General features: G+C 36.0%; 1 protein-coding gene, 1 long non-coding RNA gene and 1 pseudogene across 8 annotated transcripts; 1 reads left to right on the forward strand and 2 right to left on the reverse strand.

The window, feature by feature from the left end:
* Positions 1–19439: 19439 nt before the first annotated feature.
* MEF20 (mitochondrial editing factor 20) lies at positions 19440–23906 on the reverse strand. Of its 3 annotated transcripts, XM_016328317.3 has the most exons (4): positions 23191–23800; positions 22359–22480; positions 21313–21443; positions 19440–21207 (listed from the first exon to the last, which is right to left on the reverse strand). In XM_016328317.3, exon 4 carries the CDS (start codon positions 21145–21147, stop codon positions 19699–19701), a length of 1449 nt encoding a protein of 482 aa, XP_016183803.1. In that variant the 5' UTR covers positions 21148–21207; positions 21313–21443; positions 22359–22480; positions 23191–23800; the 3' UTR covers positions 19440–19698. The 3 variants fall into 3 exon arrangements, with proteins under 3 accessions (XP_016183803.1, XP_016183804.1, XP_088359781.1); XM_016328318.3 differs by lacking the exon at positions 21313–21443 and having other exon boundaries at positions 23191–23906; XM_088503655.1 differs by lacking the exons at positions 22359–22480; positions 23191–23800 and having other exon boundaries at positions 21313–22339.
* A 1133-nt stretch (positions 23907–25039) lies between these two features.
* Positions 25040–41647, forward strand: LOC107625631 (uncharacterized). 5 transcript variants are annotated; one of them, XR_015904813.1, is made up of 8 exons: positions 25052–25553; positions 25627–25728; positions 25842–25957; positions 32225–32401; positions 32469–32615; positions 33354–33680; positions 33813–34010; positions 41086–41647. It is a non-coding gene; the product is annotated as an uncharacterized LOC107625631 (long non-coding RNA). The 5 variants fall into 5 exon arrangements; XR_015904811.1 differs by having other exon boundaries at positions 32225–32615; XR_015904812.1 differs by having other exon boundaries at positions 32469–33680; positions 41086–41592.
* Positions 41648–62241: 20594 nt separating this feature from the next.
* On the reverse strand, positions 62242–70702 carry LOC107627563 (uncharacterized; annotated as a pseudogene).
* Between the last annotated feature and the right edge of the window lie 1387 nt (positions 70703–72089).

A 72089-nucleotide genomic window follows, 5' to 3' on the forward strand; every position in this document is an offset into this window, starting at 1 on the left:
TGTGGGGGGTTTTCTTGCTTTTGAAATGATCCTTCTGTACTCTAGGGTTCGTACTGCTTATTTTTCTTCTTTTGCGAACTGCATGAACCTGCTTGCTTTTTCGAAAGATTGCTCCTTTGATGTCTTACGCCATGTTGATAGTTTTCTTTGTTGATGAATTTCGTAAAGGATCTTGATGCTTTTTATTATTTCTCTGAAAAAGGTTGTGTTTTTTATGGCTTCTTCTTGATATGTTTTGTTATTTGGTTGCTTCATTTGTTGATCAAACTGAGACGGTGGGTCTGGAGTTTTTGATGGTTTTATCTGTGACTCATGGCTTTCTACTCAAAATGTCGTTTTAGTTGAAAAAAGGGGTCATTATCTTCCTGTATCGAGGTGTAGGTTTGTAGGTTTTCCTGAGTCCTTGTTCTGTTAACTGCCTCCAAAGGATGCCCCTGGATCTTTTTGGTGTGGGTTCTGGGGTTTCCTTTTGTCGCTTGTACTGCGCTGGATTATGTTTGGCCGAGTTGTTTTGATTTTGTCCGAGATGTTTTTTAGTAATCCAATCTTCTTTTCTTGTTTATAGGACTAGTTGGCCATGTCTTCTCGCAAAAATATTGTCGAGGCGTCTTCTAAGGTTCCTGAGGGGATGTCTGATTGATTGGACTCCCTTGTGTTGCTGTGTGTTTCTTTAGCCAATTCTGAATTTTGCGTAGAGCTTAGGAAACATCATCGAATTTGTAGTAGTGGAGATCAGGAGAACAATTATGAGTTGGTAGCACCTGATTCTGATGATAGGGTTTGCTTCCCTGTCCTGACTTAGGGGGAGCGTCCCTTTTTCTATGCATATGACTTCTTTTTTAGCCAAATGAGCATCACCCTTCCCTTTACTTCTTTTAAAACTGACCTGTTATGGTCCTGTAACGTTGTCCCCTCTCAGCTTCATCCAAATTCTTGGGGTTTTATCAAGATTTTTCAGTTGGTTTGTCGAGAATTTGCTGTTACTCCTTCTCAAACTCTCTTTTTGTATCTTTTTGTGTTGACCAAGCCTGGGACTACCAAGAAGAAAGCTTCTTGGATTTCTTTTAGGTCTGCCCAGGGGCACAAGGTTTTTTCTATGTATGATGAATCTTTTCGGGATTTTAAGAATTACTTCTTTAAGGTCCGGGCTGTTGAAGGAGCTCGGCCTTTCTTTTTGGATGAGAATAACGAACCCCGCTTTCCTTTAGAGTGGTAGAAGAACGTAGTGGTATCCCGGTATACCAGGGAGATATTGGACGAGGTCGAGCAGGCCTTTGTAAATGTCTTGGAGGATATTTGGGGGGAGCCTCCCCATCTTGATACCAAGAAGTTCTTGGGAAATCCTTCCCTTATCCGAACTGAGCTTGGTACATCTTGTGTATCTTTATTTTTACTTTGCTTCCTTCTTTTTCTAGTCTGTAACATGCTCTTGTGGTTGATTTCTGTTTTTCAGACATGGCAAAAAATAACGACTCTATGAAGGCCTTTAAAAAGGTGAGGAAGGCTACGGTGGCTCTAAACGTCTCAGCCAAGGCGGATGGGGAAGGGTCCTCTCAGGTTCCGCCGAAGCCATCTGTGCCGAGCTCGCCTGGACCGAGGAGAATGATCCCTACTCCTCGAGTCCGTGTAGTTGATCCTCCGCAGTCTTCTGCCGCTGTTTCTTTCCCTCCGATCGTTCCTCCTTCCAAAAGACCTCGAACTGCTGAACCCTTCAATCTGGATGTGCCTGATTTCGACGCTGTTGGGTTTGTCGACCAGCAGATCGGTCCTTATGGTGCCCTCCCTATGGATGATGTATCTCTCCTTCGCCATTTAGATTTTATAACTCGGAGTAGCATTAAGATGGCACATATGGGAGCTGTCCTGTACCAAACTGTCCAAGATCTTCCTCTTCCTGCCACCCAAGTCTTCATGGAGGAGGCTAAGCATGAGTTCGACCAGATGAAGGGTTTGAAAGAGGAGCTCCAAGTGAAAGTGACCAAACTGGAGAAGAAGTTGGAGGGCGAAAAGGCTAGTTTTTTTGCTTTGGCAGCTTCTGTGAGGTTGCTGAAGACACAGCATTGAGGCACAAGGATAGCTATGTCACGTCCTACAGGGAAGTGATGCATCTTAGGGAGGAGTTGGAGTCTGTCCGGGTTGATTATGCCGAGCTCCAGGGTCACCTTGTAGGCAGCGTAAATGCTGCTTATGAGAACCTAAAGGAGCAGGTTCGAGTTCTTGCACCCGAGGTCGACCTTACTCTCTTCAGCCTGGGCAATGTTGTAAAGGATGGTAAGATTGTCCCTGATGACCCTGATGACGATGATGTTGAACCCCCTTCTGTGCCTGCCGTCAAGACTTCTGTTGTGCCGACTTCTTCAGCTCCTTCATCCGAGGTTGGTCATCCTGAATTGGAACCTGATTGCCAGATCTTAAACAGGGATGACGGGATAGTGGATGCAGTGCCTCTTCAGACTCGCCCTCCTTTACGCCGTGCTGATGCTGCCAAGAAGCCTTCAGATCTTAAATGAATTTTCTGAATGTTTCTATAAATAGCCCGGCTTGTGGGATTTTGAACTCTTTATTTTGTAATTGGTGGTTGCTGGCCCCTTGACACTTTCTTTGTTGCTTGTTTAGCAACCTGTTTTTGAAAAACAAAATGGTTTCCAAGCTTTTGGGGTTGGTTCTGGTAGCCTCTTGAGCTTGTTATTATTATAACTTCATGTTTTTCATATCATGTCTATTTTTATCTGTCTTGGTACCTTTTTTAGGTTTTTTAGAAGTGTTGGAGCCATGTTGTTCGACCTCTTTGGATTGTCTTTGTGTTTCATACTTGTAGCTTGATTCCTTTGAGGTTATGGATGTTTGGATCCACTGGTATGTCGGCTTCCTCGCTTTAGCCTGGAGTTATTTTTAGTAATCCGTTTTGTTTGGACCTTTGTGAGGTCTCTTGTTGGGAATTACTTTTTATAACATTAGGGTTTTGGGCCAACTTCATCATGTCGGGCCTTTCTAAGTTATTTTTGTAATCCTCTTTCTTGGACCTTGTTTAGGTCTCTTTCAGGGATTACTTTTATAACTTTATGTTTTGGGCCGACTTCATCATGTCGGGCCCTTCTAAGTTATTTTTGTAATCTTCTTTCTTGGACTTTGTTCAGGTCTCTTTCAGGGATTACTTTTATAACTTTTATGTTTTGGGTTGACTTCATCATGTCGGGCCCTTCTAAGTTATTTTTGTAATCATCTTTCTTGGACCTTATTCAGGTCTCTTTCAGGGATTACTTTTATAACTTTTATGTTTTGGGCCGACTTCATCATGTCAGGCCCTTCTAAGTTATTTTTGTAATCCTCTTTCTTGGACTTTGTTCAAGTCTCTTTCAGGGATTACTTTTATAACTTTTATGTTTTTGGGCCGACTTCATCATGTCGGGCCCTTCTAAGTTATTTTTGTAATCCTCTTTCTTGGACTTTGTTCAAGTCTCTTTCAGGGATTACTTTTATAACTTTTATGTTTTTAGGCCGACTTCATCATGTCGGGCCCTTCTAAGTTATAGTAATCCTCTTTTATAGGGTTGGTCAGACCTCTTTCCAGGGATTTACTTATAACTTTGGTTATTGCAACTGGTCCGACTTCTTTACGTCGGCCAGTCTTTAAGTTATTTTTTAGCAATCCGTTTTATTAAGACCTCGTCAGGTCCTTTCTATGGATCACTTTCGATAACTTCTTGCATTACTCTGTTTTCATCTTTGCCGATTTTGTAGAAATTGTGTTTAATCCTCGTTTGTTCGACCTTTTAATGAATTTGATTTTCATCTCTGTTGGTCTTTATCGTGATCGTGCAGTGAATTTGATTTTCACTTTCTGCCGATCTGTAGCTTTATAATCGGATGATGAATGTTTCAGATTAATGCGGCTTGAGAATTTGTAGAAGATCTAAACAGAAGAAAATGCAAATATATACATGTGAGAGTTTTATCCCTCTAAGTCGGGCAATTTGTAGGTCTTGGCTTGGCGCCTTATTAAAAAACCTTTTCAGGAAAAAGAGTGCGCCTTATCCTAAGATCCTTTATCATCCCTAACTATAGTACCTTCTTAGGTTGCAGGCATGCCATGACCTAGGAAGCTCTCGCCCATCGAGTTCGGACAGTCTGTAGTAGCCCTTTCCAAGTACTTCTATGACTCGGTAGGGTCCTTTCCAGTTTGCTGCCAGCTTCCTTCTCCAGGTCGGGTTGTTCCGATATCATTTCGGATTAGGATGAGGTCGTTCTCATCGAAACCTCGCGGTACTACCTTTTGATTGTATCTCAATACCATTCGACGTTTTAATGCCTCTTCCCTGATCCGAGCTCTTTCTTGGACTTCTAGAAGTAGGTCGAGTTCTTCCCTTTGAAGTTGAGAGTTGGCTTCTTCATTATAGTGGATCACTCTAGGTGACCCTTCTTCAATCTCTACTAGGATCATTGCCTCCATTCCGTACGCTAATCGGAAGGGTGATTCCTTTGTGGTGGAATGTGGCGTTGTTCGATATGCCCATAGGACTTGTGGGAGCTCTTCAGCCCAAGCTCCCTTTGCGTCTTGTAATCTCCATTTTAGCCCAGCCAATATGACTTTGTTGGCAGCTTCGGCCTGTCCATTGGCTTGGGGATGTTCTATGGAAGTGAACTGGTGTTTTATGTTCAAGTCGGCTACTAATTTTCTGAAGCCTGCATCTGTGAATTGGGTGCCGTTGTCTGTAGTGATGGAGTATGGAACCCCAAACCTTGTGACAATATTCCTATATGGAAATTTTCGGCTTCTTTGAGCAGTGGCGTTAGCTAGAGGTTCTGCCTCGATCCACTTTGTGAAATAGTCTACCCCTACTATGAGGAATTTAACTTGTCCCGATCCCTGAGGAAAGGATCCGAAAAGGTCGAGTCCCCATTTTGCGAATGGCCAAGGTGAGGTCACGCTGATGAGTTCCTCTGGTGAGGCGATGTGAAAGTTGGCATGTTTCTGACATGGTGGACATATCTTTACGAACTCCGTGGATTCTTTTTGTAGAGTTGGCCAATAAAATCCTGCCCGGAGTACTTTTTTGGTGAGCGCTTGTGCTCCGAGATGATTGCCACAGATGCCACTGTGTACTTCTTCTAGAACTTCCTTTGTGTTGGAAGTCGGTACACATTTTAACAATGGTATTGAAATTCCTCTTTTGTATAGAGTATTGTTTATGATAGTGTAGTATTGTGCCTCCCATTTTAACCTTTTTGCCTCCTTCTCATTTGTAGGAAGTGTTTCTGTTTTGAGGTAGTTAATTATAGGAGTCATCCATCCTTGATCTAGACCTGTTATGGCTAGGACTTTTTCCTCTTCCGAGATTGACGGGTTCTGTAGTATTTCCTGGATGAAGCTTCTATTGTTACCCCCTGGTTTGGTGCTGGCTAGTTTTGAGAGTGCATCAGCTCGGGCATTTTGTTCGCGGGGTATGTGACGGACCTCATACTCCCCGAGTTGTCCGAGCTGTTCCCTGGTTTTATCCAAGTACTTTTTCATGGTGGGGTCCTTGGCTTGGTAGCTTCCTGCTATTTGTGAAGTGACCACCTGTGAGTCACTGAAGATGATGAGTTTTTGAGATCCAACCTCTTTAGCCAGCTTCAAACCAGCTAGTAGTGCCTCATATTCAGCTTGGTTGTTTGAGGTAGGGAACCCGAATTTGAGAGAGAGTTCGATTTGGGTTCCTTGGTTACTTTCAATTATCACACCCGCACCACTTCCAATCTTATTTGAGGAGCCGTCCACGTAGAGATTCCATTCTGTGGAAATTTCTAGGGTGTCTATAAATTCTGCAATGAAGTCGGCCAGGTATTGTGATTTGATGGCTGTCCGAGCTTCGTATTGAAGGTCGAATTTGGACAACTCGACTGCCCATTGCAAGATTCTGCCTGCTAGGTCTGTTTTCTGCAATATTCCTTTTATGGGCCGGCTGGTCCGAACCTTAATGGTGTGAGCTTGGAAGTATGGACGAAGTCGTCGAGATGTTAGTATGAGAGCATAGGCAAAATTTTCTATTTTTTGGTAGTTCAGCTCGGATCCTTGTAATGCTTTACTGGTGAAGTATACGGGTTGTTGCCTACTGTCGTCTTCTCGAACTAGTGCTGAGGCTACTGCCCGAACTCCTACCGCGAGGTATAATATGAGTGGTTCTCCTTCTCATGGCCGAGATAGGATAGGTGGCTGTCCTAGGAATCTTTTGAAATCTTGGAAGTTCTGTTCGCACTCTGTTGTCCATTCGAATCTCTTTCCTTTCCTTAGAGTAGCATAGAAGGGGAGAGATCTTATCGCTGATCCCGCTAGAAATCTGGACAAGGCTGCCAGTCTTCCATTAAGCTGTTGTACCTCTTTGATGCAAGTCGGGCTCTTCATATCGAGTATGGCCTGGCATTTATCCAGATTTGCCTCGATTCCTCTTTGTGTGAGCATAAAACCCAGGAATTTGCCATCTTCTACTGCGAAGGTGCATTTTGCAGGATTAAGTCGCATGCCATGCCTTCTTATGGTGTCGAATATTTGGGCGAGGTCGGACAGCAACGTCTCTTCACTTTGTGTCTTTATTAACATGTCGTCCACATAGACTTCTATGATTTTTCCAATATGATCCGTGAAGACCTTATTCATTAATCTCTGGTAAGTAGCTCCCGCATTTTTAATACCAAAAGGCATGACGATGTAGCAATAGTTTGCTTTTGGGGTTAAGAATGAAGTTTTTTCTTGGTCGGGTAGATACATTGGGATTTGATTGTATCCCGAATAAGTGTCCATAAACGAGAGGTATTTATATCTGGAGGAGGCATCTACCAGAGCGTCGATACTTGGGAGTGGATAAGGATCTTTTGAGCAGACTTTGTTGAGATCAGTGTAGTCGGTGCACATTCGCCACTTCCCATTTGATTTTTTTTACCAAGACGACATTAGCTAACCATAGTGGGTACTTGACTTCTCTTATGAATCCTGCCTCCAGTAGAGCTTGTACCTGCTCTTCCACAGCTTGGGATCATTTGGGTCTGAGCTTTCTACGTCTCTGTTGTACTAGCCGAGATCCTGGGTAGACTGCTAGCTTATGGCACTTTAACTCGGGGTCTATGCCTGGCATGTCTGCAGCCTTCCATGTAAAGAAGTCGATGTTATCTCGTAAGAATTGTACGAGTGATTCTTTTATGTCTCCCTTTAGGATTGTTCCAATATTGGTTGTTTTATCCGGGATGTCTCCGATCTGAACTTTCTCTACTTCACCTTCGGGCTGTGGGCGGAGTTCTTCCCGCCTCTGAACTCCCCCGAGTTCGATTGTGTGGAGCTCTTCTCCTCTGCCTCTGAGGTTTAGACTTTCATTGTAGCAGCAGCCCGCCATCTTCTGATTTGCTTTTATTGTAGCTATCCCTTCTTTAGTTGAGAATTTCATGCATAGATGTGGAGTCGAGACTATTGCGCCGAGCTGATTCAACGTTGTCCGACCTATTAAGGCGTTGTAGGCCGAACTTACTTCGACCACGATGTAGTCTATCTTGAGTGTTCTTGACTGGCTTCCTTTTCCGAATGTTGTGTGTAGTGAGACGTATCCAAGTGGTTGAACTGGGGTGTCTCCCAGTCCGAACAGGCTATTCGGATAGGCTCTGAGTTCTGTTTCTTCCAGGCCGAGCTTGTCAAAAGCAGTTTTGAATAAGATGTCGGCGGAGCTCCCCTGGTCTATCAGTGTGCGGTGGAGATTTGCGTTTGCCAGTATAATAGTGATGACCATGGAATTGCCGTGTCCTGAGATGATACCGGATGCGTCTTCTTTGGTGAAAGTGATTGCGGGGAGGTCAGGTGCTTCCTCCTTTCCCTCGACATGGTATACTTCTTTAAGATATCTTTTGCGAGATGATTTGGAGATTCCTCCTCCCGCAAAACCACCGTGTATCATGTGGATGTGTCTTTCTGGTGTACGAGGTGATCGCTCGGTTCGTCCGACATCTTCGTCCCTTCTTCTTTTTCTTTGCTCATCGTCTTGGGTGGCCAGATACCGATCCAATTTCCCTTCTCTTACTAGTTTTTCTATGACATTCTTTAAGTCAAAACATTCATTGGTAGAATGCCCGCGGATTCGATGGTATTCACAATATTCAGTCCGATTTCCTCCTCCTTTTTTGCCTTTGAGTGGTCGAGCTGGGGGTATTTTTTCAGTGTGGCAAACTTCCCTATAGACATCCACGAGGGACACCCGAAGAGGGGTGTAATTGTGGTATTTTTTTATTTTCTCCCCCATGTCGATCTTCCTTTTTTTTGGAATCTTTGTCCTTATCCCGGGAGGGGTAGGTGAATCCGGATTTTGAGGTCTCTCCTAGTCGGCAGTTTTTCTCCATGTTGATGTACTTCTCTGCTCGTTCTTGAACTTTGTTTAGAGATGCGGGGTGTTTTTTCGATATAGATTGGCTAAAAGGTCCCTCTCGCAGGCCATTAATGAGGCCCATAATGGCGACCTCCGTTGGTAGGCTATGTATATCCAGGCATACTTTGTTGAATCTTTCCATGTAGCTGCGTAAACTTTCCCGATCTCCTTGTTTGATTCCTAATAAACTTAGGGCGTGCTTAGTTTTGTCTTTCTGGATAGAGAATCTAGCTAGAAACTTTTTGGCCAAGTCGTCAAAGCTTGAGATGGACCTAGGGGGTAGGTTGTCGAATCACCTAATCGTCGTTTTGGTTAAGGTAGTCGGGAAGGCTTTGCAGCGGACTGCGTCCGAGGCGTCGGTGAGGTACATTCGACTTCTGAAATTACTGAGATGATAGCTGGGATCTGCTGTGCCGTCGTATAAAGGCATATCCGGGAGTTTAAAGTCATTATGGATTTTGGTCTTCATGATCTCCCTAGTGAATGGATCTTGATCCTTGCGAGAGCTGTCCTCATGGGTGGATCGAGTAGCTTTGGCTTTGAGATCGGCTTCGAGTTTTAGAAGTTTATCTTCTGATTTCCGGCGCCACCTTATCTCCCTTTGTAGATCTTTCCAAGCTTCTCGCTGATGTTGGGCTTCTTTTTCAAGTTGTTTTAAACGATTTTGAAGCGTCTCTAGAGCTCCCGGGTTTGGTGAGTTTTTGTCCCCGTTGGATTCCGGGGTATCTTTTGGTGTAGTGTCCGCATTTTTTGTGCGGCGTTTTATCTTATAGATCTGAATCATGGTCGTTGTCATGGTCGTCCGCCATGGTGATGGGATGACTTCCAGATTCTCCGGCAACGGCGCTAATGTTCCGAGGGTTACCTGAAACTGTAAGGTTGATCTCGGACGAGATCTTCTGTGCTGATCAGAGATGATGTGTCCGGCTGTGAGTGGAGGCCGGAGCTATCGTATCCGACTTGTTGAGCTTGGCTGCACTGCTGATCCTTCGTCACCGGAGGGTGGGGGTACCTGCAAGAGACTCCGATGCTTAAGTTAGCAAGGGTATTAAGCAGGTTTTTAGTAGAATTAGAGTATGAGTTATACCTGGGTGCTCCAGTGTATTTATAGTAGTGTGGAGTGACCTTTTTAGATAAGATAAGTTAGTTATCTTATCTTATCTTATCTTATCTTTTGGGTGATGTCATCTTATCTTCAAGGGAACCGCCCTTATCTCTGTAGGCTTGGGCCGCCTTTAGATTTGGGTCGTGTTCCTCTATCTGGGCCCTTTATTGGGCTTTTCCGGCGATTTGGCCGAACTCTTTGAGAAGAGGTCGGATAGTCTGACTTGAAGAGATCGGTCGCCTTGTTGCTAAATATCCCGGGTCGGATAGTTTGACCCAAGGTATGAACACTACTAAATGACAAAGAAAAATTAGAAGTCAATTCAAAATATTTATTCTTAACATTTTTAAGAGGCAGATTATATATAAACACTCGTTAATTAAAAAGATTTAACGAGTACTTATTAATTAAATCTTCTAACGAGTATTCGATAATTAAAAAGATCTAATAATTTTTTTTATTTTTTAGTAGTTTACATACATTGAGAATATTAAAAGGTAGATAAAATTTATTATTTTTTGTTATTAATTAGCTAACAATATTTAAAAATGTGGACTTAAAATATATTATTAAATTATTAGACTAAAAGAATTGGACTAATAAATAAAAATATCGATTAAACAAATAAAGAACTGGATGGTAAAATTATTTTTTCATCCTCTAGTTTTGGAGATTAAATTTAGAATTTAAATTAAAATTCAAAATCTAAGAAGTTAGAATTTAAGTTTAATATTTAAACTTTATAATAACAATATAATTAAAAAAACTAATTAGTATTTATTAAAAATTGTTAATTTTTAATTGAACACAAAAATAAAAAATAAAAATATAACATTAATATCCCAAACTGTCAATATTATATACCTTAAACTCGTATATTGGTTCATCTTATTTGGTAAATCAAATCTATTAGACTCAATTCACTTGGTTTTAATAATTCGAAGTAAATCGAAGCAGTTTTATTCGATTTACCCAAAGTTGAAACTCCCCAATGTAACTCCACTAGTAAATTGAATTAGTCATTTTGATTTACTAAGTTTTGTTCTAATTCGATGTTTATTCATTCGATTTACTAGATGTTCATGTAAATCGAATGTGCTCAATTTGATTTATATGGAATAACTCATGTTTAATAATCTAATTTGATCTAAAACATTCAGGTAATAATGAATTTCATTTCATTTTTTTAGGTAAATTACCCTAATAAATTAGTTTTTATTTTAAAATATTAGATAAATTAATCTCTAATAAACATAAAAAGAATAATCTAATTTCTAACATTTTAAAAAAATTAATCCTCAATCTTTTAAAAAAGAATACGGTTGGATTAAATGGTTAGAGATTCATATTTATGAAAAAAAAATTACTCCCAAGAACCATTAGAAAAAATTAATTATTAAAAAAAATTTTAATATTAAAATTATTAAAAAAGATTAATGTTTATAATATTTAAGAAAAAGAAATAAACTTTTTTATAAAGGGATATATATCTTTAATTATTTTTTTATTTACTTTTCATAATTTTTATAGCAATATATTTCATTTATCCTAAAATATTGACTATCTTTATAATTTTTTTTTTTTAATTTATACAGTCTTCCATTAGGGTTTAGTGGGAGTACGTACTCCGTACTCTGTACAATTTTAAAAATCGAAGATGAGCGGTGGAGTGAGCGGGGAAGAGACTTTGAGGGTGAAACACGGTGAGGCAGCCGATAATGTCGGCGGAAGAGATAAGGGGGAGAGCGGGGGAGGGATTGCATCAGGCGAAAAGGAGGATCATATTTCGGGAGGGGTTTCTAAGCCTTTGAAGGTTTCTTTCAGGGACAAAGTTGTGGGTTCCAAGATTGCTAAAGCTTTTTCACTTGTTGAAACTTTATCGGGAGATAACATTGTGGTAGTTTCTGGGAAGTAAGGAGATCTCTTGCCACCGAGTGTCACGTTTACCCAAGAAGCTAAGAATTGCTTGGCAGAACCTTATAAGGATGCTATAGTAATTAAGGTGCTAGGTAAACATTATAGCTACACTGCATTGTCTCATAAACTCCGAATGGTATGGAGGATTAAGGGAGGTTTTGATTTATTGGACGTGGGATTTGACTACTTTCTTGTGAAGTTTGATGTAGCTGAGGAGCGAGAAAAAGTTCTCTTAGGAGGTCCATGGATGATCGAGGGAAATTATGTGGCTGTGAAGCCTTGGGATCAAGAGTTTAGATAAAGTGAAAACTGTTTTGGAGCAACTTTAGTGTGGATTAGAATTTCTGGATTACCAATTTGGTGCTACCAAGAAGATGCAATGCTCCGTGTTGCGGCTGCAGTTGGCATTCCCGTTAAGGTTGATTTGGCAACAAAATTAGCTGAAAGAGGACGATATGCTCGAGCATGTGTTCAGATAGATTTAGGATTGCCAATGACTAAGAAGATTCTTGTTGAAGGTGTTGAATATGAGGTTGAATATGAAAGTCTTCACCTTATTTGTGGCTCCTGTCTCAAGTTTGGTCATGATATGAAGGTGTGCAAGACTGACAGCAATGCAGGAGGAGGAACTAATGCCAAGGTGATCAGCGATGTAGCAAAGCAGCCAGAAAGCTCAAATTCAAAAAATCCAGTACATGTAGAAAATGCAAGTTTTCATTTTGGCAAGAATCTTGGAGATGAGACTGTAAAAGTTACTGTCCCGGATTTGGTGGAGAGTGATTTACATGCTGTTCATGTAGACCATGCACAACATGAGGATTTGGAAGGTTGGACTCAAGTGATTAGGAAAGGAAAGTATAAAATGGGTCAAAAGCCTTCTCTTAGCACCCATCAGGTCCAACCAAAAGTAAAGAAGACTCCTAACAAGGCTACCAATACTTGGACAAGGCCTAATCACCAACGTACAACACATGCTACTGGATCCAAAGTAAAATTAAGCAGGGTCATCAATATTGAAAAACCGGTTAGTGTGGCTTCTTCGGGGACCCGGCACAATGTTCATCATCAGCAGCAAGGTGAGACAACAAATGGCACTGTGCGAAAGCGTCCTCGCCCAAACTCTTTGCAGAATTCACCAGTAGATAAGGATGGAGCATCGACGGCGGGTATGGTGCAAGTTTCGACGGAGAAAATTGGGCTGAAACTTGAGAGTCCATTAAAGGCAGGATCGTCGAAGACAGGGACATCATGTTGAGTCTCGGGTTTGTTATTGGAGCTCCCTTTTTGCTATTTTTATGGATAGTTTCAATATCATAGCCTGGAATGTGAGGGGTGCGTCTAACAAGATGGCCCGTGTGCATTGCAAAAATTTGGTGAGAATATATAAACCATCTTTCTTCTTTCTCTTTGAGACTCATACCATGTTTAATAATTTGAAGAATTTTTGGGATAAGTTGGGTTTTCATTGTGTTGGTATTGAGGAAGCATTAGGACACATGGGTGGCATTTGGTTTCTATCTTCTATTGCTAATGCTTCTTGTGTGGTTATTGATCAAATTGACCAATGTATCACAGTGAAAGTGAGTGTGGGTAACTTAGTTTGGCTTTGTAGTGCAGTATATGGGAGTCCTCAATTCGAAAAAAGATGTATGCTTTGGGATCATTTGTTTTCTATTAATTCAGGCCATAATAGACCATGGATGGCAGTTGGTGATTTTAATGAGATTGTGGCACCAGATGAGAGTACAGGTGCTTATTTTTCTTCTCACAGAGCTAGTCTATTAGCTACTACTCTAGATGACTGTGAGCTCTTTGATCTTAAAGTGACTGGTAGGAGATATACTTGGTATAGAGCAGTTCAGGCTGGCAGGGACTTGGCTAAAAGGTTGGATAGAGCTATAGTTAATGAGGCGTGGATGACAATGTTTCCTGAGTGTTATTCTGAAATTCTTAGCAGGCTTCATTCTGATCATTGTCCTATTTTAGTTCGTTGTCATGGTAGCCCTAGAGTGAAAGGTTCACGTCCTTTTAGGTTCCAAGCTGCGTGGGCAACACATCCTTCTTATAAACATGTTATTAGTAAGGCTTGGAATCAAGAGTTTAGAGGCGTTACCGAAAGGCTTAAGATGGTTCAATAGGCTTCTTTGGACTTCAACTCAAAGATTTTTGGAAATATTTTTGTGCGAAAAAATAAGCTGGAATATCAGATTGATCAGATTCAACGACGTTTAGAGGTTACCGATGTGTTATCTCTGAGAATTAAAGAAGCTGAACTGAGGGAAGATTACAATAGGCTTTTGTTGCAAGAGGAACTTTTTTGGTACCAAAAATCTAGAGAGCAGTGGGTCAAGTATGGGGATAGAAACACTAAATTCTTTCATCTTCAGACTTTGGTGCGTAGAAACCATAATAGAGTACATGGATTATATGTTAAAGATGGGTCTTGGTCTACTGATCCAGATATTCTTCAGGAAGAAGCCCTCTCTTTTTACAAGAATCTCTTTGGTACAACGGAAGAGGTTGAGGTTGATTGTTTAGGGGATGTTCCGATGCCCACTCTAAGCACTGAGGCTTGTGCTAGGTTAATTGACCATGTCTCTTTTGCGGAAGTCAAGTCAGCAGTATTCAGTATGAGCCCTTTTAAGACTCCTGGTCCAGATGGCTTTCAAGCTTATTTTTTTAAAGAATATTGGGAGATAGTAGGCACTGAGATTTGGAATATTGTCCGGAGCGCTTTTTTGGGAGAGTTCTTAAATCCTAGCATCATGGAAACTCTGATTGTGCTTATTCCTAAAATTGATAACCCTACCTTTATGAAGGATTTCAGGCCTATTAGCTTGTGTAATGTTGTTTATAAAATTATCACCAAAGTATTGACTAACCGACTTCGGCCTTTTCTTCCAGATATTGTTAGTCCTTTACAAGGAGGTTTTATTCCGGGTCGTGGTGCCCTGATAATATTATTGTGGCTCAAGAAATTCTGAATTTCATGAAGCACACAAAATCCAAGAAAGGTACTCTTGCTTTTAAAATTGATCTTGAAAAAGCTTATGATAGGGTGGATTGGAGGTTTTTGGAGAGTACTCTCATTGCTTTTGGTTTTCCTATCATCATTGTTAATTTGATTATGACTTGTGTCCGTGCATCATCTCTTTCTATTATATGGAATGGGAATAGATTGGATAGTTTTGCTCCTAGAAGGGGGCTTAGACAGGGCGATCCAATGTCTCCTTACTTATTTGTGCTTTGTATGGAAAGACTTGCTTGCTATGTATCTCATAAGGTGGTTGAGGGTGTGTGGAAACCAGTTTCTGTCACTAGGGGTGGCCCAAAATTTTCTCATTTGATGTTTGCAGATGATCTCTTACTCTTCTGTCAGGCTACAAAGAGTCAGGTCCAAATGGTCATGCATTCTCTTAACATTTTTTGCAAGGCATCTGGCATGAAAGTGAATCTTGAAAAGTCTAAAGCTTTTTGTTCTAAAAATGTGACTGCTCGTAGAAGAGATATTTTTACTAGTGTTTCTTCAATACGTTTTGCTTTGGACTTAGGAAGATATCTTGGAGTTAACCTTAATCATTCCCGTATCAGTAGGGCTTCTTTTCATTCGGTGATTGAAAAGGTGAGGGGAAGATTAGCTAATTGGAAAGGAAGGCTTCTAAATAAAGCAGGGAGACTTTGCTTGATCAATTCTGTTGCAGCATCCATTCCTGTCTATCATATGCAGGTATCTTTTTTTCCAAATTGGGTTTACGATAAATTATCTTCTATGATGAGACAGTTCCTTTGGAAGGGTCAAGTTGATGGTAAAGGTCTTTCTCTTGTTAATTGGAGGACCGTGATCACTCCAAAAAAATTTGGTGGCCTGGGTGTTAGAGATCCTGCGTGTGTTAATATATCTTTACTTGGTAAATTGGTGTGGCAACTTTTTCATTGTCAGGACAAGCCTTGGGTTGCTCTATTGAGGGCGAAGTATCTGAGGAATGAGGGAGTTTTAGATGGCCCTGTCCCTTGCAATGCTTCTCATGTTTGGAAGAGTATCTCAAAGGCTTTTGGTGCTCTTAAGGATGCATTCTCTTGGTGCGTTGGGTCACTTGATCAATCTTTTTGGTTTGACAATTGGAGTATTGAGGGCCCAATTGCTCAAGATGTCCCTTTTGTACATATATCTGACTCTGATTTAACTATTAGAGACGTTTGGAAAGATGGTCAATGGAATATCTATGATATTTTCTCTATCATTCCAGAAGATGTCAAACAGCGTTTGAATGCTTATAATCCGGATTTGAATGCTGGAGAGAGTTCGGGTTGGTCGTGGGGTGTGGCATCTTCTAGACTTTACTCAGCTAGGAGTGGGTACAGTTGGCTAGCCAAAAGAAAGTTTGACTGGAATGAGCATGATAATTGGTTGTGGGTATGGCGACTGCATATTCCTGAGAAGTACAAGTTCTTGATTTGGCTCAGTCTTCATAATGCTATTCCTACGGCAGAGTTTCGTTTGGGTCGTGGTTTAGCTTTATCTAACACCTGTCATCGGTGTCAGAATGGTTCTGAATCAATTCTTCATTGTCTTCGGGAGTGCCCTAGTGCCAAGGAGGTCTGGAACCTTTTAGGCCTGTATTCAGATAACTCGAATTTACATGATTGGCTCTACAGAGGTGCAAGGAGTGAAAATATTTTTCTTTTCTTTTCGACCATCTGGTGGATTTGGAGAAGCAGGAATCAGGACTTATTTAATATAGATGATTCATGGAGTGCTAGTAAAGTGGTGAGTTTGATTCGTAGTTCAGTAAGGGAGTTTCACACTATTTTTGCTATGCATCAATCTCTGTCTCCTCCTTCACTTTGTTTGCATTGGGTTCCACCTCCAGTTTATTCTGTTAAATTGAATTGTGATGCTAGTTGGTTTGCTCCTTCTGGCTATGCTGGTTTTGGTTGTATCATTCGCAATCCTGATGGATGTTGGTTGAAAGGTTGCACTGGGAAAGTCGAAGTGTGCAGTGTTCTTTTTGCTGAATTGTATGCAATTTGGAGAGGTTTACTTCTTGCTTGGGAGAGTGGATTTCGTGAGGTTATTTGTGAAACAGACTGTTTAGAAGCTCTTTTCTTGGTAAACCAAAGAATGCTTGGTAAGGATATTCCGGAATGGGATTTGGCAAAGCATATATAGGAGGTTATGAATTGGAATTGGAGAGTCTCTATTCTTTTAATTCAGAGGACTGCAAATAGTGTTGCAGATTGTATGGCTAAAGCAGCTGCTTCTGTCGCGGACATTCACTCGAATTGGAGCCAACCATGGAGTGAGCTTCAACATCTAATAGATTTAGATATGACCCTAGCCAATTAATTTGGTTTTGTATCTTTTTTTTTCTTTCTTTTGTATTTAGTCACCAAAAAAAAAAATTATACAGTCTTCCATCCTTTCTTCTTCTCATGAGGATATACTAAATTACTAATTAAACGTGATACTTAGATTTTCAATCAAATATATAACATCTAATTTTGTAATATTTTAAATTTTAATAATAATTTTAAATGTATTATCTCATCAAAAATAATATTTTTTAAAATTTATCATGGATGTATATAACTAACCAATCCAGCTACACATCTAAGTATTTTTGACAACTAAATCTAATTAAGTTGACCCAAACTCAACAAAAATTATTTTCATCATACCAGCGTGTACACATGCGTGTTTCAACAATACAAAATATATTATTCTTTATCTTCTCCTTCTCCTTCTCCTTCTCCGTTTTCCCCTACTCCTTCTCCTCCTTCTTCTTTTAAATTCGTGCAAGTAGGTACTTCTTCTTCTTCTTCTTCTATTTCGTTATGTCATCACCAACAACACCAACATGTTGTTAACATCTTTATTGGTTATGACTTTTTCTGGTGTCATCATGAAATAATTTCGGTTTATTTTTTAGTTTATTTTGGTTCATTTGTGAATTAATTTCAGTTCATTTGTATGTTAATTGAGGTTCACCTAATGTTGTTGATAAGTATTGACCAAATTTTTTATTTCTTAAGTAATTTCGGTTCATTTCTTAGTTTATTTGAGATTCATTTGGATTCAGAAATGAATTCGATGTATTTGTGTTAATTGAGGTTCACTTGATGCTGCTGACAAATATTGACCAAAGTTTTTATTCCTTAAGTAATTTCGGTTCATTTCTTAGTTTAATTGATGTTCATTTGAATCCAGAAATGAATTTGATATGCTTTTGTTGGTAATTGAGTTTTTTTACTACTTGTTCAAGTCTGAACTAATTAAATGGAATATAGTGAAATTTAATGAAATTGAATAAAGTGATAATAAATAATTTTCATTCTTCTTTGCTAAAAAATTTGGTCAATACTTATTAGCAGCATCAAGTGAACCTCAATCAACAAACAAATGTACTGAAATAAATTAAGAAATGAACTAAAATTATTTAATGATGGATTGATGGTATAAGAGAAAATTAGGACTAATAAAAATATTTGCAAAATGTTGGTACTATTGGTAATGACAATAACGAAAAAAAAAATAAAAAAAGAAACTGCAACATTGGAAAAGAATCTACGTGCACAAATTTAAAAGAAGAAGGAAAAGAAAAAGAAGAAGAATATGTATGTGTGAATTTGAAAGAAGAAAAAGAAAAAGAAAGAGGAGGAGAATTTGAAAGAAGAAAAAGAAGAAAAAAGAGGAGGAAAAGGAGAAGAAAGAAAAGAAAACAGAAAAAGAGACGAAGAAGGAAGCACGTAACAACTTAATTAGACTTAATTAAAAATTTTGCTTGGACATAAAGCTTTATTAATAACTAAAATCACCTAAAAAAAGCTCGGATACTATCTCAAATTTTAAATTTAAAATATGTATCACAAATCCCAAATCGTAAGATAATAAACTTAACCAATTCTATATTAATTTTTGCGTTAACTTGTTAATTTAAATCGATGGTTATAGCCATTATTAATGGAAAAAGAAAATACACAATAGTACAGATAGGACAAGAATAAATCTTTCAAACATAGATAAAATCATAGTGTGTATCACTCTTAATTATTTAACTGGAAAAAATAAATAATAATAACAACAATTGAAGGATATATAAGCAGAAGAACTTAAGTGCATTTGAATTCGTATAGCGTTTGAATTTATACAGCGTTCTTCAAAACCTTGTGTTGAATGGTGCCTTCTTAAATGCTCTTCTTCTCCAAGGTTGCCAAGAGTGTGGAATCACAACCACCTCCTTTTGTTCCTTCAAAATCGCATAAATGAAAAAATAAATAAAACAATAAATAATTATGAAGATATCCATAATTTAAAAATAAAGATATATTTGTCTTTTTATAAAAAAGTTTGATTCTTCTTCTTAAATATTATAAATATTAATTTTTATTAATAATTTTAGTATTAAAAATCCTTTTTAATAATTAATTTTTTTTAACCGTTCTGTAGAATAATTTTTTCTTTATTTATTTAGTATTCTAAAAAATCAAAATCCAAGTTGTCAATTTTTTGTTAAGAATTAATTTATCTAATATAAAAATTGTTAGGACTAATTCAAAATATTACTCACGTAGTCACGTTAAACTAATATACCGGAACAAAGAATAGACCTACCACAAAAAAATTGAAAATAAATGTTATACATGAAATCCAAATTTTCAAATAAAGAATGACCACTTAAATTACAGAAGTGGAGAACTTTTTGTGTTATATGCAAAGAACAGAATTAATAATAAGTTGTAATAAGTGTTGACAATGCATACAAGCTATCAGAACAATTAAAAAGTGGCTAAAGATGATCAATATTTATGAATTAACATTTGAGTTGTACTTTAATATTTTTTTTCATTTTGTTTTCTCCTTTTTTTTATTTGCTATATGGTTTCATCTTGAGCTCAATACAATTTCACTATCAGAAGTGTTGAAATGTGTTGATCACATTATTATCCTAACTATCTAATATCTCAAAATTATGATGATTCTGTCAATATTATCATTTTCATTCTATCCCCTCTGGAAAATGTAAATAACCATATAATTAACTAATTATGCTTTTATTTGGCACTATCACTGCTACATATATAGGAGATAGTAATACTTAACCAATAAAACGTAAGAAAATGTTACTAATGATCGTACTCTTTTTACAAGTAGAACCATGAACCAAAACTAATCGTTAAAGACATTGAAAGAGTTCCTCTTTCTTTATCTTCATTCTAGATTAATGCCAACTACTCCATATTGGTTGACCAAAAAGTTCTCATTGTTACTACCAACGTTGTTGTATCAATGTTATATTACAAGGTAGCCATGTTAACGGTTTGAACAGAGCTAGAACCAGTTCTGTTCAAAACACTCCTGGCTTTCATGCCTTTCCTTATGGTTTCAACATCATTCCACCTTTCGGCTGAAGCATAAACGTTTGAAAGAGCGACATAATCCTCGCTTGTCGAAGTCACATTTGTACAAGTCTCCTCTTTTAACTGCAGAAGAAACTTACCCACCTTCTCTCCCATCACAATGTCCCCATGAATCTTGCAAGCTGCAAGCAAACTCCTCCAAATAACAGAATCAGGACTAATTGGCATCCCCAAGGCAAAATCATAAGCTTCTGTTAACTGTCCGGCTCGGCCAAGAAGGTCAATAATGCAACCATAGTGTTGTATCCGAGGTGTCACTCCGAACACACTCTTCATATCGTGGAACAATTGAAGGCCTTCTTCTACAAGCCTAGCATGACAACAAGCTGAAAACAAACTTGCAAAAGTTGCTTCATTCGGCTTAACACCATAAGCTCCCATTTTATAGAAAATCTCCAAGGCTTGTCTTCCTTTCCCATGTATGGCTAAGCCAGTAGTCATCGCTGTCCAAGTCAAGACATTCTTCACATTAATTCGCCAGAAGACGGATAAGGCACTGTTCAGACATCCGCATTTCGCATACATATCCACCATACCAGTTCCTATAAACACATCATATTCAGGACTGTACCCTGTTTTTCCTACAAAGCCATGTATGCAGGCCCCAATGTCTATAATTCCCATTTGAGAAGCTGCTGAAAGAACACAAACTATGGTAGTATCTGTCGGCTTAACACCACTAGGATCCACCAACATGTTGCGAAACAAAGACAACGCAACAGCAGCATGATCCTCATTTCCTTCTTTCATAGAACAATAACCTGTTATCATAGCATTCCAAGTGACAACACTTCTTTCTGGCATTTCATCGAACATCCTTCTGGCAGATTTAATATCTTTGTGGCTAGCATAAAAATGTATCTTTGTAGTCTGAACCAAAATATCTGATTCAATCCCATGTTTTACTATAAGGGCATGTAATTGTCTACCTAACCATAATGATGAAACCAAGGGAGAGCGAGCGCAGGCTCCAAGAACAAAATTGTAAGTATAATCATTGAAAACCATGGCTCCCCTTGAAAACTCATTTTGGAAAGTAGTAATGGACTCCTCGGGTTGAACACATCTAATCAAAGTATTGAAGAGAAACAAGTCTGGCTTGTCAAAATGCCGGAACACTAAATGTGCATTATTAGCAACATGTTTGAATGGCGATTCGCAATAATGTTCAATTAACTTGGCCAATAAGGAAGGAGATTTGATGCCATTGGTGATTAACTGAGCATGAAGTTCCTTCACATGGTTGGTCAATTTGGGTAAAGAATACAACAAAGGAACACAGCTATGCCTTGGAAGAAAAGTCAACATGAGGGAATTGCAACCCATAAAGGAAGATTATGAGTCCTTGGATGAAGAAATTGTTTTTCACCTTAAAACCCATGCACTCTGCCAAAAATTCAGGTTGAGTTGTTCAGTTTTATTAAAGCTGGCATTTATACTTTAATTTATTGATTTCATGCCAACAATCAACAAAATATACCAATTTCATACCTAGAACGGAGTAAGCTTATAGGTAAGTTATTTCCAAGGATGTGATCATAGTTGTCAGAACCGAACTAGTCAGACTACTGGTCATTAGTTCAACCGGTGGGTTACTAGTTGAACTGGCTGATCCGGTCGTACTTAAATAAAAGTATAAAATAGTCGAAAACTTAAAATTAAATTTTGAAATATATATCTTCACCAACATTAACAACAATCAAGTCTCAATTTCTAATACGAAAATAGACATATTATTAGTCAATACTACAATAATATCTTAATTTGACACAATAATAATGACAATCAATTAGGCAATTAGTAATCAATTCCAACTAAGCAATTAACAATCACAATGCAGCAATGGAGCCTATTAACAATTAACAATTAATCAATTAGGCAATTAACAATCAATTTTAACAGTCTATTAGCAACTAACAATCAATTCTAACAGAGCCTATTATCTAATTCTAATTACACTATCACATTGACAATCAATTAGGCAATTAGCAATCAATTCCAATTAGGCAATTAACAATCACATTGTAGCAACAAAGCCTATTAATAATTAACAATCAATTAGAGGCAATCAACAATCAACTCTAACAATGGAATTTCGGGGCCCTCAAAACTAAAATTGAAAATAAGGTGCATTCCTATTATTTTTAATAGCAGAATCATAATATCATAACCACAAAGTAAAACTAAATAACTAAATATTAATCTCCAAACATTTTCTTTCCAAATTCAAAATTAGCAAACCAACACAAAATCCGCAATCAGCAGGATAACTAAATTAGTAATTAGCAAACTTCCCATTCAACAAATTCAAGTCTCATCATAAATTCATAACCAAACAATCAGTCCATTACATTACATACATAGCACCATATTTAGAGCAAACAAACACAAAATTTTTGGTGACTAAACACACAAAATTAACTAACTTTTTTCTAACTAAATCATTTTGATCACATTAAAAACTAAATTAACCAAATCACAATTTTTTTTATGAACAGATTAAAAACTAAAAAAGTAAGCAAGAAAAATTAAGTAACCTTCGGTGGTCTTCCAACAAGCAGAGACGCACGGCAGCGTGCAGGCAGCAACAACCACCGACGATGAGGAACGAGCAGCAACAACCACCCAAGAGACGGAGGGAGGCGCGGCGAGGAGGAAGCTGTAATGAGTAAAATATAGGCCAAGGCCCAATTAGGATAGTTTCATTAGTAATTGATTTACTATAAATAGATATAGTAGAAATGTAATAGAAAAAAACCAGGAATTGAGTAATGTGTAGTCTTTCTTCTTTGAAATTCCATCAATGGAATTATTCTCTCCCTCTGAATTCTTCCTAATTTCCCTCTGATTGACTTCTTTATTCCTAAATCCTTCCCCTTACAATGGTGCTTTCATTGGGCACCATTTTTCCTTTTTTTTTTTATAGTGGTTTAGCGATCTCACCTCCAAGGGTACAAATTGGAAGTGTAGATGCGTGTTTTACTACTTTTTTGTCTTATACTCAGAGTGAATTGGAATTATGCTGCAACATTGAAGACATTTCTTAATGGATTGGAAACTTACATCCATAGAGAAATTATCTTTGATGATCCTAAAACTCTTTGGGATGCATTTTATTTAGCAAAATTTTATGAAGAAAGATGGAAAAATCCGTTTGGAGAAAATTCAAAGCCAAAATTACCCTCTCACAACTACCAGATTCAGATCCAAAAACGTTTCTCAACAGAAATTCCATATCAATCACAATTTCAAATTTCAGATTCAGCATTTCAAGCAAAAATCCAAATCCAGGGCTCCATCGTAGAACAACAGAAAAGCTTTCAACAGAACACAAAATTAGAAGCAGAAATCAAGGTCAAGCGACAGAACCTCTGAACGCTGGCGGTCGTACGGGGTGAACAGAACCAGTTGAGGAGGACGACAACATCCACGACGGCAGAACCACTCGGAGCAGTGGCGGCAGGCTCAGCAAGGCCAACAGTGGCGCCGGGACGGTGCCGTCGCGAAGGGGAAGGTGGATGACGCAGATCTATTGGATCGGGAACCAACACCAAAGCCACCTTGCCGGTTTACGGACGCGGTGGTCAGAGGCGGAGCAGCTGCAAGAAAGCCCGCACCAGAACCAAGACCGCGGAAGACGAACGATGGGGTGGTAGCAAGCGGCGCCTCCGTGAAGGGAAAGCTCGCGACACCCGAGTTGACGAAGCGGCGAAGGTTAGAAGAGGCGTTCTGTTCCGTTGTGTTCCCTCAATCGTGGCCAAGCCACCACCACTCACGGTGGCGGTTTTTCCATGGGACCGCGAGCGTAGATGCGGCACATAGAAGAAGCGGGACGAGGTATTGTCTCCGTGGGTGGCAATGGACCAAGCAGCAGCACAGGAGCCTACCCAGGCAAAGCAGACGGCGGAGATACAGAGTGGTCAAGAGATGAGTGGTGGCTGTTTTGGGGTGGTGCCCTCTCTTTTCAGGTGCAGCAACGAGAATGAGAAAGCAGAGCATGAGGAGCTGTTCCTTCCTCAAGGGTTGGGCCTTTCTCGAATGTGTCAAGCCCAATTTACCTCAACAAGAGTCCAATTCACATCAACAAATAGATTTAGGCCTACAAAAACTATTTGAACCAGATAGAGGGCCTTATTTTTTTTGAACAATAGAATCTTGGAGGTAATTTTTTATTTTAGACAGTAGAATAAAAATAGGTCAAAAATATCATTTTAGGATTAATTGTTACTTTTATTAATTGTAATTAGAGTTTATAATTTTTTTCACAACCTTGTCCGCAAGTTGTTATTAAGGAGAATGTAACGTAATAAGTAAAATATAAGCCGTGGCCCAATTACGATAGTTTCATTAATAATTGATTTACTATAAATAGATATAGTAGAAATGTAATAAAAAAAATAAAATTTGAGTAATGTGTAATCTTTCTTCTTCAAATTCCATTAATAGAATTATTCGTTTTCTCTTAATTCTTTCTAATTTCTCTATGATTTGATTAATTCTTCTTTATTCCTAAATCCTTTCCCCTTACAGAAACACAGCTCGAGCAGAGACGCGATGAAGGAGAGAGGCGAAGGAGGAGTGGCGAGACGCGAGAAGCCGAGCAAAGACGGAGGAGAGAGGCGGGGTGGTGGGTGCAGTGATAGCGAGGACAGGCGACGACACAAGCTGACAAACAAGAAGCAGTGAAGCACAGCTCGAGCAGGGAGGCAAGAGACGTGCGAGTAGCCGAGCTCATACGGAGGAGAGAGGTGTAAGACCCAGAACTTTTAGAAAAATTTAATTATTTATTTGTAGTTTTAATTTCAAAAATTATTTTATTGAAGATAATTAAAGACAGTTTTGATTATCAAAAATTATTGGAGATAATTATTCAATTGAAATAAATTAAAATTTTTGTTCAAACTTTATAATTATTGAGTATCTTTCTATTTACACCTTAAAGTTTTAGAATTTCAAAAATAATGAGAATTTTATATGATTTAATTTAAATAATTGATATTTTAGAATTTAATACTCTAATCTTTACATTAAAAAAATTAATTATATTATCTTATATTTTAATTTAGAATACTTATTTAGAAATAATTTACAAGTTAATAAATAAACGATATTTTCATATATAATTATTATTTGGTTAAATTAGGTTTTTAATTTACTACTCTACCCTCTAATTCTATCAAATTACCTATATTAGTCATAAAATCCCTAATTTTTTTTCAAAATTAAACCTAACCCTAATTTTTCCAGTCACACTCTTCTTCACTCAAACACACACACACTCACGGTTAGAGGGAAAACGGGAAACAGACGGAAGAAGGAAGAAAGAAGAAAGAAAGGGAAGAGAGGTGAAGGGAGCCGCAGGAAAGGGACGAAAAGGGGAGAAGAGAGAGAAGGTCGCGCTGCTGCTGCCGCCAGAGCCACGAGGAGAGGGAGCCACGCCGCCGTCGTGCCGTCATCGCCGTTGCTGTCAGTGAAGCCATCACTGTCGCGGATCAGACCTGAGGCGAGAGAGAGAACCGCTATGGGGGAAGGAGTCGCGCCACCCAGTCGCTGTCTGTGGGGAGTCGTCATTGGTCTGCACGCCACCAACGTCGCCGCATTATCGCGATAAGGAGAGCGAGCCGCTTCGAAGGAGAAGAACCATCGCGGAGCTGCCCCTGCCGTTGATGGGGGTGCGCCGCCAAGCTCTTGTCGCCGAAGAACCCTGCTGCCATCGCTGATGACCACTGCCGGTAAGGGGTTTTAAGTTTGGTTTATGTTCTTTTGGGTTCCGGGAAGATTATTAACGCTGCGTGATTGTTACAGTCGCTGTCATCGGGGTTTTTGCTCGCTGTTGTCGCTTGAGGTTATTGTCGGAGCTACTGCCGGGTCGATTCAGAGTCGCAGCTGCTTTGTTTTGTTATTATAGTAAGTGTTTATGTTTCGAAAACCCCTGCGTTTGTATTCCATTATATTTGGTCATAAACTCTGAAGTTTTGGTAATGTAGAGTCGAGTCCTGATTAGTATATGTTGCAATTAGAGTCATTGTGGTTGCTGAGAAAGTGGCTTGGAGTTGAGGTTGCGGTTGCCGCAATTGCAGGACGAGAGAAAATGAGTTGTGACGCGTTTTAGAGTTTTCGAGTTTCGACAATCGAGGTAAGGGCTTTTTCTAAAAAAACTCAATTTTATAATTTGGAGTTGTTATAAGTAGATATTGATGTGAGAAATACATTTTCCAGTGATTGTATAAGTCTTATGTATTGTTTGGCTATTTTGGATGAATATGATTGTTGCTTGATTTAATTATTGATTGATTTTGTTAAACTGGTGGTTGCTGAATTGATTCTTTAAAGTTTTGAAAATGAGTTTAATTCAAAGAAAATGATTGGATTTTGAATTGATTTCCTTAAGATATGAATTGTTGGAACCAGCTTGATTTTGAACTGATTTGGTTTTGAACCCATTGGAAAGGGTTACAGAATGATTTGGTTAGGACTCAAAAAGGGTGGCAAAGTCTAAGCTTTAGGGGAGGTGTTGCCAAAATTTCTATAAAATCTGAGACCTTGTTTGAAATATTATTTAGAATATTAAGAATTTAAGAATTAATGAATTATAGTATTTTACTTGAATTATTTAAGAAAATAATGAATTATGTTGTGAATTGAATTATTTAAAAGAAATTGGACTTTGATTGAATAATTGCGTTTGTGACGTTTTGGAAGAAGTCAGAGAATTGGTTTTAAGAGCGAACCTGAAAGTGATTTTGATTTAAACGGATTGGTTTCAATTTAAGTGAATTAGTTTTGAAATGGGTTTGGGACTTGTGACTTATATGATTCGGTTTTATAATAAATTCTATTTTATTTACTTAAACTAAGAAGCTATGATTTTAAGAGTTTTTAATAAATTTTTAAGGAATTGAGCTAGGTTGTTCTCTCCTAAAGTTTTGAGACTCTGTTGAGAAATTTCATTACCAAATCCTGATTTAAAATGAATGATTTTGATAACTGTTGGATGAGATTTACAATTGATATGATTTTGAAATTGTTTGGAGTTTTGGAGAATATTACCAAGGAAATAGGTTTTTAGTTTTAAAGGAAATGGATTTGAGAAATTGGAAAACTAATGATGAGTTTTGGAACTTGGAAAGGGACAATGGAATTGTTGGATATTGAAAGTGTGCCAGGCACTATATCCTTGGACCGATAGTGTGCATGGCACTATATCCTTGGGTTGAATTACGATGGATAATCTTTTATGCCGTAAGAGTGTGTCAGGCACTATATCTTCGGAATTATGCATGCAATTGTGCCGGACACTATATCCTCGGAACAATAGTGTGCCAGGCACTATATCCTCGGAACAAAAGCATGTCAGGCGCTATATCCTCGGACGTGATAGAAAAGGGACATTTGAAAGAACGTGTCGGGTTGGCATTTATGGAACGACAAGTGATATCACGAACCAATAGGATAGACATTCATCATATGCATCTATGTGACATTGTTTGGGTATACAACTTGTAATTGGTTTGCCTATATAAATAATTATGTTAACTGCTAATTGCTATACTTGATGTAACTGCTTTATTTGTGTTTGAATCTCTCTACTTGTGTTTGTAACTGAAATTGGTTTGATTGTGGTGATTTTGGATGTTGACTGGGTTGTTTAGGCCTGAGACCGTGATTGTTTATGTGATGGACCGGAGGCCGTGATTGGTCTGAGCTTTTGGTTTAGTAAAATATGAAAAATTAAAATGGTTCAGTATAGACTTAATGAACCTATACTTGGAACAGCTTGGTCATTCATACTGTCTAGGAAAACTTTTAAATTTTCACACAATAGGTTTTAGGTTTTGAAGAATAAACGGATTTCTCTTTTAAAAAGGATTTCAAATTTTTGAATGTAAACCTTTGGTTTTTGAAACGATACATAAGGCGAACAATGGTCACTGTACTCTAAAAATAAATTTATTTTATGTATCCTATTATAGCAATTCTCTAACCCTATAGTGAGAACCAGCGAGGACAATGTTCTCACTCCCCTACAGGTGTTTTCTTTTCAGGATACGGATGAAGAATTCTCGAAGAGTTTATTTTGTTTTCTGTTTATATGATATATTGTATTGCTTTAGATATTATGTTTTTTCTCTCGCCTTTATCTTTACACATTTTGTAAGAGGGATAGGATTTATATTATGTAATGCTTGTAAGTCAATATTATATAAATATATATACATATTCTTGTTAAGTGTAGTATATGTTTTGTGAGTATGTATTTATGTTTCCAACAAAAAGTCTTTTGGAAGGCTGTACGGTTTTAAATTTTAGCCAGGCTCCTATCTTAGTATTAAATATATTTAAATTCCTCGTAATATCCGAGTTATTAGAGTAGTGCAATCGGAAGCGTGACATTCTGATAGTGAGGGTGTTATAAGAGGCGCGTCGAAGGCAGCAAGCATGCAGTGGCAGTGATGTCGAGGTGAGCTCCCAGTGGCCAGCTCCGTGGTATGTGTGTATGCCGTTAGGGATAGAGAGAAGAGAGTGAGTGAGAGAGGTGGGATGGGATGGGCCGGTGGGGTGGGGTGATTCGGAGTTCAGACTAGGGCTTTCTCTTCTTTAAGAGCTCCACTAAGAAATGTAGCTAAGATATTTTTTATTTAAATTAAATAAATATATAAATGATAGAAATACACAAATTGTGAGGTATTTATAAAAATGCGTATGCGTACAAATGATGGATGTTGAAGAGTATAATTAAATTTGAGTATATCTTGGCGTCAGAGACTCTGTGCTGTGACCGGACAATGCCGAGATATATCTTAGGTGCACCCGGGATATATGTTACAGGAGAGATCAGGAACTGAGTACTCGAGATATGTGAAAACTCAAAAAGGGGTCTCAGCATCCGATATAAACACAATTCTCTAATTTCCGCCTCAGCATCCGAGATTTTAGCCAATGGTATAATTTGGGTCTCAACACCTTGGATATGTGTATTATGGTTTAGGTGTCTTTGCACCCAAGATATGTTGGAGAATAAATCTATTTATAGAGCCCATCTCACAACCATTCCTCACAATTCACAAAGCAATTTTTTCTTCCTCTTCTTTTCATTTTGTTCTGATGGAGAATAATCTTTTTTTTTTTGTGGTTTATTCCAATAGGGTAGCCAAACACCGTGATGAAGGAGTAATTTTCGAGTCTGATAAGACTGTCACGTTGCGCACCAACCGGGTTGATACTCTACATGTGCTAAAGACAGCCATGCTGAGCAATATAGGGGGAATAGGTACCAAGAAAGTTGGGCGGATTGCATATAGATTTCTGCACACGCTTTCGACGTACATGCATGGCTAATGCGACAACATGTTCGACATACATGCGCTAAAGCCTCTGTCTTCAAGTCCCTTCTCTCTTTGTCCGAGGTCACACCCTTCCTCCCTCGCTATCACTTTTCTTCCTCCCTCGTTGTCGGTAGGCACTATTGGTTCAATTTGTGTTGTTGCTGATTTTCTGAGAGAAAGTATAGCCATTATTTTAGGAAGATAGGAACTTGTAACTTTGAAACTGAAAAAGAAGCTTCAAATGTTCCACACCCAGAAACACACTATAGATTACAAGTGATTTTTTTGAAATATAGTTGATAGCTGATTTGAATGATTTTGTTGATTTTTTTTTGCTGAATTAATTTGTTTGAGTTAATTTTGTTGATAGAGTTTTGAGTTGGGGTTTATGGTTGATTTGAATGTTGTTGTTAATTTTGTATTCTGAGGCGGGGTTTGTTGTTGAAATTATTCTAAATCTAGTTTGGGTTTTGTTTTGTTTAATTTTTCTATTTTTGAATTCTCTTGGCTTTGGATGCTGAATTTTCTGTTTTTAGATTTTGAACTTTTGATGTTGAATACTTTATTAAAAGTCTGTTAAAATTTCTATATAAGTTTGTGTTTTTCATTGTTTCAAATTATTAGAAATTATTGTTAAAAATTCTTATTCGAATGTTTGTTGCTGATGTGATGAGTATTGTTACTGATTACTTGATTAGTGATTACTTTATTGGAATTTAGAAGTTATTTAAAAAATATATTTTATGAATTTTTAATGATAAAATATGAACAAGTTATTATATAAAATTACAAAATTTTGAATTTTATTAGTTTAAAAATCATTGAATTTAAATATTTAATTAAACCAATTGAACTTGGTTAAACTTCCAAACCATTAAACCAAAAACTCCATCAGTTTATTGACCGGTTTGATTTTTATAACCTTAGCTTATCTCCTGAAAGGAATGCCACACATACCATAGCCTAGAAACGTCTTTTGTTATGCATTGCGCTAATAAAAGGGGCAATTTACATTAATAAACTAAATGGGGTTTAAAATTATACATATGTCCTAAATCAATTTTTGTTACATGTCTGTCCTAGAATATTTCTATGTAAATCAAATCAATTAGATTTGATTTAGCTATAATAGTAGTAAATCGGATCAACTTGATTCGATTTACTATATATATGCTGCAGAAGTAGTAAATCGAATTAACTAGATTCGATTTACTATCTAGTTAATTCGATTTACTACTTCTACAACATATATACTATTTATCCAGCTTATTGATGTTTTTTACTAGTTAATAAATGTCAATAAGCTACATAAGTAGTAAATCGAATCCAAATAACTCGATTTACATAGAAATATTCTAGGATTTAGGATATTTGTGTAATTTTAAACCTTATTTAATTTATTATTGTAAATTATCTTAATCTATATAAACTAAAATTCAGGAAGAATCATCACCGACGTAGAATTTTTTTGGAATTTTGGAGTTTTCTTTAAAATAAAAAACAGAAAGCACATGGAAGGAGATCTACATTCTCCACGCATTGTCAGGCTACGCATGCTCAGAGAAGAGGGTGAAGTCAAAGAGAGTAGGTAAGTTACTTGCTGCCCATTCTCCTCCTTCTCTCTTTTCCTTCCCATCTTACCCCTTCTTTAATTTTTTTCTCTAAAACTCAGATGCCCTTTCTTCATCCAATTTCTAAACCTTGCGGTCCCAATTTTTTTTCTCCCAATTCTCTCTCTCTCTCTCTCTCTCTCTCTCTCTCTCTCTCTCTCTCTCTCTCTCTCTCTCTCTCTCTCTCTCTCTCTCTCGTTCTTATTTTGATGATTTCTTCGACTCAATCCTCTTTTGGCTTTGGAGGATAAATATTCGTGAAGAAACAATGAGCAAAGATGTCCTTGGAATCGAGAGGTCGCTGGCGGGGTTCTTAATGTCCCTGCGCGGAGGACCTGAACTAGTGTCGTTTCACCGAATCCTCCTGGCTCAGAAGTTATTCAACTCAATAGAAGCAGTAATTCCTATTCAGAGCTGAATTTCGATAATTTGATCATTGTAGTGGAAAGCAGTGTCTCGTCCGGAGGAGGGAGTTCGACCAAGAGGCGCAAGATGAACGACAATAGAGTGGTTCTCCCGATTCTTAAGCACTCACCTTCTGCCATCATTGCCATCCCCTGCGATGCTACAGTTATCGGCACTGCAATGGGCTTCTTCTGCGGCGTGTCTGAACGGGATCACGAGCACCAGCAAGGCAAAGCAATTTGGAAGGTTTCTCTCGGTCGCGCGCGCTCTCTCTCTCTCCCTCCCTCCCTCCCTCCCTCCCTCCCTCCCTCCCTCTCTCTCTCTCTCTCTCGCTCTCTCTCTCTCTCTCGCTCTCTCTCTCTCTCTCTCTCTCTCTCTCTCTCTCACACACACACTCTCACTCCTAAACCCTAGCTCTTCAACCTAGTTTTTTTCCTTCCAGTTCATATTTCTCTTTAATCTTCGCCAATTTCTTCCTTTATTGTTCTGAGCTCACCAATCGCTACGATCCCCACCCACAATCCTAACCGTAGCTACTCGAATTCGTCGTCTAAGAGCACAATGATAGTGATGACGCCGGTGGGATTCTGGCAACTCTGAACGAGTGACACTCTTTGGAACCTCAATAACTTGGTTGACACATTTTGCTCCGAGATCTCAACCGGCTTCCCCCTCATGTACGCATTTTCTCGATCCCTACTTCTAAATTTTTTATCTTTTTTATTTGGGATTTTCAGCTGCATTTTCTTTGTCCAGGGTTTGAACTATTTTATTTTATAAAAGTTAACTTATATCAAGGCTAATAATTGTTAGTTGCATCCTGATTCCAATGAACGGGTTTCGTTTCTTATGGGAGTTGCTATTTCATTTAGTTCTATTTTATGTTTGAATTTTGTACTTCGTCAATTTTCTATTTCTCTAATAAGTTGATGATGTGCTTTATAAACTGATAGAGTGATAGAATCATAAATGCTCTTTGTAAAACTCATTAACATTTTTGTGGAAGGTTTTTCATTCAACACAAAGATGTTGAGCAATGTTTGTAATTTTATAATGCTTCAGGTGTTTTTATCTCTTTCATTTGATGAAGATCTTGGGATGTCTGAGAAGAAAGACAATGATTAGAAATTTAAAAACAAGAAAAATAAGAAGAGAATAAACATGGAGGCATCAAATCAGTTCCCAGATAATGACAATAAGAGATGTAAGCATGAATTGATCGCTAAGACAAAAGAGGAGGTAATTTTATATATAAATCACTTATTATGATTGTTCTGGTTATTGTTTGAGATAAGATTGAATTCAGGCTTTCTATACGTTGAAGCTGACTACAAGGTTACATCGTTTGCCCTATATGTTATGGAGAGGAGACGAATGCACTCTGAAACACTCTTTCCCGTGTTTGATACATATTTTTGCATTTTGAAGCACACAATGCATGTTATAGCACCAGGTTTGTATTTATATAATATGTTTGTGTATTTGTGTTATAGTGAGGCACCATTGGTTGTTGGATTGATAGGATGTGACCATTTTTATTTTTTTATTATTTATTTTTTAAAATGGGGAAAAAGAAACCTATTTTTCTTGAAAAACTATTAATTATTAAAAAATTTTAATTTTGAGACATTTAGATGTGTTTGAGGAGTGCAATATAAGAAAGAGAACAGAGATTCAGATACACCTAAAAACTCTACTGTTTATTGGATGAGATGCTTATCAATTGCTTTACTTGAACTTTCTAATGTGTTTCTTGCACTTGTGCTGAGGAGTACCTTATGCCCCTGCCGGCAGCTGGCCCTCTGTAAGGGCTGCAAATCCTATTGAACTTCATTATGAGTCTGTGAAGTCTCTCTACTCCGTTGTGCAAGCATATGGGTATATGCATAGGGTTTAGTAATAGTATGTGAGCATTTCTTGCATATGATGCTCAAAAAAGTATCAAGACTCCCTTCTAATATCCAAACATAGTGATATGTCAGTTTAAACTTGATGCTTTATATATCTTTTTGCTGGTTTCATATATTGTTATATCTTACAATTTTCTTTTCTTTATTTTTCTAATTAAAAAATTTTCATTCTTTTTCTTTCGCATTGTTTATGTTTCTCTTATGTTGTATTTAATTTTTGGGTAGTTGCTGGTCATATTTTGTTTAAATGGATCATAATTTTCTTTACTTTCTTTTTCAAGTCTGAAGTAAATACTGGGGCATCATCTGCTACAGTGGAATCCCTCTATTGTTTGCTCCTTATCTCAAAAGACTGGGAAAAATTTTAGATTTAATTGACCTTGACTTCATGCAAGACCTAATGAACCATCTCAAAGTACTTGTTTCTGATGGTAGAAACTCAGGCAACAATTCTAAGAAGTGTCCAAAATTTTTATTGTGACCGAACGTCTCCAATGTTGTATTGTTGCTTTTAAAGTGATGAGGAGTAATCTTGATGCTCTGAATGTTAATTTGCAAGACTTCTTCGTCCATCTTTACAGTCTTATACTTGAATACAGGCCTGGAAGGTGAATTTATCTTCTTGATCCATCTTTACAGTCCCTTTGCTTCTTAAGTTTTTATCTTTTTGATTTGAAAATTTCAGCTGTGTTTTCTTTACCGAGGGTTTGAGTTGTTTTGCATGTTTATTTTTAATCAAGGTAAAGGAGCTTCTAGACTGGCTTGAGCTTCCAGTGAGTGTGATCATCGGGTGTGTGGAGTTGCGGTGGCCCGTAGCCATTGCAAAGCAAAGGAATATTTCGGCGGTTGTATTTTTGACTATGTCAGCGTCATTTTACATAATGTTGCATCACCGCATGTGTTTACACAACAACAAAATTTGTTGGCTACTACTCTAGGTAATGAGCATGATTTACAATCATTCTTAATTTTTAATTTATATTTTGGGTTGCTTATATTAATAAGTTGTGATTTTTCAATCTTTTCTGTATTTTCAGCTTTTTTCTACATTTTTAATTGTGTGTATTTTTTTAATTTATTCTACTTCTGTCATTTTTTACATTTTTGTGTTTTTTTAGTAATTCTTTTTACTTTTTTGTCAGCAATAGTTTTTTAATCCTTTGTTGTATTGAATTAGATAAAACTAGGATCTTTTCTGTGTTAAATCCAATTTAAAATTTTTTTATTATATCTCTACTTCGATTTAAATGTAAGCTTGTAGTGATTAAGGCTTTGGTCGATTGGATAATATTTATTTAGTGAAATGAAAAGCTTGGTAATTAACCAATTCGTTAGAAGGGGGAGGTTTAGGTTTTGATGGTTGTAAAATATAGTTAATTATTTCAAAATCTCCTTTTAGGTTTGTATAAGGACACCGGGACATAGAGAATCTAAAACACCGAGTAATTAGTAAACAATTAATAAATTAATTAATTAATATTTAAAGAAATTAAAAAATTAAATTTTATAATTTTATGAAGTAGGAATAATTAAAATATTACCTTTTGCACTAATTTTAAAAAGTTTGGCCCAAAATTGGATAATGGACTGAACCGAACCGATTGAACCGGGCCCATAATAGGACCAAGGCCCAACCAATTCACCCTCTTATAAGTGGCTTCAGCCACTTCTCCTCAAAGCAAAAAGGGTTTTACGCTGCTGAGTGAGGAGAGGAAAAGAGAGAGAGTGGTGATTTAGGGAAACGAAAACGGTATTTACCGCCAACTTCTGTCGCTCGCAACTTTCAATCCGGAGTTTCGATTGACGAGCCGTCAGTGGCCACATGTTCGTCTCGGAATTCTCTACAAAACCCACTAAACAATTTGGTAAGAAAATCATTTTTGCACCCATTTCTTCCCTCTTTAATTCGTGATTTTAAGTTTTAGTATTGAGAGATTTTGTGATTTTAATGGTTTAGGGGTACTCTAGTGGTGGATAATCACCAGATTTTGTTCATTTGACTCGTGGGTAATGGTAAGAAAATCCTAACCCTTGTGAATCGGTGATTTAGTGAGCTCAATGTTGATTATTGTGATATTGTATGCATTAGATCGTGTATCTTATTGAAATGGAGTTAAATTAGTGGATATTGGAAGCTTGGAATTGAATCCTGGGAGCTGAAAATTCAATTAGTGAGGAGTTAGAGCTTTGGAGCTTGAGGAACGGTGGATAATTAAGGTGTTTCGGGATTAGGAAGGAATCGGCCAAGGTATGGTTTTGGTTTCACGTATGTAATATATAATGTCTTGTGAAAACATAGACTAGATGACCATAGGATAAGTTGTATGATATGGAAGGTTGAGATTTAGTGATTTGTTGTTGGAAATTATTGAGTGGGTGGTTGAAATGCATGATGATTGATTATTAATGATTGTAAATAATGATGATGATTGATGAATGATATTGAATTATAATGATGAGCTTTGAAATGAATAATGAATGTAATAAATAATATTGATAGTAAATGATGATAAGGATAGGTTGTGGAGATTTGTTGTATGGGACCCGAGAAGAGTGATAAAGTCCGAGTTTTAGGGGAGGTGCTGCTGAAATTTTATGAGAATTTTTGGGAAATTTTGTATTTGATTAATTTGGATGGAAGAATAGTTTATTTGATTTTGATTTATTTTAAAAAAGAATGAATTAGGTTTGAGTTTAAATTATTAAGAAAAGAATTATATTTTGAGTTTGATTAAGAAATCACATTTGGAGGAATCTTAATGAATTTCAAAAGTAATTAGTTTTAAATAAAATTATTTTGAAGATTTTGGAGAATGTTACAAAGAGGTGGTTTTGATTTTAAAAAAAAAAAGTTATTTCAGATTTGAATTACCTGGGTAGCAGTAAGGATTGTGGTTCGTCCCGCTTGCTCCGGGTTAATGTCTGAGATGTGCTAATGATGATAATTGATTAAGAATGAATGGATGTATGTTTGTGATACCTGGGCAGTATCAAGGATTGTGGATCATCCCGTTTGCTCCAGGTCAGTGATTGTGACGGCTGGGTAGTAGCAGCAGTAGTGGATTATTCCACTTGCTCCAGGTTGAGTTTTTAAACACCCGCCTGGGTAGTAGCGGTAGTAGTGGTTCTTCCACTTGCTCTAGGTTAATCGGGTAGTAGCAAAGGGGTTGTAGCTCAAACTCGCTTGCTCCGCAATGGGTGTTTCTGTCCACGGTTAGCTACCAGGACATGTCGGGGTTGACTATATAACCGACAGATGATATCATCAGCCATAGGACATGCATACATCATATCCATATGTGTGTTTTGTCTATTGTGCATTAATTGGGCTTACCTATGTGATTATTATGCTTACTTGCTTTATTTGCTACCTGCTGTATCTGTATCCTACTTGTGTTTGCTTTGTTTGTATTGCTTGTCTATGCACCAGAGTTTTGGAGGATTGGTGGAAGGCAGAAATTAGGGCTTAAGTTAGAAATGAATTAGAAATAAGAACCTTAGATAACCTACTCTATTTATGGTTTTCAATTTATAAACTTTAAGATTTAAATCTGAGTGTCGTAGTTCTAAGATTGCCTCTGACTTTACTAGGGTGTACCTCACTGAGCATTCTGGAGACTTTGTGGAAGCGAAGAACTCTGGGGACTTAGAGCTGTATTTTATTTATGTTTATATATGTATATAGATTCTCCATCTTGTATTTTATGCTTGTCCCTCTTAGAGGTTGACTTGGAGAAATAGGTTGTCAGTTTTACGAGTATGGAATATTTTGGGTATATATATATATATATATATATATCCTCTAGCCGGCCTTTGCTTTGCAGGTCGAGTTTGGAGCTTGATATTTGTATTTTGAAATTCTAATCTATATTTATGGTCTTTTAGCTTTCCTTTCGATCTTGCTTATCCGTCCATGCTTATCTTTCATGAGGACGCGATTTCTGTTTCGGTTTTGCTTAACTTCTTTTTCAAGGCTCATAATTATAACTTTTTTCAACTATATCTATGTACGTATTTTTTATTTTAGAGGTGGTAACGCCTCACCACCTTTGATTTACATCCTAGGGATAAGCTCTGTGTGGTAGGGTTTTACATTATGGTATCAGAGCAGTTCGTTCTTGTAGAGCCTGAGGAATGGACTGACTATGCTTCTAAGCATACTTTGGGTGTGTGTACATGCTATTTAGGATGTCTGCTTGACATATATAGCATACATGTTCATGAGAATACTTTTGGAGATTCGAAGAACTAGACTTGAGATATTAAGACTGATCACTTAATATCACTCGTTCGGTGTGGACAAAACCCAAACGACGACTCATGGATGTAAGCGAGGTGATATGGTAGACTTTATGGTTGCACTGGTGAGGTGGGCTACGTTTAGTTAGTGACGTAAAGAGGTTTAAGGAAAGTTTTAGTTGACATTGATAGATAAGTAAGTCCTTAGTGATTTGAGATTAAAGTGGCACAGCAGAAGCTTGCGGTAATATTGACACCGGATAGTTGCAATGAGGAGTAGTAAGAGATGATTAGAAATACTTTAGGTTTTATGTGCCTGAAAGGTTTAGCAGGTCAATACAGATACTGATTTCAACGTAACTAATTTTGATTGTGACAGTGATATTAGATTTACTTGGAATAGGTTATGGATATGGTCACAGGTATAGGATTGGATTTGATAACAAGTGGGCACAAAATGGGGTATTTAGAGGGTAACTATAAGATAGGCTCGAATGCTCTAAATGGTGAATTTGGTGGAATATGTATGTATATATGTGATGTTGGTAATGGTTGATAGTAATCATGAGTTTGATAATGAATAAGGATGATAAAGGGAAGTGGTTGAGATGTATGTGAATATGATTAGTGTTGGATTGAGTGAGTGTTTTGATTGTGGAGTTGTTAGTTTGGTTGAGGGATTATATAGAATATGTAAAATGTTGATGAATGATCGACGGAATAGATGAGTTTTGAATGATGAACTTGAAAAGAAATTGGAAGATGTTGGGATTTTTAGAGGTATTTTCGGATGAAAGTTGAGGAAGGTTTTATAAGAGATGAGACAAGTTAAATATCTGACTATCTAACGAAAAGGGCTAGATGAAGCTAAGAGTGAAACAGATGAATACGGTATAGGCTTGAAGTCGGTTAAGTTTATAATGTTGTGTATATGAAGGAGAGATGTGAATTAGTGTTTGAATTGATGTTGGAGAATGGTAGAATGAATGATATGAGGTCGGTTGAATTTGAGGAAGCATATACGAAGATTCGAGAGCAAATTTTCAAGGGCGAAAATTTTTGTTAAGGGGGTAGGATGTAAACCCCAAGCAATTAGTAAACAATTAACCAATAAATTAATTATTATTTAAAGAAATTAAAAAATTAAATTTTATAATTTCATGAAGTATGAATAATTAAAATATAAATTTTGACACTAATTTTAAAAATTTTGGTCTAAAATCAAACCAACGGACCGAACTGATTGAACCGGACCCATAACGGGCCCCAAGGCCCAATCGATTCACCCTCTTATATGTGGCTTCAGCCACTTCTCCTCAAAGCAAAAAGGGTTTTACGTTGTTAAGTGAAGAGAGGAAAAGAGAGAGAGCGGTGATTTGGGGAAACGGAAATGGTATTCGCCACCAACTTCTATCTCCTGTAACTTTCAATCCGGAGTTTCGGTTGATGAGCCGTCAGTGGCCACACATTCGTCTCAAAATCCTCTACAAAATCTACCAAACAATTTGGTAAGAAAATCACGTTTTCTCACCCATTTCTCCCCTCTTTAATTCATAATTTTGAGTTTTAGTATTGAGAGATTTTGTGATTTTGATAGTTTAGGGGTACTCTAGCAGTGAATAATCACCAGATTTTGTCCATTTGAATCGTGGGTAATGGTAAGAAAATCCTAACCGTTGTAAATCAGTGATTTAATGAGCTCAAAGTTGATTATTGTGATATTGTATGAATTAGATCGTGTATCTTGTTGAATTAGAGTTAAATTGGTGGATATTAGAAGCTTGGAATTGAATCCTGAGAGCTGAAAATTCAATTGGTGAGGAGTTAGAGCTTTGGAGCTTGAGGAACGGTGGATAATTGAGGTGTTTCGGGTTTAGGGAGGAATCAGCCAAGGTATGATTTTGGTTTCTCGTATGTAATATATAATGTCTTGTGAAAACATAGGCTAGATGACCATAAGATAAGTTGTATAATACGGAAGGTTAAGGTTTAGTAATTCATTGTTGGAAATTATTGAGTGGGTGGTTGAAATGCATGATGATTGATTATTAATGATTGTGAATAATGATGATGAGAATGATTGATGATTGATGAATGATATTAAATTATAATGATGAGCTTTGAAATGAATAATGAATGTGATAAATAATATTGATAGTAAATGATGAGGATAGGATGTGGAGATTTGTTGAATATATATATAATGATGAGTGGTTTGGATGGGACCCGATAAGGGTGGCAAAGTCCGAGTTTTAGGAGAGGTGTTGCCGAAATTTTATGAGAATTTTTGGAAAGTTTTGTATTTGGTTAATTTGGATGGAAGAATATTTTATTTGATTTTGATTTATTTAAAAAAAGAATGAACTAGGTTTGAGTTTAAATTATTAAGAAAAGAATTATATTTTGAGTTTGATTAAGAAATCACATTTGGAGGAATCTTAATGAATTTTAAAAGTAATTGGTTTTAAATAAAATTATTTTGAAGATTTTGGAGAATGTTACAAAGAGGTGGTTTTGATTTTAAAAGAAAAAGATATTTGAGATTTGAATTACCTGAGCAGTAGCAAGGATTGTGGTTCGTCCCGCTTGCTCCGAGTCAATGTCTGAGATGTGCTAATGATGATAATTGATTAAAAATGAATAGACGTATGTTTGTGATACCTGGGTAGTAGCAAGGATTAAGGATCGTCCCGCTTGCTCCAGGTCAGTGATTGTGACGGCTGGGTAGTAGCAGCAGTAGTGGATTATTCCACTTGTTCCAGGTTGAGTTTTTAAACAACCCGCCTGGGTAGTAGCAGTAGTAGTGGTTCTTCCACTCGCTCTGGGTTAATTGGGTAGTAGCAAAGGGGTTGTAGCTCAAACTCGCTTGCTCCGCAATGGGTGTGTCTGTCCACGGTTAGCTACCAGGACATGTCGGGGTTGACTATATAACCGACAGATGATATCATCAGCCATAAGACAGGCATACATCATATCCATATGTGTGTTTTGTCTGTCCACGGTTAGCTACCACGTTTATCTTTCGTGAGCGACGTGATTTCTGTTTCAATTTTGCTTAACTTCTTTTTCAAGGCTCATAGTTATAACTTCTTTCAACTATATCTATATACGTATTTTTATTTTAGAGCTCGTAGCGCCTCACCACCTTTGATTTACGTCCTAGGCGTAAGCTCTGTATGGTAGGGTGTTACAGAGAATATATCAATTTTAAAATTTAAGAATGATGGAGTGTGTCGAGGGATGTTAGTAGCAGTTGTTCTTCCTAATTTTTGTTTTGTTTTGATGGATGGTTTATGTGGAAGTGATCAAATTCAAGCGACAATGGGCAACTAGCCAAGATCTCAAGGCTTTTACATATAATCCAACTTTAAAACTATCTTATGTCACTTAAATAGTAATTTTTTAATTTAAGAAAAGATTATGATCTCAATTAGGAGGCTTTTGCTTAAGAGAATCTATAAATGATTATGTAATTATTTTAACTTCTAAGTTAAGACTTAGGAGTATATCATTCATTTTTGTATGTAATATTTTTCTTTGGTAACTTTGCATGTATAGCTATGTGATAAACCCCAATTTTGTGGTTTATCTTGTGTAGAATTTAGGGGATTTTATCAACTTATCTCACATTTATTTAATAAAATAGCATGATTTTTGTAATTCTCCCTAATTTGTGCTTAAGAGTAAAAATATGCTTTTTAGCCCTTAAAATAGCTAAATTTAATTCACTTTAATTTTATTCGATTTCTTGATATGTTTGTTGAGTGATTTCAGGTTCATAAGGCAAGTATTGGATGGAAAAAGTGAAGAAAAAAGCATGCAAAGTGGAGAATTCATGAGGAAATGAGGATTTGCTAAATTGAAGGCCACGCGCACCCGTCACCCCACGCGTACGCGTGAGGAGGGAATTTGACAAGTGATGCGCACGTGTCGACCACGCACATGCGTGACACTGATCACGTGACCTCATTAAAGGCAATACGCTGGAGGCAATTTCTGAGCCAACAAGGCCCAAATCCAACTCATTTCTGAGGCTATTTGATGCAGAATTGAAGATGGGACAAAGGGGGAGCAATTAGTTAGGTTAGAATCATGCTTTAGGTAGTTTTCTAGAGAGAGAAGCTCCCTCTTCTCTCTATAATTAGGGTAGATTTAGGGTAGATTCTTCTTAGACTTAGGTTTAATTCTTGTTTTCATCTACTTTTTCTTGCAATTTATTTTTCTTACATTATTGCTCTTCTAGTTTTACTTGTCATTTCCTTTATTTTTTTGTTTTTATGTTATGAGCACTTTGTTAATTTCGTTTTCCTTTAATGCAATTTCATATTTTATGTTCTTTTGATGTTTAATTGAGTTCCTATTGTTATTTTCTTGCTTTGGGTAGTTGTAGAATTTATATTTCTTGCAATTTTACCATGCTTTTATTTTGTGCCTTCCAAGTGTTTGACAAAATGTTTGGTTGGACTTTAGAGTAGCTTTTTGAGCATTCTTGGCTTGGAAAGAGAAATTAGGTGCTCTTGAGTCATTAATACCCAACTTTTGTTGGTGATCTAGGATTGTTAGTTAATATTGTTTCCATTGACTCTAATCTCTTGCTAATTCAATTAGTGACTTGATTAGGACTTTTGGATTGAGATTAACTAGGCCTATTTGACTTTCTCCCTATGTTGAAGATAACATTGTATCTTCTTCCGATGTTGGAGATGACGAAATGGGATTAGCTCTTGTTAATTGTTGTATGATCATTAATGACTAGGATAGAAAGCCTAGATTCTCAATCCTTGCCATGAATGCCTCTCTTTTTAGTAATTGCTATCTTTAGTTGTTGATTTACTTTTATTGTTATTTAAATTCTTGTTTTTTTATCAACCAAACCCGTGAAACTCATAACCAATAATTGAGCACTCGATTGTGATTCTTAGGAAGAACGACCCGGGACTAATACTCTCGGTTATCTTTATTGGGTTGGACTTGTGACAACCAAAATTAAACTTTGATAGAGGATTGGTTGTTGCTCTAGACTATACTTGCAACGAAGTGATTCAATTTTATTAAAGAATTCTAGATCGACATAAAAAACCTCTATCAAGTTTTTGGCGCCGTTGCTGGGGAACTGCAATGGTGTTATATTATTGGCTATTGTGAATATGTTTGCCTTTTGCTTGTTTGTTAGTTTTTGTTAGGTTTAGGACTTTTTTGCTTATTTTTGTTAGCTTTTATTTTTATTTGCCACTATGAATTCTCACCTTTTTGGCTATGAGTATGGTTACAACTATGTTGTAGGAGATGGAAACTACAATGAGAACATGCATCAAGGATGGAACAATTAAAGGTGGGAGGAGCCTCAAACATATGATCAATCTTCATGGCAACAACCTTCACCAATGTACTATGAGCAAGAGTCATTCCAAGATGCATACCAATCCAATGGCTATGGTGGACCGCCTTATGATTATCAACAACCACCCCCATATGCCTATGAACCCCTCCTCAACATAGTTTTGAACCACCATACTCACAAGCCCCCTACCATCAAACACCTCCATATGACCCTAATCATTATCCACCATACCAACCACCTTATGAGCCATATGAACCATACATAGAACCGCAACAATTCCAACACAATTACTCCCAAGAACTACCTCAATATACACCATCTCCATACCCTTACCAAGATGAACCACCTTCCTATTATGAACCCTTTCTCCCAAATGATGAACCTTCTTATCCACCACAACCCGCCATGGAAGAATACCCATACCCATTGATCCAAGAGCAAAGTGATCCCAATTATGTTAGTCAAGTGAAACAAGAGCCAAGGGATCGTCTCAAGGAAGCAATGGATCGGCTTCAAGCAATCATCCGTCAAAAGGTGCAAGAGGAAGCCCAAAAGAGGCACGAAGATATCATGGCTAACCTTGCCAAAATTAAAGCCAACTTAGAATCATGAAGTTCATGCACTTAAAGCACTCCCATTGCCAATTGTGGAGAATCAATAGAAGAGTGTAGTGTGAAAGAGATATTGGAAACTCTGGTGGAGAATAAGGAGTGGGATTTTATATTGGAACAATTGGAGAAAGCTGTAATTGTTGAAGAGGAAGAAGTGGTTGAAGACTTAGGAGATGCGAAAGCTCCATGGGAACCTCAAGTCATAAAGCCTCTTTCCAAGAAGTTTGAATTTGATGGTGAGGAGGATGTACAACCTTCAAAGCATGTCATGAGTGAAGAATTGGAAGAAATGGATTCAATCATTACTGAGTTTTTATCTTCAATTGAATCTACAATTGAATCCTCTCCCATTGGACTTGTCAAAGAAGAATGTGCACAACCTCTCATACCCTTGGTAAGCAATAAAGAAAAAATTGAATTGGAAGAAAGCTACCAAGAGGTGGAGGTAAATCAAGAAGAACACAAGAGAATGGAGCTTGCAAGGCCATTGGAGACACCTCTCCCCAAGCCATCACCATCCATCCTTTCATTCAAGTGGGTAAATCTCTTATCTCTAAGCTTTACTTTGGTTTGCTTGAGACGGATGGTTAACTTAGAGCTTTTTGTGGCTTTAAGAGTAAAAAGGAGATGGTAAGTAGTTGGAATTGCCATTCAAGGTACGTTATGGTTAAGAGCTTAGTGTTGAAGTGCAAAGGTTGGTGTAGAGCTAAATTTCTTGGGTCTAGGAAGTTGTTTGGTTGTTTGAGTGAGAATTCAGATTGCTTGTCACCCAGTTGGAATGATGATGATCAACTTGAAGATGGGTGTAGAAATAAGATTTGGGATCCGAGAATATATGGAGATCAATTTTGGGAGCCCTTAGCTTGTGTGGAACTTCATCAAAGCTTGGAGCTATTAATTTTGAATGTTGGAGCTTATTGGAAGTCCAAGCATTCGTGGAAGTTTAAAGATGAGTACAAGCACAAGCCACCTTGATGAGAGCTCCCCATAAGTCTAACTTAAGGACAATAAATAAAAGTGATAGGTGGGAGACACCCCACCATGGTAACACCTTTTTATTTTTCTCTTTTGTACATATTGGTAAACTAGTTTAATTTCAAGTTTTGTTTAGTTATTTGAGTTTATTTAGTAGTCTAGTATGTTAAATAGGGTTTAATGGTGTTTTGGTAGCTGTTTGGAGGTTCGGAATGCTTGGTTTGGTGCTAGAACTTGGAAAAATTTTGAAAAATAGAGCGCCCAGCCACGCGTACGCGTCACCCACGCATACGTGTGACACCTAAGTTTCCAACCCCTCACACGTACGCCTCACCCATGCGTATGCGTGACCCCCCAAATTTTTCAGCTGTAGTACAAAACCAGAGAGGTGTGCGGGTAGGGTGCTGAAATTGTGCCTCTAGCACAATTTTGATCCATGCGTACGCGTCATCTTCTTTTCTCTCTTATCACGCATGCGCGTCGATGATGCGTATGCGTCGCACTTTATTCCTGCCACTCACGCGTACGCGTGACCCCCTGCCCTGTTTCACACCCCTTCTTTTCTTTTCTTCTTTTCTCTTCTCTTCTTTTCTTTCCCTCCTTCAACCATCATCCAACACTACCAATCACCATCTATCACCATCTCTTTTAATTAGTTAATTAGTTAGTTATTTAATTAGTTTTATTTATGTTTATTTTTCTGTTTTTCATCATAAGTGTTGGATTATTAATCTTGTTTGCTATCTATTGCTGCTGATTACTGATAAGATGTTATTTTAGCATCGTTGTTGTTAATATTCATTGTGGACTTCTTTATTGAGGTTATAAATTGTTGCTTGGTTTTTAGTTCTTAATGCTTAATGTGTTTGAATACCAAGTATATGACATTGCCCTCAAGCGCTCTAAAACTTTTGAATTGCATGTTTTGGCCACCATGTAATTTAAATCATTTCGCCATAATAAGGCAATTACTTCTCTTCAATGCATTTTTTGTTAGGAGATGCTTATTTATGATTGACCTTTATTTACATTACCTATTTCATGCATTGAAATTTTGGAATTATGAAATTGGATCATAAGCTTACCTAATTGCATATTCTTGAGATTTCCAAGCTTTGTGGACCATGTTTGCTATGTGATTAATTTTCACTTCTGTCTTCTTTTTTCTGAGTTCCATAGCACCTATGTCTTCCACTTTTATGTCACGTAGGTGTTGCAAACAAACTTCAATATGTGTCACTGTTTGATATGTGAGCTTTATATTTCAATTGGTTCACTAAGTTTACTTGCACATCAATCAATGTCCATTCATTATCTAATTCACAATTGCTTGTTTTTTACTTGAATGCTTTTATGCTTCTTTATTGCTTGTTTGGTTGTCTTAACCTACAAGTTTTCTTTGAAGTATTTCAAGCACACTAGAATGAGTGAAGTGCATGCTTCTTTTATGTAATTGTGACATAGCTCTCTATGCTAGTGTGTGTGTTCTAAACCGCATGCAACTTAGAACTCACACACTATTCTTCCTTAATGTCACACTAATTCACTCACTCCATTCTAGTGGTTCTTACCTCATTCCAACAATTTACGCTTCCTTACTTTTGCATTTTCTCATCTTGCTGTGCTATTTTCTATTTTCATGGGTGAGTCATCATAAGCTAAAACAGAAGCAGGGAGAAAGAACACGCAACATCCAGTTGATCCACCAGCTGAAGGTGGCAATCTGGAGAGTCGCCGTACCCCATTGCTCATCTTTGAATGCACCGAGGATGGTGCAACCTTTTAAGTGTGGGGAGGTCGTCCGACCAATCGGTATTTTTTGGTGACAAATTTCTAATCCCAACACTTTTACATTTCATTTTTTCTGTTATTCTTAGGTCTTTTGGAATTTTTAGTTGCATTTTCTTATTTTGCATATATATATATATATATATAATAAGCTTGATCAAAATAATGAAATCTTCCAAGAAAATTTTATCTATAGGGCACCCCAATTGATTTGAGTAAAAAAAATTTCTTTGAACTTGCTAGAATTATATATATTATAGAACATGTTTTGAGCTAAGAACGCACAATCAAGTGAGTTTTGAGCCTAATTGTGTGGTTACATCATATAACCACTATTTTCATTCTTGTGTGTATTGTTCTCTTTCTATGATTGTAATCTTTGATTTATTTGATTCTTTATGTCCATTATTCTGTGTATGAATGCATTTATATGATTGAGGCCTTCATTTCATTTAGCTCACTTACCCAAATAGCCTCACCTTTTATCTACCATTGTTACCCAATTTGAGCCTATGTTAAACCCCTTTTTTTCTTTAATTTAGCACATTACTAGACTTAAAACGGAAAACAATAAATATCCTTTATTTGGATCTTTGATTAGCTTAGGCTAGTGAGAGTATTTATCATTCAATTGTGAGAAATTTGGGAACATTGGGTGAGATAAGAGAGTATTTTAAGTTTTGATTGAAAATATTGGGAATTGGGTACATACTCATGCATCAAATGTTTAAACCATATGCATTGGTACCTTTGTACATAATTCATCAAAAGGAAAAGAGAAAAGATAAAAAAATAAAAAGAAAAAAATGTAGAAAAATAAAAAGAAAAAAATATAGAAAAAAAATAGAAAAAGAAAGAAATAAAAAGGGGACAAAATGCCCCAAAGTAAAGTTCAATAATAATCAATGCATATGTGTAATGATCAAAAAGAGAATGCATGAGTGTGTAAAAAAGTGAAGAATGAGTAGTTAGGTTTGTATTAGAATTAAATAGGTTGTAGGTTAGGTGAGAGCTTAAGTTAATCAAAGATTCAAATTTTTAGTCTACCTAACCAAATACAATCCTACCTTGACCCTAGCCCCATTACAATCTATGGGAAAGTCCTCATGATATTTGTATGCATACATTGAATAATTGTTGATTGTTAGATGAAAAACAAATCTTGGAAAGCATGATTAGAAGAGAATTGAGTGAATCAACCCTATACACTTGAGCGACTAGAGCGAATACACATCCGGTGAGGGTTCAATTGCTCAATCACATGTTTCCACCGGTTATTATCTCTCTTCTTGCAAGTTGTTAAATTCTTTTCTAATAACTCAATTCAATTGTGGATTTGACTTGATTGTTAATACCTTTAGCCCTCATGTTCATATATGCTTTTTTGGAAGTTGGTTTATTTTGACCAAGTAGTTGCATTCATTTAGATAGATTGCATGTAGGTAGATTGCATCTAGATAGTTTGCATTGAATAAATATTGATACCCTTTGTCTCTTTCCTGAGTTTAGCATGAGGACATGCATAGTTTAAGTGTGGGGAGGTTTGATAAACCCCAATTTTGTGGTTTATCTTGTATTGAATCTAGGGAATTTTATCAACTTATCTCACATTTATTCAATAAAATAGCATGGTTTTTGTAATTCTCCCTAATTTGTGCTTAAGAGTAAAAACATACTTTTTAGCCCTTAAAATAGCTAAATTTAATTCACTTTAATTCTATTCGATGTCTTGATATGTTTGTTGAGTGATTTCAGGTTCATAAGGCAAGTATTGGACGGAAGAAGTGAAGAGAAAAGTATGCAAAGTAGAGAATTCATGAGGAAATGAGGATTTGTTGAATTAAAGACCACGCGCATGCGTCCCCATGTGTATGCGTGAGGAGAAAATTTGACAGGCAAGGTGCACTCATCGACCACGCGCATGCGTGACGTTGATCACGTGAGCTCATTAAAGGCAATATGCTAAGGGCAATTTTTGAGCCAACCAGGCCCAAATCCAACTCATTTCTGAGGCTATTTGATGCAGAATTGAAGATGGGACAAAGGGGGAGCAATTAGTTAGGTTAGAATCATACTTTAGGTAGTTTTCTAGAGAGAGAAGCTCCCTTTTCTCTCTAGAATTAGGGTAGATTCTTCTTAGACTTAGGTTTAATTCTTGTTTTCATCTACTTTTTCTTGCAATTTATTTTTCTTACATTATTGCTCTTCTAGTTTTACTTGTCATTTCCTTTATTTTGTTGTTTTTATGTTATGAGTACTTTGTTAATTTCGTTTTCCTTTAATGCAATTTCATGTTTTATGTTCTTTTGATGTTTAATTGAGTTCCTATTGTTATTTTCTTGCTTTGGGTAGTTGTAGAATTTATATTTCTTGCAATTTTACCATGCTTTTATTTTGTGCCTTCCAAGTGTTTGACAAAATGCTGGGTTGGACTTTAGAGTAGCTTTTTGAGCATTCTTGGCTTGGAAAGAGAAATTAGGTGCTCTTGAGTCATTAATACCCAACTTATGTTAGTGATCTAGGGTTGTTAGTTAATATTATTTCCATTGATTCTAATCTCTTACTAATTCAATTAATGAGTTGATTAGGACTTTTGGATTGAGATTAACTAGGCCTATTTGACTTTCTCTCTATGTTGAAGATAACATTGTACCTTCTTCTGATGTTGGAGATGACAAAATGGGATAAGCTCTTGTTAATTGTTGTATGATCATTAATAACTATGATAGAAAGCCTAGATTCTCAATCCTTACCATGAATGCCTCTCTATTTAGTAATTGCTATCTTTAGTTGTTAATTTACTTTTATTGTCATTTAAATTCTTGTTTCTTTATCAACCCAACCCGTGAAACTCATAACAATAATTGAGCACTCGATTGTGATTCCTAGGGAGAACAACCCGGGACTAATACTCTCGGTTATCTTTATTGGGTTGGACTTGTGACAACCAAAAATTAAACTCTGATTAAGTGTTATCTGTCGATTTGGAACTATATTTGCAATGAAGTTATTTTCTCTAACCGAGAAGGAATTCTAAGCTAATGGTAACGCTCTTTTACTATTGCTCTTGGTTAAAAATGAGTTAGTATCAATATTTTTTTTAATTAAAGCATTATGCATACTACGTGGTTTGTTTGGATTTGATTAAGAGGGCATTTGATATTGCAAAATCTAATTGCTAATTTTTATTTTAGGTTCAAGTCCTAGTTTTTCATCTAAAATATGGGAAATGAAGGATGTACTGCATGCTGATGCGGCTTTAGATTATGCTTCAATTGAAATTTTCTCTAACCAAAATAGGTTAGCTTTTATTAGCTTTTAGTAGTACAATATAGCAGTACTCATAGTTTTTTTGAAAATTAATTGTGCATAATAAACATATTAATATTGAACTTATAATTCTATTTGTAAACTAATTGTAATCTCAATTAGTTTTGCTATTCATCTTTTTTACTCCGCTCAGTAATTATTGTAGAGAAGTTGTTGCCTTTTTTAATGTTACATTACAAATTTCTTTTTCAATATAATCATGATTTTAGTAGATTTATTTTTTGAAACAAAAATCTCATTTGAAAGTGTTGCAAGTCCTGCTGTTCTAAAAGAAGTTTTACTTCAAATGGATATGTCAGTTCAAAATAATGGTAGTGTTATTAGTAGCAAATATAATCTAACTCTGTGCATATGTGTGGTAATGAGAACATGATATATTTTTTATGGTTAAGTTAGGTATAATTTCTATTAGTAAAATATAATCAAATAAGAACAGATCTAAAACTAAATATTTCTCTGGTTATTAAACATAAGAGTAAATTATCATTGTTATTGATAAATACATTTCGTATATTAGTGTTTGGTGGTGCCACATTTATCATGTTTGAGAATTTTTTATTGTGCAATATGAGTGAAACATATATCTAAGAAAATATGATGCTTTGGTCACATTTGTGTTTTTATATTTGAATTTCTAAAGAACTCAATTTTTCTTGCCACAGGCAAGTGTGACATAGCATTCTATTTATTAGATGCTTACATTAAATTTAATTTAATTTTTGTTATTGGACATAATTTTAGATGTGTCAGATTTTACAGTTTTTGTGCTTATTTGGGATTGTTTTAAATATATTCTGAGTAATTTTATTGTATACTATTTTTAAATAAAAGTTTACATTTTTTTAAGTTCTTTTTTTTGAAAAGCTTATAGTAGTTTGAATAGTTTATTATTTATATTAATTTTTTTTATTTTTTTGGTTTTTTTTGATGTTATTGTTATTAAATGATACCAACTTATTGTTATATTTACATTATGTTTCAATATGTTTAATGTATTTTGGGTGATTTATGTTCTTTCACTTTTTTTTCATGCCATTTTTAAAGGCTTGGTTGTATCAGCAACCTCTCATCATCTCTTTTCCTTCTCCCATTTGATCTTCCCTCTCTGTCGACCTCTACTCTCTTTCCCACTTCGCATCATCTCATTTCTAAGGTACGTTAGTTGTTTCTCTTTTTGGAATTTAACCCAATCTTTTTTTCACTCTTCTTCATCGAATTCTGAAGCTTACCGTTGCTGCTTGATAATAGCATTTGCTTATTATTTGGTTATAGTTCCCATTCAAGCTTTTTTGAAGATCTCAAAACCTTCCTTATTGATATCCATCATTTCTAATTTCATCAAACAGTTTAAATTCTTAAACTTCTTCTAAATGTTCAGGTAATATACATGTTCTTTGGTTTGTTAATTGATCTGTTAGAAGATTTAATTATCTTTCATCTTTTTAATTTCATAGTCTGTTAACTCTTGAGAATGATATCACTTTCGAACCACAATGATAGGAAGGGAGATTTGGTTTATCATTCTTACAGAATCAGTGTGAGTTTATGGTTTGTTTCTTTAAACCAATTCCTTCAATTGAAATATTTGTCATCTAATACAATGTTATCTTATCTTTTAGGAATTCTAAGAGAATATTTGTTATACAAGTTAATAGATGACATAAGGTGTGATTTACTTAACCTTATATTTGACTGGTGTATGGTTGATGAATACCTTCAAAAATATGGTTCAGTCAGTGTTTGGAGATATTGTTCTGATATATTCAACTACTTAAGGTTTGTTAATATTTGATTTATCACAAGTTTTTATTGATATAAATGACTTTCTGTGGTCGATAGAAAGAAAAATAGAGATACCATATAAACATTACTAGATCCATGCATTCCATATGGGTTCCTTATCCAAAAATGTTGAAAGCTAAATTACTGTAAAATTCCTGATGGTCTTTCATTGGATTTATGCTTTTGTTATTCTTTGGTTAACATTTCAACTATGAAATTCATACTCAAATAATATATTATGTTAAAAGTTTTAACATGCCAAAAATAAATATATTTGTTTTTGTTTTAAGAGCCGAAAAGGGGTTTGGGTGGACTTGAGTTGGTTCAAAACTTAAAGGATGCTTTATTTAGTTTATTTTTAAATGTGGTATAAAAGGAAAAGGGTGTAGTTTTAAGATTTAGGTTGATGATTTCAAGAACTTTATGCTGATCAGTATGATATCCTACCTAACAAAAAATATATGGAGCTAATACAATGTAAATTGCTTTTACTAAATCCTTTCTTACATTAACAAAACATTGCAGCTTGTCCGCCCTGATCCAAAACAGGATTTTCAGATAGGAAGACACACTATAAAAGTGAAATTGAAGATGGTTCAAAATAAAAGAATTTTAAAATGATGTATATGCTTCTAATCCCTATCTAAATCACTGAATATTGATATTGGTTGTGAATTGTGATTTGTTGATATTGGAAGTGTTTATGAATCTTGATGTTGGTGTTTTCTTTATAAAGTGATTGATTGATAAAATATAAAAAAAAATTAGTCAAATAAAGTAGGTGAGCCAATTTGTGCATGTGAGTTAAAAAGAGTAGCTGTGATGTACTTAGGTAACTTGTGGCCTACTCCTTTCTCTTTTGATTTTTCAATTTTTTTTATTTAAAAAACTCATTTCTTTTTTAGTGAGAAGTCATTCAAAACAATTGAGATAAGCTAATCTCTACCGTTATCGTGACATCATTGGTTAGTGGTAATGCTTGTGTTAATTTCAAGTTAGGTTTTTAAATTTTGTTCATCTTTAAATTGCCGCATATCTATATAAATGGATTATTTTTTTTTGGTCATACATGTATCAATCTATAGTTTCATTGCAAGATCCATTTTATTGTTTAATCAATGGTAGTTTATATGTTGAATTCTATTTATGCAGAATTTTGCTCATTCATATGTTTCAGAATGCATTTGTTTAAAATTACTTCTTCAATATATCTATATATAACTAGCAACATCATGAATTCTTCATCAAGGTGGATTCTTCTCCCACTTTGAATTTTTTTTTAAAAAGAAAAAATGAATTCGTTGTGTTTAAGTGGGGAAAGTGATTCTCTTTCCTGATTTTTAGTGGACTTTCACATGAAAAATCAGATTTCGGTGGTTTAGTGGGTGAAAATTGAAATGCCATCATTTGCTATAACAAATAATAATCTTTCCTGATTTTCAGTGTGCTCTCACATTGAAAATTAGATTTTGGTAGTTTGGTGGGAGAAATAACGTCATATTCTATAATATATAGTACTATCTTCTATTATTCTGTCAAAAAAATATTTGGTCAACGAGAGTAGTTACCGTAACTTGTGGCCTACTCTCACTCCCACTCTCCTTTTTCATTTTTTTCTTATTATTACTCCATAATATAAAAGAATGTGAGAAGAAGATTTTGTAGGATTACAAGTGTTCATAACATGCAGCGTGTGACACCCTACTACACAGAGTTTTACGCTTAAGTCGTAGAACAGAGGTAGTGTGGTGTTACGGACCTCTACGCAGTAATATATATACATAATAGTGGAGAAAGATAATATACTTGGAGCCTTGAAAGACGGGTAAAACAAATTCGCAAAATGAAAAGTGCAACACTCGAGGAATAAAATTACTTGCATGCTAAGAAACCTAAAAGGTATGATAAATATAATCAAGAGAGTAAAGGAAAGCCAAGGAAACAACATAACTAGCTCCTGACTCAGCCTGCGAAGCCAAGGCTGGCCAAAGAATATATATATATATATATATATATATATATACACATACATATACAGATATCCTAAAATACTTAAAACTCAAAATAAGGTCCTAGCTCTCCCTTAACCTCTAGGAGGAACAAAATAAACAAGTTTCTTAGAAAGCAAGCTAAGTACATAGGTACATATGTATATACAATCATAAAGCCCAAAATAACCCAGAGACTACTCCGCTTCAAGATCCAGACGCCTAGTGAGGAGCCTCTCGACCTGCATCTGAAAACAACAACACGGTATGGGATGAGAACCGGAGTTTCTCATCATGGTAAAGGTGCCACGCGTATAATAAATAAGGTCCTGGGAATGCCGGAGGCAATCCTAGAACTCTGTCGTACAATTGTAAAACTTAATTACTAAACAGAAGCCATAAATAGGGTAGGTAGTCTAAACCTGCCTAAACTCACTCAATTTTAAACCTAACATAACACTAAACCATTTCACCCTTTCCTCCATCCCTCCGTCATCCATAATTCAGCAGAGACAAGCAACCAAACAAGTTCACGCACAAGTAATAAACAAATAGTGCAAGTAGCAAGTATAACAGATAGCAGGAGGTATATATTCAATTAGGCAAACCCAGGAAATGCATAGTAATCAAAACAAACAAATGCATATGATGCATGCCTGTCCTATGGCTGATGAGGCTCATTTGTCGGTTATCCAGCCAAGCCGACAAGTCCGAAAACCTTAAACTGTCCCCCGTCGCGCATCCCCATGAGTCTATGCATAGATTTCACAATCAATTATCATTCAAATCACTCAATGGGGGCTATCCATACCCGGGAATTTATACGTGCCCGGTCACCCTTACGACGTAGGGTCAACAGAGTATCGAGTTTCGACCTGGAACATATGGTGGCAAGCCACGGTTCTTACCCAGGAAAACTCGTATCTCAGATATCATTATTCATAAGCCATTTCATTTTCTTAATCAATAGATAATCATTTATCCAGCCATGGCATTAAACTTCATTTAACATTCTCATTTTCTTCATATAACTCATCATTTTGCCTCTTACTTCACCCTCAAGTTATCTTATTTTCCTAGCTTTAACTAGCTACTGGTCTTAGTACCATACCTTAAGTCTAAAAGGGAGAAAATTGAGGTTTAGAAGTGAAAAATATGATTTAAAATGTTAAAATCCAGTTTTGTAGCAAACAGGGGCCACGCGTACGCGTAGGTCACGTGCACGCGTGGAGAGTATAGCATGTCATGCGTAAGCGTGATCATGCGCATTGGCCTCTCACCCGCACGCATGGCTACTCGCGCATGCGTCATTAAAATGTCACGCCACGCGTACGCGTGGGCCACGCGTACGCGTGGATGTACACTTCCAAAAATTGGCAGAATGCCCAGAAAGCTGCATAACTAGTTTATAAAACTGTGACCTGCATAACACAGTTTTATGCACCAATTTTTCATCGTCCATAACATTCTCTACAAAATTCCGTTTTCACAAAATTGATATCGTTTAAAAGCTTGTAAAACCATCTTTCATTTAAGACAAACCACATTTCCATCCAATATTTGAGGAGCAAGTTATGGACTTCCAAAGTTCACCAAAAATAACTTTTTACCAAACAACATCCAAACCTCATTTTCATCACATTCATAGTTCTTACCCATAAAACCTGCATGTTATTAACATATCCAGCCCCAATTCATTAACAACCACTCCCAAACTACCTTTTACTAATTCAACAAGCCATAACCACCAATTTATACCAACATATATCACATATATGAGTAACCCTTCATTAACATATATCAACCCTTCACATATATCAATCTTTCAACACATATATCAACCCTTCACATATATTAATCCTTCAAAACATATATCAACCCTTTATTAACATATATCCACCAAATTCTATTAACATATACCAACATCAACACCAACCATCGTTAATAAGTCCAAGAGCACACATTCAACAACATTAACAACTCAAGCTCATAAATTCTAATTCAAACTCAATCATAAATTTATCCAATATCATCACAAAGCTAATCATTTAATGCATTTAGCCTTTTTAACTTAACCTATGGTTCTCTAGCCTAAGTTTCATAACACCTTAAATATTAAACGTACGAAACCTAAACCATACCTTGGCCGATCACTTTATTCAATCCAAGGCAGCCTCACAAGCTAGAATATAGCCCCCCAAGATCAAAGAAACCAGCCACAAACCACGCTTCAATCATCCATAAGCCTCTAAATACTCACTTTTCACTTCCAATGCATATATATGAACTTAATTCATACCTAATACACACATATATTACAAATTCAGATTTTACCTAATGGATTCAAAATTAAATTTAAGTTTAGGGAAACCTTACCACTCCCACACGCGTAGCAACTCAAACCCAGTAAGCTCCACAAGCTAAATCGAACATAGAACATCAAAATTGGCAAAATCTCACTATAAGGTTTCAATTTCAAGAATAGAAAGGAAATAGAGATTCTGGAACAAAAATGGAGCTTACCGGTGAAATTGATTTGATAGAAATGTAGAGCTCGACACGCTGGACGCGTGGCCGTGAACGGTGCGGCGATCGGAGCTCAAACGAGGAAGTTATGGTGGTTGGAGTGTTTGATAAGAGTTAGGGTGTTCTTCTTCCTCCCCAATCTGTTTGGCTTCGTTGTGTATGAATGAGGAAGATGAAGCTGGTGCTTCTTTTAAGTTATGGGTCCGATTGGACCCACGAGCCCGATTTTGGCCCCAGTTCAATCGGTTCGGTCCTTCCGGTCCAATTTTGGGCCAAATTTTCGAAATTGGTGTTAAAATTCTCGTTTTGACGAGCTCTATCCTATTTTGATATTAGTTTTGCATTTTTAATTTTTCTAATTAAAATTCAATTTATTGACTAATTATTTACCGATTTTAGCGGGGTTTACATCCTACCCACCTAATTAAGAATTTTGTCCTCAAAATTCAGAGTGAGTTACCTAAAAAGAGGTGTGGAAAATCCTTCCACATCTCTGACTCAAGCTCCCAGGTATATTCTTCAATAACAGCCCGACGCCAAGCTACTTTCACCAAAGAAACCTCTTTCCCGCGTAAATGCTTAATGCTGGTATCATCAATTCTAACCGGAGTTACTGGAAACGTCAGATCTTCTCTCACTTGGATTGATTCCAGTTCTAGGACATGACTAGGATCAAAAGTGTATTTGTGAAGCTACGATACGTGAAACATGTCATGCAGGTTCGAAAGATGTGGTGGTAAAGCGATCCTATACGCCATTGGTCCAATTCTTTTCAGGATTTCAAACGGCCCAATGTAACGAGGATTTAACTTCTTAGTTTTGATGGATCTCCCTATTCCAGTGGTCGGAGTAACCTTCAGGAAGATGTGTTCTCCTTCCTCAAACTCTAAAGGCTTCTGCCTTTGGTCAGTATAGCTTTTCTGACGGCTTTGAGCCACAAGCATTCGACTACGGATTTTCTTTATTTGCTCAGTGGTTTCACTTATCATTTCAGGCCCTATCAAGCTCTTTTCTCCTGCTTCATACCAACATAATGTAGATTGACATTTTCTTCCATATAAAACTTCATATGGAGCCATTCCAATGCTCGCATGATAGCTGTTGTTATAAGCAAACTCTACCAAAGGCATATATCGATCCTAACTCGCCCGTTGGTCCAAAACACAGGCTCTTAGCATATCTTCCAAGGTTTGGATTGTTCTTTCTGATTGGCCATCCATCTGAGGATGATATGCAGTACTTAGGCTTAATTGAGTGCCAAAAGCTCGCTAAAAAGCTCCCCAGAACCGTGATGTGAAGCGAGGATCTCTATCAGATACAATGGTGGAAGGTACGCCATGTAACCTCACAATCTCCTTTATGTATAATCGCACCAACTCCTCCATAGTACAACTTATCCGAATAGGCAGAAAATGAGCTGACTTGGTATTATCTCAGTTGGTCTACAACCACCCAAATAGAATCACAACCTATCCGAGTCCTTGGTAAACCCAACACAAAATCCATAGCAATGCTCTCCCATTTCCACTGTAGAATCTCCAAAGGTTGAAGGGTTCTTGCTGGTCTTTGGTGTTCAATTTTAACTTTCTGACAAGTTAAGCACTTGGAAACATGCAACGCTACATCATTTTTCATTCCTGGCCACCAGAACATCGTCTTTAGGTCTTGGTACATCTTGGTACTTCCCGGATGAATGGAGAACCCGCTCTTGTGAGCTTCCTCCAATATGCTCTGTCGCAAATCTCCGACATCTGGCACAATTATCTAACCCTTGAACCTCCACAACCCATCTTTATCTTCTGACACTCTCCATTGCTTGCCTTTCTCAATCGCCGGCAAAATCTTATACAATTCTTGGTCAGTCTGATGAGCCTTTAGTAGTTCAGCCTTAAAGTCACTTGAAATCTGTAACTGGCTTAGGCATAAAGTCCCAAACTCTTCTCTAATTCCCAGTTTCAATCCTTGGAAGGCTTTTAGCAACTCTTCCTCTCTTAGCATCATCCAAGTAGCACATAGGGATTTCCTACTCAGGGCATCCGCCACCACATTCGTCTTTCCCGGATGGTAGTTCAGCTCGAAGTCATAATCCTTTAGGAGTTCCATCCACCTCTTCTGACGCATATTCAACTCTTTTTGTTCAAATAGGTACTTCAAGCTCTTATGATCCGAGAAGACTTAGAATTTCACTCCATAGAGATAATGCCTCCAAATTTTTAAAGCAATGACAACGGCAGCAAGCTCCAAATAATGAGTTGGATAGTTTCTTTCATGTGGCCTTAACTGACGTGAGGCATAAGCTACAACTTTGTGATGCTGCATTAACATGCATCCTAAACCTTTCAAGGAAACACTAACACGGGGGCGGTAGTCAATCTTTGCTTTAAGGCAAGGAAACTCTCCTCGCACTCAGGAGTCCACACAAAAGGAACATCCTTCCTAGTCAGCTTGGTCAAAGGCAAAGCGAGCTGTGAAAACCCTTTAATGAACCTCCGATAATAACCCGCTAAGCCTAAGAAACTTCTGATCTCCGTCACTAAAGTTGGTCGCTCCCAATTCATCACCGTCTCAATCTTAGCAGGATCCACTGCTATGCGTTGCTTACTCACCACATGCCCAAGAAGATTTTGTAGGATTACAAGTGTTCATAACATGCAGCGTGTGACACCCTACTACACAGAGTTTTACGCTTAAGTCGTAGAACAGAGGTAGTGTGGTGTTACGGACCTCTACGCAGTAATATATATACATAATAGTGGAGAAAGATAATATACTTGGAGCCTTGAAAGACGGGTAAAACAAATTCGCAAAATGAAAAGTGCAACACTCGAGGAATAAAATTACTTGCATGCTAAGAAACCTAAAACGTATGATAAATATAATCAAGAGAGTAAAGGAAAGCCAAGGAAACAACATAACTAGCTCCTGACTCAGCCTGCGAAGCCAAGGCTGGCCAAAGAATATATATATATATATATATATATATATATATATATATATATATATATATATATATATATATATATACAGATATCCTAAAATACTTAAAACTCAAAATAAGGTCCTAGCTCTCCCTTAACCTCTAGGAGGAACAAAATAAACAAGTTTCTTGGAGAGCAAGCTAAGTACATAGGTACATATGTATATACAATCATAAAGCCCAAAATAACCCAGAGACTACTCCGCTTCAAGATCCAGACGCCTAGTGAGGAGCCTCTCGACCTGCATCTGAAAACAACAACACGGTATGGGATGAGAACCGGAGTTTCTCATCATGGTAAAGGTGCCACGCGTATAATAAATAAGGTCCTGGGAATGCCGGAGGCAATCCTAGAACTCTGTCGTACAATTGTAAAACTTAATTACTAAACAGAAGCCATAAATAGGGTAGGTAGTCTAAACCTGCCTAAACTCACTCAATTTTAAACCTAACATAACACTAAACCATTTCACCCTTTCCTCCATCCCTCCGTCATCCATAATTCAGCAGAGACAAGCAACCAAACAAGTTCACGCACAAGTAATAAACAAATAGTGCAAGTAGCAAGTATAACAGATAGCAGGAGGTATATATTCAATTAGGCAAACCCAGGAAATGCATAGTAATCAAAACAAACAAATGCATATGATGCATGCCTGTCCTATGGCTGATGAGGCTCATTTGTCGGTTATCCAGCCAAGCCGACAAGTCCGAAAACCTTAAACTGTCCCCCGTCGCACATCCCCATGAGTCTATGCATAGATTTCACAATCAATTATCATTCAAATCACTCAATGGGGGCTATCCATACCCGGAAATTTATACGTGCCCGGTCACCCTTACGACGTAGGGTCAACAGAGTATTGAGTTTCGACCTGGAACACATGGCGGCAAGCCACGGTTCTTACCCAGGAAAACTCATATCTCAGATATCATTATTCATAAACCATTTCATTTTCTTAATCAATAGATAATCATTTATCCAGCCATGGCATTAAACTTCATTTAACATTCTCATTTTCTTCATATAACTCATCATTTTACCTCTTACTTCACCCTCAAGTTATCTTATTTTCCTAGCTTCAACTAGCTACTGGTCTTAGTACCATACCTTAAGTCTAAAAGGGAGAAAATGGAGGTTTAGAAGTGAAAAATCTTATTTAAAATGTTAAAATCTAGTTTTGCAGTAAACAAAGGCTACACGTCCGCGTGGGTCACGCGCACGCGTGGAGAGTATAGCATGTCACGCGTACGCATGATCATGCGCATTGGCCTCTCACGCGCACGCATGGCTACTCGCGCATGCATCATTAAAATGCAACGCCACGCGTACGCTTTCCAAAAAATTGCAGAACGCCCAGAAAGCTGCATAACCAGTTTTTAAAACCTGCATAACACAGTTTTATGCACCAATTTTCCATTGTCCATAACTTTCTCTACAAAATTCCATTTTTCACAAAATTGATATCGTTTAAAAGCTTGTAAAACCATCTTTCATTTAAGACAAACCACATTTCCATCCAATATTTGAGGAGCAAGTTATGAACTTCCAAAGTTCACCAAAATTACTTTTTACCAAACAACATCCAAACCTCATTTTACCACATTCATAATTCTTACCCATAAAACGTGCATGTTATTAACATATCCAGCCCCAATTCATTAACAACTACTCCCAAACTACCTTTAACTAATTCAACAAGCCATAACCACTAATTTATACCAACATATATCACATATATGAGTAACCTTTCATTAACATATATCAACCCTTTCACATATATCAATCTTTCAACACATATATCAATCCTTCACATATATTAATCCTTCAACACATATATCAACCCTTTATTAATATATATCCACCAAATTCCATTATCATATACCAACATCAACACCAACCCATCATTGATAAGTCCAACAGCACACATTCAACAACATCAACAACTCAAACTCATAAATTCTAATTCAAACTCAATCATAAATTTATCCAATATCATCACAAAGCTAATCATTTAATGCATTTAGCGTTTTCAACTTAACCTATGGTCCTCTAGCCTAAGTTTCACAACACCTTAAATATTAAACGTACGAAACATAAATCATACCTTGGCCGATCACTTTATTCAATCCAAGGCAGCCTCACAAGCTAGAATACAGCCCCCCAAGCTCAAAGAAACCAGCCACAAACCACGCTTCAATCACCCATAAGCCTCCAAATACACACATATATTACAAATTCATATTTTACCTAATGGATTCAAAATTAAATTTAAGTTTAGGAAAATCTTACCGCTCCCACATGCGTAGCAACTTAAACCCAGTAAGCTCCACAAGCTAAATCGAACCTAGAACATCAAAATTGGCAAAATCTCACTATAGAGTTTCAATTTTAAGAATAGAAAGGGGATAGATATTCTGGAATGAAAATCGAGCTTACCAGTGAAATTGATCTGATAGAAATATAGAGCTCGACGCGCTGGACGCGTGGCTGCGAACGGTGCGGCGATCGGAGCTCAAATGAGGAAGTTATGGTGGTTGGAGTGTTTGATGAGGGTTAGGGAGATCTTCTTCCTCCCCAATCTGTTTGGCTTTGTTGTGTATGAATGAGGAAGATGAAGTCGGTGCTTCTTTTAAGTTGGACCCGCGGGCCTGGTTTAGGCCGGGGTTCAACCGGTTTGGCCCTTCCGGTCCAATTTTGGACCAAATTTTCGAAATTGATATCAAAATTTTCGTTTTGATGAGATCTATCCTATTTTGATATTAGTTTTGCATCTTTAATTTTATCTAATTAAAATTCAATTTATTGACTAATTATTTACCGATTTTAGCGAGTTTTACACAGCGGAAGTAATAAAGTAATCATGTTGATCTATTTTGTGCTTAAAACTTTATTGAAATAAGATGGGTTAGATGCCAATACCTGAGTACCCTAGTGAATGGAAACTTTCTCCTTCGATAGTACGAAGGTATTATGTGTATCCACACCGAGACTTATCTTTGTTGTCAACTCCTTGACCAATAGATTTAACTGAGAAATTTCTTGCAACTCCTTGCACCAGCAATTATTCACTAAGAATTGAAATATTTGTGTATGTGGAGGTAAAAAAAAAAACTTGTGTTGTCTTTCTTTTATCATATACACATATTTATAGTATGAGATTGGTGACTGATTTGTGAATCAAATTACAACTTAATTTGAAACAGAATTAGTTAGGATCTTATCCATATTTAAAACTCATCATAGAATAAATAATTAATTATTTAATATTTTCAACTATCATATTATTATATTCATGGCATAGTTGTAAGAACCGAACCGATGATCGAACTGGTCAGGTTATTGGTTCACTGGTTTATTGGTTCAACCGATAAACTGCTGGTTGAACCGGTAAAACCGGTTTCACATAAATAAAAAATATAAAATACTAAAAATAGTCATAAACTTAATAAATTCAAAATACATATCGTTAGTTCTTCACCAACATTTTAAAAACAACCAAGTTTCAAAGTCTAAATATAACTAATACAAAGATAAACATGAAAGTAGTTAGTACTAGTACATTAGTATCTTAATTAAACACAATAAGGATAACAATTCATAAACTAAATCTAAGGAGTGATTTTGAAGTCGGCAAGTTGCTCTTCATCTGACAAATGTGGAGCTACATCCTGATTGGTTTCATTTTGATTTGCATTTTCTACAGAATTCACAGAAGCCATTCTAAAAGAATATGAAGTAGCAAAAATGCAAAAGTATAAAACAATAGAAATCCTAAATTCCCTAATTCCTATTCCCTATTCAGCAAGACAGCAACCTTAAAGGCTTAAATAGTTAAATTCACAGCACAAGCATATTCATCCTAGAGACCTAGACAAGCATTAGTCAACAAGCAATCTTAAATAGTTAAATTCCCTATTCAGCAAGACAAGCATATTCATATTTCATAGATTCAAGCATATAATTCATATTTCATATTTCCAGAACAAATCAACAAAACAACATAATTCATATTTCATAGATTCAAGCTTTCAACAAGCATATTCATCCCAGAAATTTCAACAAGCCTATTCAACAAGCATATTCATAACACTGTAACAGCAAGAAGTGCAGAACAGAGCAGACTACAGAGGAGAACTAGAGCTAACCTGTTTGACAGAGCAGAAGAGCGAGGCAACGGCGAGTTTGACGGCGCAGCAAGGGCGAGTTCGACGGCGCAGCAAGGGCGAGGACGACGGCGCGGCAATGGCGACGGCGATGAGAGACAGCCGCGGGTCTGTTCTGTTCCTACTTCCTTAGTTCCTTCAGAGTTCAGACTTCAGAGTTCAGACCGGCAGTGAGACGAAGAGGATGACTGCGGGCGGCTGGCGGCTGGGTGAGTGACACTGTGGCAGAGTGAGGTGAGGCGGAGAGGGTTAGGCGCCGTTAGGGTTGAGGGGAAAATTGGAAAGTGGAAACTGGGGTGGGGTTTGGGGCTGGGGCTAGTACCAGGCTTTTCTTTTTTTAAAAAAAAAAAAAATTAACCAAAACGACATCGTTTTGGAAAAGGATTAAAAAAAAACATTTCCGAACCGGTCGGTTAACCAGAAACCGTCGGTTTTCCGGTTTTCATCAAAACTGGCCGGTTCAACCCAGTTCGAAACGTTTCTCTTCCTTATCCGGTTACATCACTCAACCGGACCGGTTATGGGTCCAGTTCACCGATTTTCCAGTCGAACTGGCTGGTCCGGTCCGGTTCTTACAACTATGATTCATGGTGCTAGCAAAGAATATAATAATATTCTATTTGAATTAATATAATTATTTATTTGATCTAATCAAAATAATAATTAAATGATTATTTACCAAGGATTAGACCACTCATTAGTGTGTCACCCCATAGGTTCAATACTAAGCGGGTAGTAAATTAGTCATACTAAATTTACAAATCAAGGTTGGCATCTAGCAACACTCCTTGATGACCCAATAGTATGAAGTAATAATATTTTTACTAAGAACCCAAGATGAACAAAAAATACAACTCCTTCCATCTTTTCAGCTCTTGGCTAACTTTTAGAGTACGGTTTGATTGTCAAACTCTAACTTGTTACCATTATTATAATGAATTATGAATGACTTAAGAAACTCATTTCTTAATTTATTCAAACCCCTTGGCCAAGGCATTATTTATTTCATTCATTATAATCGTAGAGCTCAAACTCATTACCATAGTTGATGGATTCTATTTTGACTAATCATTAATTCTACAAGTATTTAAATCATACCCAATGTCCATTCGACTAACACCGTAGGGTATTAGGTGTCCAGAATCAAAGTATAACAAATATATTGTCAATTACTATGATAGTCGCAGGTCAAAGAAAAATTCTAATATTATGTTCATCATAAGAATATTTGACAAATATACGGTAACTATAACCATTAGAAATTCTTAGAGTGAGTCAGTTCAATGGTTATATCTCTATATATACCATTTATATATATAATTTAATAACTGAGATCTATTAATCTATATATATACATTAATCTATCCGAATCACTAATGTCACATTTTTAGTGATTCTACGATTAAGAACAATTTAAATTAAAAGTACTCAAAAAACGTATATCTCATTATTATTATCCCTATCGTAATTATTCGTTTCTAATTTTAATTAAGGACACTATCATAAATTATAAAAGTTTATTCTTATAAAAAGGAATAATAATAATAATAATTCATGATAGTATTTTGTTGGACATACACACTTATCTCCAACAGATTTCACTAGCTCATTATTGTTGGACTTGCAGTTTTATTGTTTTGTTTTATGAATGGCAATATGTTTTGGAATTATGCACTCATACTAGGTGGTAGATATCCATGGATCTACTAAGGATGGAGACATATCAATTTGAATGTATGGCTACTTGATATATTATATTTGTTTGCTATTTATGACAATATGAAATTTACGGGAAGTTTTTTTTTTTACTTCTGAACTTCTTCTCTAATGTACGAGTACAGGGAATCATTCAATAATGTCAAGGTTTAAAGCACGAAGTGATTAATTTTAGTTTATTATTTTGAGATTTTTTTTCATGTAATTTTATTTTGATATATCTGCATAATAGAGGTGTTGAGTTGAGTAGGTTAGTAGGTTACATAAATTTAATGAAATTGTCTACCAAAAATTTATAATTTTATCTACTATCTTAGAATATTTCCAGTGTTTTTATTATAATATAAATTTTAGTAACAAGTGTGATTATTTTTTGCCCCTACTAAGAGCATATACATGATACTAGAAAATTTCACAATAAGTGAACTAAAAACTACTGCGATTCAAAAAAAAGGCTTGTAATCTTAAAGAAATAAAAGTAAACAATTTTCTGAATGTCTCGGCTGATGAGAAAAATTGCTTCAGGCATACGATTCCATAAAAATTTACCAAATTTAGATTCACTACAATAGGAACACCAGAAGTGTCACTACTATAAACCCCACATCTACCCTCCAAGCTAACACCTAATTTAATTTTTGAATGTACTTAGAACAAAACATAACGATTAATCCATTGTTGTGTGTCCTACTATTACTAATGAATTATAAATAAAAAATTTGATTATTGTTAATGCACAAATTAAACCTGCTTTCTTGAAAGACTTTTAATTTGTTTTTGCTTCGATGCACTGAAATCTTTATAGCAGAAAGGATGCAATGCCTTATGTTGTAGTAGTTGTAGGAGGCTTAGTGTGTCTTCCATAGAAGAAGCAACGATTTCATTAGCCTCTGATCGGTTTCCTTCAATGTTGAGCGTCACACAAGCCATAGTGCAAGAGAGACTTGACCAGTTGATTAGAGAGAGGAGGATGGAAGAAAGATGGAGGAGGAAAGTCAAAGAAAAGAGAGAGAACAAAGTGAGTACTTCTTTTCTTAATTTTTTCCTTTCTAAAATTTTAAGCTATGTATATTTATTTGTTTACTAGTTGATGAAAATCTGGAATGGGAGGTAGTGGACTACTTTTGACTTAGTAATTAAATTCTATATAGATTGATCATTGATGTAGTTGAATGAGATGTAACTGTTAATATTATATCCAATGTTTTTTTGGTGGAAAGTGGAGGTTTATAGCCTTTCTTTGTAAATTATATACTAAAAGCTGGGCTTTATGTCTTTGCTCTGTGGTTATTTTCCATTATCTTTGTTTCGAAGATAAATAATTTGATGCAAAAATGACTATTTAATAATTTTCTATACAATTTTGTTGCAGCCGGATCTTCATTCATAAAGGCTCTAAAGGGGAAACTAACCCTAGTAATCGGAAATTTTTTTTATCATGAATTTTTTAGAATCATTCTATTTGACCAAGTTAGATTTTGAACTACTTTAAGCCAAAGAAAGCTCCATCCTTTTGAATAATGAAATTTATTCTCTTTATCAGCGGGGTATAATGAAAAGCACGTCCCATGTTTGCTTAGAGCAAAACACCACATGAAATCTAATTGACGAAATTGAAAGGCTATAAGAACACTTGGAGATTCCAGAATAGCAAGTCTCATTTCACCTTCTAGTTGTTTATCATCATAAATTTTATCATCATTATGTAATGGACTATAATGTTATGCTATTCTCTTCTGTGTATTATGCAGGTATTTGGAGGATCATGGGGAAGCACACTTACTCTTGTTTTCAGTCAATCTCACCCAAACAAGCTAAGGTGTACTAATTTGTTATTATTCATCACATTTTTTTATATAGAACCAATGAGCATATCATAAATGTATAAGTTTAGATTCCAACAATATTTTGTTGTTAATTTTTAAAATATCTTTTAATTTTGTTTCAAGTTTACTGACATGGCCCTCGATAAATTTCCTCTTAAAGAAGAAAGAGCTTGATTGGTTTTATGAAGGTAGTGGTGTTGCAATATTCCTTGATGGTTGGTATATAGAGTATTCATTTTTCTTTATTTATCTCAGATTATGTTTAAATACCTCTATGTTCAGTGAACTTTCATTTTAAAATGAAGACAATTTTAATTTTTTTAATATATGAAAATATCTCTGATTTTTTGTTATTATACATATTCCCAAAACTTTTAAAATTAAAAAATGAAAAAAAACACTGAAGAAGAAATAAAAAAGGTCTTTTGAAACATCTATATAAGAAATACATAAAAATTAATCACAAAATATTTTTTTAAACAAATTAATTTTTTTCATTTTAAAAATTTTAAATGAATAAAAATAAAAAATTAAAAAATATTTTATAATTATTCTTTTGTATTCTTTATATATTCTTATTATAATTAATATTAATATTAAATTAATAAAAAAATAATTTAAATAATACTGTCATTATTAAAATTCTTTATTTATCATATATACTATCCAATATTCCCAAATCCAATCAAGATATCATTTTTCCATTGTAGTGTAGTATTGGAGTAAGAAATGTTTTTTAGTGAGTTAGGTGCTGGATAAATTAAACAAATTGGACAAAGTCACAAAGACAAATGTGGTTCCCTGGTCCTAAGCAAAAATTTTGATTGGACGAGAAAAATTAAATGAATTAGAGACATTAATTAATAACAAAGAGAATTTAAATAAAAATCTTTGACCTATAGATCTCGCAAGTAAGAGTAGCTATCATTTAACAAGTACCTTCCACCATGCATGGCTCTATCTGGAACTTTATTCCTACAAAATGCTATACTTCACATTTAAGATTGTAATCTTTTGATGACACGTGTTTCATGCATGACTAATATAGAGAACTTTTCTATTTTAGCTCAAATAGTAATAATTAAGGATGAGTTGGAGAATGAATCGTAATATTCTAAAAGTCTTTTAGTAGACAATATGAATAATAAATAAGCTTGTATGGATCTAAGAATTTTCATTGTAGTGTGGCATTGCAGCTTGTTTTTAACAAAACTTCTGTCTATTTGATTGTTGTTTTTGACCTATGAAGTTTAATTATATTAGATTGGTATGACCGTTATACATCGGTTATGAGTTATAATTCGGTCATAAATGTTATAAATTGGTTATTAATAACTGCATCAAAATATCAGATACGTTATTATTCTTTATAAATCTGAAAAATTAATAAATAATTAGTTAATAAATTAATTATTATTTAAATAAATTAAAAAATTTAATTTTTTTAATTTAGAAGAGTAAAAATATTGAAAATACAAATTTTGACACTAATTCTAAAAATATTAACCCAAAATCGGATCAACGAACTAAATCGGTTGGACCAAATCTAAACCGGTCCAAGCCCAATCTATTAAGCACCCATACGAAGCCACCTTCTTCAATTTACCCCGGAGATGTGTTGAACAAGTGGGAGAATCATGTTTACAAATCCTAGCGTCTCCGAAAATTCAATCATCCATAACTTTCAATTTGGAGTTCCGATTAACGAGTCAGCGGCCACGTGTTTGTCTCAGAATTTTCTTCAAATTCTATCTGAACAAAGTGATAAGAAATTTGCATTTCTCACCCAATTCTCCCCCTCCTCAATTTCGAGATTTTTGAGTTTAGGTATTGAGAAATTAAATAATTTTGATAGTTTAGGTGAACTCTGGCACCAGAAAATTTTATCAGTGGGGGCAAAATATATATAGTATAATAATAATTTTATAATTATACTATAGTATTATAAAATATGATTATTCCTCAAATTATTTAACTAACAAATTAAAACAATAAAATAATTTATAATAGTAAATAATTTAAAATTTCATTCTTCTGGGTTTCATATTTTGAAAATATTGAATAATCTTTTCGTTGTCAATACAATCAAATGTCTCTCTTTCTATATATGTCACTAAACAATCATTTAAAAATTCAACTTTCATACGGTTGCGAAGCCGACTCTTTATGATGTTCATAGCAGAAAAAGTTCTTTCAACTGATGCAGTTGCTACAAGCAAAATTAAAGCTAACTTCAAAAGAAGAAACACTAATGGATAAATAATATTTTTTCGAGTCTCAACCAATTTCTGAGAAAGAGCACCAATCTCATTTAAGTTTGAGAATTGATCATCAGAACGCACATCTAATATGAAATTCTCAAGTTGACTATCAAGTGCCAAAAGTTGAGTAGAAGAAAATTCTAATGGATAGAATTGAGCTAACTGGATCATTTTCTCCTTATCAAATGCAAGAAATGCGTGTCTTGGATTCAGACAAGCTATACAAAGAAGCAATTTAGTATTCACCTCTGTAAAACGATTGTTGAGTTCTTGAAGTTGTCTATCAACTACTTGATAGAATATCTCAACTTGAAAATGATGCAAATTTGAGATCTTTTGAGCTTTGCGTCTTGATCTTCCTTGTGACACAAATATATCATCCATTTTTGGAACGGTAATATTATGTTTGTCACAAAACAATGAGACTTCATCAAGTAAAAGAGACCAACCATCATCTCTTATAGTTTACAACCGTTGCGTAGACACTTTAACCAATGCCATAGCATTTACAATGTCTTGATCATTCCTTGTAATGCTTGAGATAATTCATTAGTAACTCCCAAGATATTTTTCATCAAGTGCAAGTTGAAAATGAATTCAAAGGATTGAATGACATTCAATAAATGACATGCTTCAACTCTTTGTTCTGAATTGTTTCCATCTTCCTCAACATATTCAAGAACATTGACTACGGAAGGAAACAAAGAAATTAATCGAAGTATAGTTCCATAGTGTGAACCCCATCTATTATCTCCAGCTATTTTCAAAGCTATTTCTTGATTCAAACCACGTCCACTAGAAATTTCTCCACTTTGTATAGCTTCAATTGTCTTAGTCATTTGACTATCACGAAGCATATCTCTTCGTTTACACGAAGCTCCAACAATATTGCACAAATTGGTTAACAAATTAAAAAGCAAAGCAATTTCAACTTATTTTTTTGCAACCGTTACAAGAGCTAATTGAAGTTGGTGGGCAAAGTAATGTACATAGAAAGCATAAGAATTTTCTTTTATTATCAAAGTTTTCAAACCATTAAATTCTCCTTGCATATTACTTGCACCATCATATCCTTGGCCACGTACTCTTGATAAACTTAAATTATATGTTTCTAATAATGACTCCAATGCTAATTTTAGAGATAAATCATTAGTATTAGAAACATGAACAAGACCAAGAAAATGCTCCCTAACTTGCCCTTCTTTATTCACATACCTTAAACAAACTGACATTTGCTCCTTAATAGAAATATCGCAAGCTTCATCAACCAAAACAGCAAACAATTCATCCCCAAGATCATTTACAACAGCTTTTGTCGTTTCACATGCAGCCGCTCTTACAATATCTTTTTTAATTGAGGGAGCTCTTAGTTTAAGATTCCCACGAACATTTTTAAAAGCACGATCAATCTCTTCATTATGTTGTGCAAGAAAGTTTAGAAGTTCCAAAAAATTTTCTTGATTAACAGAATCATCTGTCTCATCATTACCACGAAAGGCCAATCCTTGTCGCAAAAGAAATCTAATACAATCAATTGTAGCTGTCAAGTGAATTTGATAATTCTTTTTAGCCTGCTCATATTATTTTTCAATAGCAGCACTAATGTGTTGTTTTTCCTTGATAAGTGCTTCACATTTTCTCCAAGCTTGATTATGAGCATTATCATGAATCCCAACATGAGTTTGTAATCTCTCCCTTTTTTTTTTTCAATTTGAAAAGTCATTGGTTACAAAAGCATCGCCACCTTCACTCTCAGGTTTCATAAGATAACAACAAAGACAAAAAATAGCATCTTTTGATATACTATACTCTAACCAATTGCCATAATCATCAAACCAACTAGGATTAAATCTTCGAAAAGAAGAACCACAAGCAGTTTGCGGAAAATCATGAGTCCTTGGTTGACAAGGACTTTTTTAAATATGCACATCTAACTTTGTCTCTGTCATTCGGATGATAACTTGAAATCTTTGGTCGTTGTCCTGTATCTGCTATGAGACTCTCTACTTCAACTTCTAAAAACCTCCTCTTGTTAGAAGAGGTCGATAAATTGTTTTGGGATCCAATCTCCAATGATGAAGTTCTTTTAAAATATTTCTCCATTACTAATAGAATAAAATTATAAACCTAAATTAATTAATTAATAAAATTAATTTACAATTCTTCTCAAATTGAGAAGTTCAGTATAAAAATATAAATAAAAAATTGATCCATTAGCAACAGCAGCAAGCTAGCAACTAATAATATCCCAAATTTCTAATTCAAAATAATTTAATACACAAAAATAATTAACAAACAAATTAATAAAATTAAAGTATCAATTACATGAGAACAAATTTAATCACAAATTCACAATTTTTAAATCAACTATACTAAATTATCATTTATCAAACAATGAAATAAATGAGCGAAAAAATGAATGAAGCAACTAAGTGAATTAAGTATATGAACTATGTGCTAACTATTGATTATTATTCAGTCACATAAAAATATAATACTCCAACAGAACTTGAATCTCAATTAACATAATGAATTTGGTTAGTTGCTCATAATTTTCTGTTTCAACTTAACAAAAAAACCAACACAATACCACCTGACCTAAAATCTGTTGATTCTTAACTATTGATTCTTATTTAATCACAAACCATGTCTTTATTCTAAATCCCCATTCGGCCATTTCCCACCCCAAAAGCTTATTTATTTATAATATACATATGCTATAATTAATTGGTTACAGGATAGACTTGAGGATTTTTTGTTGTTTACCACTCTTGATAAGTTTATAGGTTGATTTGGGTTTCCAATCATGTACCAAGAGGCAAACTAAACTCCAGGAGGATGACCCAGTAGCGGTGTAGCGCCAATGGCAATAGAGAAGAGGATTATAGAATAAAAAAGAAGAACCAGTCAACTAGAACTCCAGAAGTCCAGAAGAAATTGATGTTTGTTGAAGAAGAAGGCAGAATCGAAGAATCAGATGCCGAATTGCTGAGTGCCAAAGGAAGAAACGCAGAAGAGGAACGCAGCGGCAGATCCACACAAATCATAAGCAGTGACGAAAAAGAAGGTAGAACCTGAGAAGTGAGAAGCACTAGACGCGGCGTGGCGGCGATGCAAGGAGAAACCGACAGAGGACGGAGCCACGCGGGAGAATCGCGGAGTCGCGGGGAGCAGAAATGCGGAGTGACAGCCTGACAGGGTAGCTAGTGACACTGCCACACAGCCCACACTGGCGGAGCCACGGAGCGGCAGAAACGCGGAGTAGCCGAGTAGCAGTCTGGCGGCAGTAATTCTGGCCTTCTGGGGCTTGGAGGTTGGAGGGCAAAGGCTGGAGTAGTTAGGGATTTGGAGAGAAAGGGAGAAGCAGAATAGTTTAGGGATTTGGGGCTTTGGGTTGGGGCTGGGGGCAAAAGTCATTATATAATGGGGGCAATCTTGACATTTCACTAAGAATTACTCTCTATTATTTGAAATTTGACTAGGGGCAGTT

The sequence above is a fragment of the Arachis ipaensis genome, chromosome B2 (assembly GCF_059453495.1).
Source record: "Arachis ipaensis isolate K30076 ecotype BB chromosome B2, ASM5945349v1, whole genome shotgun sequence".
Classification (NCBI taxonomy): Eukaryota; Viridiplantae; Streptophyta; class Magnoliopsida; order Fabales; family Fabaceae; genus Arachis; species Arachis ipaensis.

Coding starts and splice junctions, on each gene's coding strand:
- MEF20 (XM_016328318.3), bottom strand. CDS start 21,147: ATGGGTTGCAATTCCCTCATGTTGACTTTTCTTCCAAGGCATAGCTGT.